This window comes from Pteropus medius, unplaced genomic scaffold (assembly GCF_902729225.1).
Source record: "Pteropus medius unplaced genomic scaffold, Ma_sr-lr_union100, whole genome shotgun sequence".
Classification (NCBI taxonomy): Eukaryota; Metazoa; Chordata; class Mammalia; order Chiroptera; family Pteropodidae; genus Pteropus; species Pteropus medius.
Genome location: NW_024340698.1, coordinates 5,979,053 through 6,042,420, shown reverse-complemented (window position 1 = coordinate 6,042,420; position 63,368 = coordinate 5,979,053). Strand labels below are relative to the sequence as shown.

Here is a 63,368-nt window from a genome sequence, read left to right as displayed (position 1 = left end):
TTTTTTTTTTTTTTTGTCATTTTGTTTTAGGTGAGCTGACCCCTTTCAGTATTTCCTGCAATGCTATACTCGTAGTGGAGAATTCCCTAAATTTTTTTATATCTAGAAAGGTCTTTATTTCTCCTTCATATCTAAAAGAGAGCTTTGCAGGATACATTATTCTTGAGTGGTAGTTCCTTTCATTTAATAGTTTGAATATTTGATTTCACTCCTTTCTGGCTTGCAATGTTTGTGCTGAGAAGTTCAACAATAATCTAATGGGTTTTCCTTTATAAGTTACCATCCTCTTTTTCCCTGGCTGCCCTGAGAACTCTTTTTTTGTCATTGATTTTTGATAATTTTAATACAATGTGTCTTGGTGAAGGCCTTTTGGGTTGAAATAATTGGATGTTCTGTTGACTTCCTGAATTCCAAGCTCCAGCTCATTCCTTACATTTGGGAAATTCTTATCAACTGTTTATCTAAAATGCTCTCTAATTCCGGCTCCTTTTCCTCTCCTTTGAGAATGCACATTATTCTTATGTTTCCTCTCCTGATGGTATCAGCTAGTTCTTGTATTTTTCTTTCATTATTTTTCATTCTTCCTTCTGATTTATGTCTAGATTTCTGTCTTAAATATCACTGATCCTTTCTTCTATTAGGTCGACTCTATTTCCCAAGCTTGCTATTTCATTTTTCATCTCTTTCAGTGTGTTCTTCATCTCCAGAAGTTCTATTTGTTTCTTTTTGAAGGTTTCAATCTCTTTGCTAAAAAATTTATTCTGATGAACTAGTTGTTTTTTCAATTCCTTAAATTATTGATATGGCTATTTTGGATCTCATTGAGTTTTTTCAGAGGTACCATCCTGAATTCTCTGTCATTTAAGTCACATATTTCTATGTCTTTAAGCTTATTTTCTGGAGATTTTTCTCTTTCTTTCTGAGCTGCCTTATCACCTTGGTCGTTCATGGTGTTTAATAGACTATTTCTCCACCTGGGCATTAATGGAAGTGTATTCTGCTTTTTTCCCAGAAAGAAGATATTATATAAAGGTCTCTCTTAGCATGTTACAAATAAGGCATTTTTCTTTTGGTTTCCAGTAGGCGGCATCGAAGCCTCTTGGATGCCTGCTTTATATAAAGTCTTAATAATGCCTTTTTTTCCTTATATTCAATCACACTTGCTACCCTCAGTCTCATTTCCTATCAGTGTTAGTAACAGTTTTGGTAGCGTTTGCTCAGATTCCCCTGGGGCTCCGTGATGTTTCATCTTAGAGGATATGGGGGTAGGGGTCCTCTCGTTGGGGTTTGGGGGCTGTGGCTCAACCCTGGTTTGCAACAGCAGGTGGTAAAAATCAACTGTTGTTTCTCTACCATCCCCGCTTCTCTTTCATCCCCACTTCTTTGCTTTCTGCCCTGAACTTTGGGCACTCCCTTGGGCTGAGTAGAGCTCACATCACTCCCAGGCAGGGCTGTTCAGGGAACTTGCTGCACCTTCTCCCCTCCACCTCCTCCTACAGGGAGCTCCTTCTGGGAGAGGCAGCTTCTTTATTTCTCCCAATCCACTGCCCAATACCCAGGGTTCTGACCTATGCACAGATCCCACAGTCAGACGTGCTGGTGTGCAGTTTGATGTTTTTATTAAGTTTTAGATGTTCAGCTTATTGTTGTTTCAAGGGGAGATATCTGGGGATGTCTCTCACTCCGCCATTTTTCTGACTTCTCTCTTGCTTTACGTTTTTAAGGAATTGAATCAATTTTTGATAAACATGGATCCTTCAGTTCACCTTTTTCTCTATATCACCCTTAGTTCTTATGTCCAGCCACCTCTTTACTTTTACTTTATCTGCTGCATCTCATTTGAATTTGTGACTCTAGGTATAGATGAAGAAAATGTCTTAGAAATCAGCATAGTATAGATATTCCTGTGTACTATCATCTGGTTTTTATAATAATCTACTTTTTTATGTAATAATATACTTACACTGAATTGTTTGGAATTGCTGATATAAGACGGTTTTAGTCCTACAAAGAAAAAGAAATTTATTAGGTTCCATTAATAAGGTGATGGTAATAAGCTGTAAAATATTAGTCTAATGACGATTTCATGAAGATGATGAGTAGGTCATCATACTAATGGGGAAGAGTGGGTGAATTTTTCTCTTTGTTCTCGCTTATTTGACTATAGATAGTGAGAAATATCATAAGGAAGGAAGTTCAAAGAGTTTCAGAAGTGGAGAAAATCTTCCTGTCCTCAAACCCTTGAAAGAAGTAGATAAATTACATTAAAACCTTGAGACGTGCAGGTGAGATGACTTACCAAAGAAATTGACTGAGCACAGAATAATTATTGAAACAAACGTTGGATCACATAGTAAAAATAGTTTTATTGTACTATACGACATCTAGCCTTTTACAGCACCTCTTTGATAGTGTTTTAGCTTGATATTTATATGATATGTCTAAAACATTTTTTCATTCTTTTTTTTCTTGTTTATGGTTCTTTATTGGGGTTTTTCTTCAGTCTATAGTCTATTCTGTTCAGATGTTCCACTTAGCAAAATCCAAACTATGTACATGGAAAAGGTTGTTGTTCACCCATTCTGGTTTCCTTGATCAATATAGCAAGCATAACTTTGGCTTTAAAGTCCTTCTCAACATTTATAATTAGAAAGAAACATTCTGAAGAAAATTTACTGCTATCTGGCTAAGAACTAAAGTTCTATTGGCATCAAGTACAGACTCTAAAACTGCAACTTCTCTCTGAAAGCAAAATTGCCATGAAAAAATCATTGTTCCTTTGGACAATACTCTTCTCTAGTAAGTTGAACACAGATCAATTTGAGGGAATCAATCAATGAAACAAACAAACAAACAAACAAACAAAGGCAATATACCTTTGTCCTTTTTTCTAGACAAATCACAGTCACAGAAACACTTTAAAAAGTTGTCTCTCCTGAAATAACTTAATCATGATTCACCAAATCACAAAATCACTTTTACTGTCACAACATTTTAAAACTGTTGAAAGCTTAGAATATGTTTCCTCCAAACGCTTCATGTTATACATGAGAACACTTAGACATAGGCAGGACAGAGTGACTTGGAGCTTTACCTAGTCTGTTGCTCAATCATCATGATGGAAACACTCAGTAATGCTGCCTAGAGCTGTATATTTAGCTACTCCAAGTGGTTTCAACAGATATTTTTAAATATACCTAATTTGATTCCAAGTGGCTTTTTGTAGAATAGAGATTAGAAATTAATTGTTATAGCTGTGGACCAAAAATTAAAATATTAGAAATAAAATTTTATTTGCAATAAATGTAGGAAGAGAATCAGGCACAAACCATGTATAAAGAAAGAAGGCAGAGCTTTAACTTCTCTTTTCAGATATTATATAATGTGCAGATTTCACTAAAAGAAAGAAGAAAAGGTGGGAATGAAAAAAGGAAGAGAATAAAGGAAGAAATATATGGTATATCTCAGAGTTCTTTATTTTAACACTGAGTTCCGAAGGCACAAGAGAACTCAAGAAAGTCAGAGAGCCCTACAGATCCTAGCTCCAAGGAAACAGAATAAAGTCAAAGGTGGGAATCATAATTTTTAAACTACCAGTGGCCTTCTTTTTGTTCCTACTCTGCAACCCTCCCCTCCCCAATCTGTTATTGAGCAACGTTAGATTGAGATAAGGTTGCTGTATTTCAAATCAAGTAGTAAGCAGAAAATTTTAAATATGAAGTGGTAGGTTGACACTGTTAACCTACAATTAAAAAGCGAAAATGAGAGGCAATAAGCATTTATTTTAGATCAAAGAATTGCAGTTTAAGGAGCACAGGTTCAGGAAGAAACCCAAATAATATCCTGATTATGGAGTGAATACGATGGGGTTTTTATGAGAAAAGAAAAGGAATAATTACATGAATAGAAGAAATTTCTATTTGTGCTAGCAAGCTGTGAGTTACTCTTTAGCTATACATGGTTGATTACTAATTCTATATTCAAACAGAGAGTCCATAATCATCAGTCCCTGTGGTCACCATGTCTGCTTTCCTGCTGGCTTTACAATTGTTTGTAAGGCAAAGTTGCTTTAGTACAGTCCAAAGTTCTGGCCCAGTTCAAACAGTCCAAAAGTTCAAGGAGCAAGACATGTAAGGCAGGTCATCTGGAATGGCTGTCTGGCTCCATTTTAAAATGTCTCTACTTATGTCAACTTTCACAATGTTATTGAAAAAAGCAAGAAACAAAGAAATAAGAAAACAACACATTAGTACAATATATAAAATGCAGAGAAAGTATAATTCTAGGGAAAAAAAGGATTATTCACAGATAGTGTAAGAGAAAGCCATATTCTTCTCAAACAGCACTAAGAAAGTTCAAATTATGAAATCATGGGGAAAAAAGTAAATCTAAAGAAGAAATGATAAGATAAAGAAGGAAAAAAATAGACAACAATGAGCTGGCAAAGTTTATGTAAAAATAGGAAAAAATAAAGCTATTGCTGAAATGAGACCACATTAGAAGCATCAGGAATCAGAATGGATAGTGCAGGAAAAAAGAAGACCAGTATGAGGAAATAGAATATAAAATTTTTAAAAAGACGAAGGAATAAAAGGCACTAAAAGAAGGCAATAGATGTGGAGAGAACAAAGAGCTAATCTATGGGTCATTGTTATTCCTACAACAATTCTCAACTGGATAATATATTTTTAAAAAATGATTTAAAAATCATTTTATAACAGGGGAAATATCAGGCTGATTTTTTAAGTCTCTTCTGCAATTTTTAGTGTCAGAAGGTGTACTAGTTTACCAATAACTCAGTGTATTAAAAAAAACAGAAATTAATTATATCACAATTCTGGAGACTAGAAGTCTGAGATCAAGGTATTAGAAAGGTTAGTTTTTTCTGAGAACTGTGAGGGAAAATCTGCTCCCTGCTTCTCTCCTAGCTTCTTGTGGTTTGCTGGCAATATTTGGCATTTCTTAGTGTATTAGCATCCTTCAGAGAAACAGAACCATTAGGATGAATATTTTACTATTTTTGTGCGTGTTTTATTTTGGTTGTTTTTAACCAATAGGATAGATAGATAATCAATAGATGATATAAGTGATAGATATAGATAGATAGATAGATAGATAGATAGATAGATAGATAGATAGATAGATAGATGATAGATGATAGAGGGATGATGCATGATAGATGATAGATGATAGAGAGATGATAGATGATGGGATGAAGTTAAGATGAGAGAGAGAGAGAGAGAGAGAGAGAGAGAGAGAGAGAGAGAGAGAGAGAGAGAGAGAATTGGCTCATTTGGCTATGGAGGCCGAGAGGCCCTAAGATCTGCAGTCAGCAAGCTGGAAACACAGGAGAGCCAATCGTGTAGCTCTAGTCTGAGTCCAGGAGAGCTGATGGTGTAAATTGCCGTATGTTCAAGACCCCCAAAAAGCCAATGTTTCAGTCCAAATCCGGAGCCAGAAAAAATCAATGTCCTAGCTCAAGCAGCCAGTCTTCCCTCTTATTCATAGGAAGGTTAGCCCTTTTGTTCTATTCGAGACTTTCAACTGATTGGGATGAGTCCACCTGCATTAGAAAGGGCACTCTGCTTTACACAGTCTACCAATTCAAATGTTAATCTCATTCAAAAAACACCCTCACAGACACACCTAGAATAATGATTGCCAAATACCTCGGTACTGGTGGCACAGTCAAGGTCACACATAAAATTAACCATCACATTTATCTTCTGTTGCATCACCCTGCTCTCTACCTTCATCTTCACATGGCATTTTCCCTGTGTACATATATGTATCCAAATTTCTTCTTATTTATTTATTTATTTGTTTGTTTATTTATTTATTTATTTATATTTTTTAATTTCTCCTTTTTTATAAGGACTCCAAGTCATATTGGATTAGGGGCCCACCCTACTAGAATGATGTCGTTTTAACTAATTACATCTGCAATGACTCTATTTCCAAATAAGGTCACATTCTGAAGTATTATGGGTTAGGATTTCAACATATAAATTTTGGAGGGCACATAATTTAACTCATAACAGAAAACATATCAATGATTTTTTTTTTCAGAATTAGGAAGAGAAGTGTTACACAAAAATTGTAAAAGCTTCTAAGCAGGACCTTGAGTTGCACAACTCCAAAGGACACAGTCTCAGAGAGTGCAAGGTGAGTTCTGAAATAAACAACCACATATATCCCATTCTAGGTGAATAATGCCCCCTGGGGTTACATGACAGCAGCATCTGACTATTTTGCAGGCAACAGAAAATCTTCTTAGATATGCACCAAAACCGGAAATATAGACACTCATGAATCTGTCTTGCAAAATTGATAGTTTAATGTCCATTGCAAAATAGAGTTGATCATCACCAAAAACACAGAAAATGATTTAGGACTGGATGAACAATTGTATTAAAAGGACAGCGGGATTGTGGTTAGAAGTGTGTGGAATAAGAACTTTTTCTTTATAAAAGTATACACTATTCAAATACTTTTATACTAAGCTTGCATTATTTTATAATCAAAACCTAATTTTTAAAAGTCATTTTGTTTAGTTCTTATTTGAGGTAATAATACTAAATACAAGTCTTTTCAAATGAGCACTATTACTGTTTTCTTTGAACACCAAATATCATCCTAAAAATTTATATTTGTATATTGCTATAGAATTAAAAAATAATTTTACAGTATCGTTTTGTTAATGCAGCAGCCTAATTACTTTGATTCATGTATGTTACCTGTGTTAAATATCTTGCCTCCGATCTAGCTATAAAACGTGCACCTGGAGTCAATTTAGTACACAGTTCATGATAATTGGTTTAAAATATTTTTGTTGAATTTATGATTCTGAAATAGGCTAGGCTAAAATAAACTCTTGGCTAAAAAGAACACTTAAAGGAATTCTTTGAGGTATTATGATAATGCTAGGTGTGCATGTGGGGAGACATCAGTATATAAAATCTAGTTTTAAATCAGCATCCAAACAATTTCTCTTTTCTGTGAGCCTTTGCTTCGTTAGATTTTACCACATTTTTTACTTCTGTTGAATTGCAATCTCATTTTAAAAATGAAATAATTTGAATAAGCTCAGGTTTGTTAAACATCTGCCCATCTTTGAAATAAAATCAAACTAGCTTTAAATATGAACTCTAAGCACTCTTGAATCTATCCCTTCTTCTTGAATACCAAGGAAACAAAGCCTTAAGCTTACTTTTTAAATTATTTTATAATTTTTCAGGATGAGATACAGGTAGCTAAGGATCCAGATACAAATTCAGTGCAAAGAAATGGAAGATTAGAAAATTAGGACTTGCTAGGCAGGCTAGTGGGATGGATATTTTGTTGATAAAATATTGCAAAAATGGTGCTGATGAGGATTTAAGTTCACTGTTTTCATGGAGACCTTTGTGCCTGGCTGAAATCTATTCTCTTTTTTTAAGATGGCAATAACTTGGCTTGTAGTATCTCTGATGCTTCTTGCTTTGCTTTCCTTTAAAATGTAAGCAGAAATTAAACTATGTTAATTCAGTGTCCTGACTTTTTGCAGCTGTTCCCCACTACATTTGTGAATTTTTAAATCTCATCTATGGTTCATTTTAGCCATGGTACTGGGAGGGAGGAGCAGATGAGTAGAATACCTGCACTGTTGCCTAGGGAAGGAGGGAAAAGTGACCTTTCATCTTTGTTTGCCTGAACTAAAGCATTGAAATATTTAAAGATCAGTTCTTGGCAGACAATACAACAAAAGTTAAAAATAGTAAAAACTAAATGTATTTTTAGATGCTTTCAATATTAATATTGTTTTCATGATGATTTTCGCTGAAATTTTGACAATTAAACTTGAGAGTTATGTATAGAAAACACAGTATACTTTATTTCTGGTCCTACAGTTGTCAGGTCACTTTATTCAGTGACTCCAATATTGATATAGGAAGAGCCAAATAACCAAATTAAACAAAAATCAGTTTTAAAGATCGATGTGCCATTTCCCATGTGCCAGTTTCATCAAATAACCATGTAACAATTTAATAACTGTTTTTAATAAAAAGTGGTGTGTTAATAAATACATATTTTAGATTTTATGAAAATTATGATTATCCATGGTTAAATAGAAACTTATAACTCAGTAAGAAGTCACTCAACTAGTATCAGTATTTAAGTTGATAATGTTTTGTGATACGATCTTTGGGAGTACATTAAAGAAAGCCAATTTTCTCTTCTTCATTATCATGTCAGAAGCAGAAAAAAATCCCTTCGTTCTCTAATCCTACATCTATTCTTTCAATAGGAAGCCCCAAAGACATGGTAATTGCTTAGCAGACCATTAACAAAAATGCAATGAAGTTAGGTCCCACAAAAGCCTAAATTCTTGTACTCAAATACATGTGTGAAAGAGAGAACCTGTAACATGATAAAGTTGATTTCTGGTTTTGTCCATAAAAAAGAAATGTTCATAAACAAATTTCTGTTGGCCAGAGTATGAAGCCAGATTTTTCTGGTATTTGAATTATTCTTTGACAATAACTCCCTATAGAAAATAGTATTTCATATAGTTAAAGTGATTCTATTGTAAATTGTGCTGCTATGAACACAAGGGTGCATAGATCTTTATGAATTATTGTTTTGGTTTTCTTTTTATAAATACCCAGAAGTACAATTGCTGAGTCAAGGGTAAATCCATTTTTAATTTTTTGAGGAAACTCCAGACTGTTTTCCATAGTGGCTGTAACAATTTTCAATCCCACCAACAGTGTATGAGGGTTCCTTTTTCTCACATCCTCACCAACACTTGTTCTTTGATTTACTGATGATAGCCATTCTGACAAGTGTGAGGTGATATCTCTCATTGTGGCTTTAATTTGCATTTCTCTGACGATGAGTGACCTTGAGCATCTTTTCATATGTCTATTGGCCATCTGTATTTCCTCTTTGAAGAAATATCTGTTCAAGATATGGCAGTAACCTAAATGCCCATTGACAGACAATTGGATAAAGAAGTTATGGTTCACATATACAATGGAATATTACTCAGCCATTTAAAAAATGAACTCCTACCACTCACAACGACATGGATGGACCTAGAGGTTAATATGGTGAGTGAAATAAGTCAGACAGAGAAAGATAAATACCATATGATTTCACTTATATGAGGAACCTAAGGAACAAAAAGAAGAAACTAATCAAAAACAGACTCACAAATATAGAGGACAATCTGGTGACTGCCAGAGGGGAGGTGGATTGGGGGCCTGGGAGAAATGGGTGAAGGGTTAAAGAAGTAGAAATTAGTAGTTTTTAGGTGGTCACAGGGATGGGGTGCACAGCATAGGGAATGCAGTCAGCATTAATATGATGGCTAGGTGGAGGGCCAGGGGAGTGAGGGAGCAATTGGGGGGATCATTTTATGAACTATATAAATGTATAATTATGTACTTGAAACTATATATTATATACTTGAAACTAATAATAAAATTTAAAAATGTATAACCAATGTACTGTATACTTGAAACTAATAATAAAATAAAATTTTTAAAAAGTGATTCTAAAGCCAAATAGCCATAAGATAAAATTGAGTACCTTAATACAAAGTCTTAATCATTAGACATGGAAAGATGGCATTAAGAGGAATCTGCACAAACAAACCTTACTAAAATTACCCTTATCTTCCATAATTTCCCATATATTTACCTTCCCACAATTTACTTCCCCTAGAAGCCCAATGCTCCTTTACTTTGTTTAGCCACTTCTCCACAATTTATCACTCTTTCTTAAAATGGTATTTAAGCTTCCAAGTCTAACAACTTCTTTGAGTTCCGCTTCTTTTCTGTGAAACTTCCATGCACACATAATTAAAATTGATTTTGTATGCATTTTCTCCTGTTATTCTTGCTTTTATCAGTTTAATTTATAGGTCCCAGTTACAGAACAGACTTAATAAACAATTCATTCGAATGCATTTATATTCTTCTCTTACTACAATGCTTAAGTGCTAGCAGGTACATTTCAATGAAATTGTTTCTAGATGTTAGACCAGTTCAATTATTAACGAATGGCAAACTACATCAATGTAATTTTCTCTCTTAGTTCTTCAACGTCATCATAGAGTGTGTGTAGTAAAAACTCACTGTTGAAAGATTTGATTCCCAGAAGCCCTTAAGAAGTGGGAAGCATTACTGCAACATAAAAATCTCCTGGCTATATATAAAGGATAAATGTAATACCTTTAAGTGCCAGCATCTTGTTGACTGTGAAGAAAAAAAAATGTGTTAGAAATGACTGAGGCTTCTCTAAACTGGAAATTCAGATCATGTATGTGGTAGCTTGTCCATAGTTCTTTTTTTGTTATTGTTGTTGTCATTGCATTGTACAGTTATCTTATCTTTTTTTTATCTGAAGTAAAATCATTTTGCAGAATATATGAAATATGTTGTGTAATGGGTCTATTTTAAAGCTTGGAGCAGTACAATTGATAATAGCAGTCTGGTTTAAATTCAGTGACAAAATTATGACCTGTCTATCATCCAGTGTTGTTATAGTTAATAATCAAGTTTACACTTTGCACAGTCTCCTAGTCATTATTTCCTGTTCTTTCTTTAATCAAGCCTGGCACAGAGCAGATAGCGTGTGTGTGTGTGTGTGTGTGTGTGTGTGGTCATTTTTTTATGTAAAATGTCTATATTAGTATTGCGACAAAAATGTCCCAAACTCAGCGACCTATAATAACAAGCCATTTATTTGTACATTCACAGTTCTGCATATTGATCATGAACTAGGGTTTGCCATTTTTTGACTGTTTCAAAAGTGAGTTGCCTAGATTTGGCTCCATGTTGCAGGCCAGACTCAGATTAGCTCCATGTGCTGTCATTCTGGGCCTAAGATGAAGGGGCCTGGTGGGTCACCAGAACATCAGAAGCATTTACTTACATCACATACTCTTACATTCCACTGGCTGAATCAAATCACTTGGGCAACCCCAAGGTCTTTCAATTTTTTAAAATCCACCAAGCTCTTTTGTGCCTCAGAACTATCTCCTCCAGTCATAATTCTGTGCTCAATAAATGTCTACTTATCCTTCCTTTTTCTACTTAAATATGGCTTCCCCAAGTGGTCTTCCCTGACACTTAATCTAACATAGTCCTTACAACAGCTATTATCTCACATTCAGAGCAGCCTATTCTTCATAGCTAGCCCATTATAATTTTTATTTTCATGGTTATTTATATGATCACATTCACCCTTCCCATTAGCCCCAAAGTGTCATTGATGTCTAAGCCATGGCCTCTTTTTTTCACCTTTGCATTAGGAGCAGATACCCAGTCTGGTATTTAAAAAATAGCTGTTGGATGAATGAGTGAAAAGCATTAGAACCCTGTAGAGAGAATTTCCTCTTATCAACTGTACTGAGTTTATAAGTTTGGAAATAGACAAACAAAAATATGATTCTCAGTTCTATTGGGTAAAAGGCCTCTGTCCTTTACAAAGTCACTTGACTTTTCTGTGCCTGTGTTTACTAACTCTGTACTCCTTAACTCTGTGCTTTTGAGGATTAAATGATAGTGGATGTAAGTCCCTAGCCCAATGTTGTGAGTATACTGGACAGTCAAATGTCATGATCATTTTTCTCTTTATATTCCCAGACAGCAGAGTCCCAGTCCCATGCTTACATTGAATAGCCAGGATTTTAGAGCCCTTCTCATACTTTCTGGTTAATGTAGTACAAATAGTGCTCTTACATATTATAGGGAAGTCATGTGATGTATGGAACTTGGAACTAATAAACACTTTCCTAACTGATATTCTAAGTCTCTATTTCACATTTATGTTTCCCTTTAACCTGAAATAGATGGGATTTTCATAGGCAACCATGGAATTGTAAAGAGTATGGAGCTAAAATTCTAGAAAAGAGTGAGCAGAATCAAGGAGAATAGATCAAAAGGAAAACATGAATGCAGGACAGGACAAATCCCCAAACTGGGGACTCAAGTCTTGCACCAAGAGAAGAGGGTGAAGGTTCTTGACTGCACACAGGAAAGAATTCAAGTGCACTCTGGAGTTAGAGATAAAAGGAAAGTACATTAGAGAAGGAATAACCCTCCATAGACAGAGCATGGTCTCATCTCAAAGATAGAATGAGAGAGACCAGAGGAAAATTTATTAGAGAAGTAATAATGCTCCATAGACAGAGCATGGTCTCATCTCAACGAGAGAGACAGACACAGAGAGAGAGACAGACATAGAGAGACACCAAGTGTTCAAGGAATTCAGTTTATGTGTGATTCTTAGTTATATGAATTATAGATTAAAGACTTTGTTTACTTGTTTTCCTTTGATGGTATGGATATGTAGTGTGAAAGGCTGGGTATGCAGAGTGAAAAGCATGCTAGTAATCTCAGCCTTTGTTCTCTAGGTTCCCCGTAGGGAATGAATTGTTGAGTTTATTTTGTATAGGGTACAACTTAAAGACTGTTTTCCTTTCATGGAGTGGGTAGTTTGTTAGTAATCCCAGCAGGAATCTTCCTTTGTTCTGTAGGCTTCCAGTGGTCTTCCAGCAACATGTTGTAGGCTCTGGTTTAACATTTAGTCTATTTATACAGTTCTTATGCCTTGTCCCTATATCGGCATGAACAATTCATGTCCTCTTTAGATGAAGAGTTTGCTGATCTTACTCACTGGGACATGGAATATAGTGAACCGAGATATAGTTCTCAAAGTAGGAAGTGAAAAAATTGTTTTATGACACTTGAGTTTGAGCTCAAGATAGACTGCAGTAAGCAACTGGTTAACATATTTAAGAAATTTAGGCAGCACATCTGAGTGGAAATAATTGAAATTTAGATCACAAGTGACATCTAATGCCATATGTGTGATCAACTGAACGCAGTTGGGTCTCAGTGTTTATGGGGATTCAAAACCACTTGAAGAGCTGACTTTAAAATGCAAGAAAGGGAATGAATGTATCAGTTACTTTATCAAAAAGGTGAAAGATGCAATCTGATTTTTTATTTCTGATATGGGGTGTTTTCAAGTGGGGGTGACAATTTTCTAAAATTAAAATTGTGGTGATAGTTACCTATCACGCAAATATATTTAAAACCATTGAATTTTAACTTTAAATGGTTAAATTGTATGTTATGCAAATTACATATCAATAAAGCTGTTAAAAATAATAAAGGCTCAGGTCAGATTTGGCCTAAGGGCTGTAGTTGGCCAATGCTGTTTAAGAGGATTATCTTATTTTCTTTCCTTCTTTGCACTTATCCCTAAATGAAGAGAGAGGAATCTGTATATCAGCACACATGCAGCCTGTTCCCAGCACACCAGTTGGAAAGTACTACTGCAGAACACTGGAGCTACAGAAATTTGTGGTGACAGGTATCTCTATTTTCATGCAATTTTTTTCCCACCTTCTGAAAAACACATTTCTATCTCAGCCCTCTACTCCCTGCTTCCCTGTCTTAGAACCATGACATCATCCATTTGGAGAGACTAGGGTGATGTCCTGATGAGTGTGAGATGACCAAGGAGCCTGCATTCAAAATTATGGCAAAAAGACTCAGAGTCGACATATCCTTGAGATAACATGTTCAAAGTATACCAGTGCTAGGCCAGTCCTATGAAAGCAAACAGATTCTAGAATTTGCTATTCAAAAGGATGAAGGGAAATTATTTGACACCCCCACCCAACCACCACAGCTTACCAGCTAATGACATGATTCACTCACTGCAGTGAGAAGTTTGTGAAACAGCAGTTAGGATTGAATCACTGCCCAATTAGGTTTATGATAATCCACTGTCAAGTCAGTCTCAAAGAACAGTCTTCTACACCAACCAAATGGGAGAATACAATGGGAGAATACACTGGACTTGATCCATGAGTCAAGTCTAGTAGTGGACCTCTCTATGATTCCCACAGGGTGTGGTACTGCTTTGGATTGATGACTTTCACAGGGACCCAGAGCCAAACCACATTCCACATGCCCCTTTCTATTCTATGATTCCATGCATTAAGAAGCATTAATAGAAACAAGTTCCATTAGGGCACAGAATTTTGGCCTTTGTATTCAGGCTATAACCCTAGCACCTGGTACATTGAAGGTAATCACAATTTCTGAAGTGAATCAATGAGTGAATCCCTAAAGTCTAGAGGATATTGACTCTGACTATAAACCCATAAAGTGGGGAACTAACTACTAGATGGTTGGGTTCCCACTGGACCTGTAAAGCAAACTCAATTTTTTTTTACGCCTACAGCACCTGGTCTTCCTAGGTGGTCTCCCATCCAAGTACTAACCAGGCCCGACCCTGCTTCGCTTCAGCAATCAGACGAGATCGGGCACGTTCAGGGTGGCATGACCATAGACTCAAATATTAAAAACAAAAACAAAAACAAAAAACCATGATACACAATGTATTCTAAAAAAAGTTTCTAGGATTAGATACTCTGTTCTAAAGGTGAAAAAAGGTAGATTAATTTAAAAATAAACAGAGACACTTAAAGAAGATTATTATAAAGTATTAAAATGAAAATACCTTTTACTAATAATAAAAAATACTGAACAGTCTCCAGAAGATACACTTCATTTAGCCAAACCACACAGGATTTAAGATGTTATATTTAAAATCATCGTTAAGTTTTACTAAGCTATTATTTTCAAAGCATTTAAATCAGGCCCTTTACTGCCAAGAGAGGAAAAGCCGCATAGGCAATAAAAATGTTTTCTTATTGACATGTTTTCACTAAAGTCATAGAAATTGCTCTCCAAATATAGCATGACTGAATGCTCTCCACTGCAACCACGTTGACAATGTCAGATATTTGAGGTATGTATCCATCAGTAAGTTTCAGAGAATCCAAGGTGAAGAAGATACTATTATCTATCACCCCACTTCTTCCATGTAGGCTTGTAATGCAGGCCTGTAAATACAAATAATGGAAGTATTTATGAAAAGCTTGAGACACTATAACAGAGTCTGTATCTCCTCAGTCAGGCTCTAATCTGTAAATTACTCCTAATTAGTGATTCTCAAACTGGCTGGCACATTTGAAATACCAGGAACACTTTGTAAAACTACCCATGTCCAGACCCCATCTCATACCAATTAAGTTAGAATCTCTGCAGGTGGGGCCCATGTCTAGGATTAGAAACCCTGCTCTAAGTATAACACACAATGTCCATTAATTTCTATAGTTGAGGTTGAGAGAGTGAAAGGGGTTTAGTAAGAAAGAAATGTGGTAGTAAATAGAACATCATTTTCCCCTGTTTCCTCTGCCACATTCTAGGCTTCATCTGCACCTTTGTGCAGACTGAATTTCCCACTCATTTTCAATCTCCACTATCCAAATCATACCCAGCATTTAGTGTAAGCCTCTAATCTCATTACCCACTCTGTTCATTCTTTCCCAACAATCCCCTGAATACAATTTGTTTACTGTTCTTGTTGTTCTCAAACATTTTAATACTTCTCAAATAAACTACATAATTGAGATCTTAATTATATTTGTGTTCTATATTATTCTTTAATTTTTCCTTTCAGAAGCACAGCCTTTTCAATAAGAAAATAGACTCCTCTTTGGCAAAGCCTCCCTTTAGGTTTTCCAACACACCCAATAGAATCCTGAGCAGCAAACATTATCACTAGAGGAAAGATAAGCAGAAACAAATAGCAAGAGCAACATGCAAACAAACTACCTCATGCACATGCTTGTGTCTCAGAGGCTTCACAGAGATGGCCTTTCTCCTCTGCATGTCTGGCTCGATGGAAAATGCAACTTCCACTCGGTCACCTTGATAAGGCTCAAAATCTAAAACAGCCATGGAGAGGAATCGAGTTGGAATTATCTCTTATTTTTGGTAATGTTAATTTCACAAGTTACTTCAACATTGCAATACCCTAAAATAGTTTCTATTACATAGAAGGTACATTTTGAACATTTTAAAACAGGCAACCTGTAAATCATCCTGTCCGTAAGGAAGTTCACATTGATTCTCTCTACTGATTTAACAAAATCAGTTGGAGAAGAACAACAATGGGGCAACACAGGGAAATCTTTTTGAGAGTAGCAAGGGTTTATTAAACCGTTGTCACATTCACAATTCCTTCTTGAGAGGCAGGAAAGTACATAAGAAAGAGCACAAGTATGAATCTGGCTGCCTGGAGTCAAACCTTCATACTGCCGCCTACGCAATTTGCAACCTTGGTCAAGTTACTTAACCTTTCAGTGCCTTGATTTCTTCATCTATAAAATGAGAAGCATAATAGTAGTACTTACTACATAGAGTTGACAATTAAAGTATGACATATAAAATTCATGGAACAGTGCCTGGTAAATAACCAGCACCAAATAAATATTGATTGCTATTAGTGGTAGCAGTAGCAGGAGAACATATTGCTACAAAAAGAAGTAATTCTCCAAGGTGTTTTAGACAGATGATGAATTGTACATATCTTATATTTTACAGTTATAAACAAATATCTATAGATTTTCACAATAAATTAAAAGTAAGCCACAGGATACAAAGATACCATGAAGGGTTTCAGGCAAATGGAATGCTCAAATACTGATGCTAGAAGTGAAAATTGGTACAATCACTTCAAAAAGTTGGCAATATCTACTAACTAAACATGTCTTTACCCTATGATCCACTATTTCCTAGTTCCTTCATAGTCCTTTTCTTGTTCCTCCTCAGTTCCATCATAGCTAAATTTTAGTGACCCAAGACGCGTGCATGTGTTGGATCTCGGTCTCAATCTCTCTCTCTCTCTTGTGCATGCGCTCGCTCTCTCTCTCTCTTCTTTCTTTCTCTCTCTATAATTTCTATACACATTTCTTTAATTTCTTTAATGTGGCTTTATATAATATCAATAGGCTGACAACTCCTAATTTTATATATATATATATACACACACACACACTCACACATATATATATATAACTGCAGCTCTAACCAACTTCAGATTCATATATCCAAGTGTTTATTCAAATTATTATGCCTAAAGCTGTTCTTCTATGTACTCAGTTTTGTATATTAATCTTTCCACATCTCCAAAATGGAAACTCTACAGTTATCATTATTCAAACAATAAAACTTAGGAGTAACCCCCGACTCTTCTTTCCTTCACACCAAATGTCCAATCCATCAGCCAGTACTTTCACTTCTACCTTCAAAATATTTCTAGACTCAAATCAATCCCTACGGCCTCCACTTCACTAACCTTAGTCAAGTCTCCATCATCACTCACATGACTATTGCAACAGATTCCTAACTTGTCTTCTCAGTTCCATCCTTGTCTCATATAGCCTGTTCTGAACATGACTGGTAGAGTGAAAATCCTGAAACATAACTCACCTCATATCACATCATTGCTCAATACCCTCTGAAAGGCCACATCCTTACAATGACCTATAAATTCCTATGTGGCTCACATCCTTATTGCTCCTTCAGGTCTTTTCTGAAAATTTACTTTTTCAGTGAAACCTTTCTAGTGCACTCTGTCTAAAATTTCAACCCGTGGTTCCTTAGATTTATGTTTCCCCTGAAAGTATGACTCAGCAATTTCAGTCCTAGTTTGAAGCATTTAGTCATGACAAACAAAATCATAGATCCACCAAAAGACTTGTATAAAAACATTTTTTAGCAGCTTTATTCATAATAGCCAAAAGCTGATAACAGCCAGCATGACTTTCAATAGGAAAATGGAGAAACTGATATATTCAATATAATGGAATGAACTCTGGCAAAATTTCCTTTTAGGTTTTCCAACATACTCAACACAAACACATGCAACAACATAGATGAATCTAAAAATATTTGTCTGAGCGAAAAAGTCTTACACAAAAGAATATATATGTCTGATTCCATTACATAAAATTCTAGACAGCACCATTATATAAAATTCTAGATAGGCAAATTAAATCTATGATGAAAAAAACCCAGCAGTGTTTTCCTGGGAGGTGGGGATAGGGACTGACTGGGGAAGGACATGAGGGTAATGTTTAGGTACATGCAGTTGTCAAAACTCAAAGAAACTCAGAAAAAAACAAACATATTGAACTTGAGTTGCTGATACACATGTTGAAGTATTCAGGAGACACTACATAAATGTTTGTATTTTACTTTCAAATATATCAATAATATAAGATACATTGATGGACAAAAAGAATGATGAATATATGGATAGATACATGGTAAAACAAGTATAATAAAATCAATGGTAAATTCCAGGTGGTAATTATATGGTTGTTCACCATAAAATCCTTTCAAATTTTCTGTATGTTTAAAAACTTTAATAAAAATACATAAACTTAAGCTAGGGCGATAAACTTTGACTGCAATTTCCATTGCAGTTAACAGAGTTCTCACTAACATGGCAAACTCTAAACTACAATCAGCAATAATCTCTTTTTTCCAAACTCTTTCCAGACACAAGATAACTAATTTTTCCCTCCAAGAACCACATGGAGAGTGCTAGATGATAAAACAAAGTGTCCTTGGACATGAGTGTCTAGGAACAGTTAACTCCAACCAGTCTCAGGTAACGACAGAAGTAACAGATTCTGCTGGCCCAGCCGACCACTTGGTAGACCAATTTAGTCATGCCATGGCCTATGCCACAGCCCAATAATGGCAAGATTCTGCCAGGTTATTAAGTTGGCGGGACCACTGGAAAATGCGAGATACTCTGAGTTAGGTTTACATAAAACCACTATTCCTTGGTCTGCATATATTCACCTCCCGCTCATTCCTCAACTTACTTACGACTGCTTTTGTTTAAATCTATACCATCCTATTAGAACTGACCATGCCAAAGTTGCCTCAGAAGGTTCCTGATAGGATTAAATATGATAGTATAAATTATGTACTTAACACAGTACCAAATTCTACATCATCTGGATCCTACTGGCATTTATAATCTCATTTTATACTATCCCTCATTCAAGTCATACCACACATACTCACCACACTCCAGCCATCTGTCTTCCCTTCAGGTCCTGGGGAATGCCAAGATTTTTCCACCTCAGAAATTTTACAATGACTCTTCCATGATTGGAGTATCATGCCCAGCTGGCTCCTTCCTATCTTTTAGGTCTCAGCTTAAGTGTTACCTCTTCAGAGAGGCTTTTCCTAATCTGCTATCTACAGTAAACCCCCAAACCACTCTACTCCAGTTTTACTATCATAGTACCTTGTTCAAATCCTGGAGAGCAGAAAATGATCTAACTTTTTTTTTTCCGGCTTACTTGCTGATTGTCTGAGGTCTACCTCAATTAGAATGCAAATATTATGAAAATAGTACCTGGAACAGAGCAAGAATCTCAAATATTTGTTGAATGAACAGCAATAAGAAAATATACTATCTCCCCATTTAAGTGGGACAAAAAATTTAACAAATTTTCCTTCTTAGAATCCTATTATATTTTAAATTGGAATATTTTTTGCCATTTTCATTGGGTTTCATAATCAGATTAACAGCAGCTATTCTGACAATTCTAAGTATGACTAATTAGGCGCTCAGGTCTTTTTAATTTACTTTTTCTCTCTTTCACCCTATATAAATTGAGGTTATTACTTCAATTCACTATTGTGCAGCAGTAAATCCCTCTACCTCTGCTTTGGATCCATCTCTCTTTCCACCTACGGACTGGAGAAGTAGTTCTAGCACTAAACTCCTCTCACCAAATAAGCGTGTTCTAAATTTGACCCTAGAAATGATGCCTGTAACCATCTCCAAATCCAATCCATAAAACTGAAAAATAGGCAAAACCTAATTTTAAAAATTTAAAAACGTAAATTGTACCTTTACAAACAACATCTACAGAGAAGTAAGCTGTATGTCTAATGCAGTCAGCACCTTCCATTAAAGAGGTAATACAGCCAAGTGAAACTTTAGTACAGGAGTCTGACAGTCCATCGTCATGGTAGTTATCACAGAAAGTATCCACCTATGAGATAAAGAAACAGTTATTTCAAACATAACAAAAGTTTAAAAATCAGAAACATGTGCTTAAATCATTGTTGTTCGAGAAATGGTTTAAATAACTATAATAAACAGTGGTGAATATATTTCACCTGACAAATGCATCATAGACATGAGATGACAAAATAATGCCTGAGTTTCATATCTTTTTTACTTTATTCTTTAGAGCAGTTTAGGAAAATTGAGCAGAAAGTTCACATATATTCCTCTTTGCTGCCCTCAGTTTCCCCTATTACTAGCATCTCGTATTTATTCAATTGGTACATCTGTTCAATTGATAAACCAATATTGATACAATATATTTAAAATCCATAATTTAAATGAGGGTTCACTCTTTGTCTTGTACAACTGTCATATCTTTAAAATGTGTCTGAAAATATTATTTGTGCACCAATCAGATTTATGCACTGATACTATTAGATTTAAAGATAAAAGATATACTATTCCTGCCCTCCAGGAATTCTCAAAGGATAGTACAAGACAAAAATAACTAATTCAAAGCAAATAGTGACAAATGGTAAAAATAAGTGCAAAAATTGGCTTCCAGAAATTTCCAGTAGGGAGAGAATTTCGGAGTGAGAAAATAGAGGACAACTTCTTGGAGAAAGTGGCATTTGACCTGGGCTGTGAAAGAAAACAAAGATTTTTACCTAGCAAATGGAGGTATGGTTGAGGACAGTGGTAGGGAGGAAAGAAGACACATGTAAGTTAGAGGAACAAGAAAGGAAAACATAAGATTCCAGATCAGAGCACCTGAGGGACAAAGCATGAAATAAACTGGGAAAATAACAGAGGAAGGGGAGGTGACACTAAAAAAGACAAGTCAAAACTTTTATTATTGGAAGTATAATGGCCTGTATGTATTTTTTTCTTACTATGCAAATAATACATGTTCATTACACAAAAAAAATATACAGTGAAGAAAAAAGCAAAAACCAATTATACATAATCTATAAGTCTACCACCTATCTAAAGATAAACATCGACTATATTCTGGTATTTACCCTGTTCTAGATGTTTTTACTATGCATAAATATGTATGCACTATTTTAAGGAAAAAAATTAATATTTTTATTAATGTATCACCAAATGATCACACATATGTCAACAGAGTGCTGAAATATTACTTTAGAAGATAAGATGGAATCCCACTGAATGTAAGTGCCATAATTTATAAACTAAATTCTATATAGTTGAATATTTGGCTTATATTCTAATACACTGCCTAATTGCCTGATTTATTTCTGTAGGATAAACTCTTAGGAGGGAAATTTCTTGTTCAAATGTTGCTAATGTAAACTTGATCTATGGAAGTGTAAACTCATTTTCATGTTTGTTTTCTGAATAGACTAGTTCATGGCCTATTCCCATTTTTCTATTCATGGCTTTCCAGTTTCCAGTGCCAATCTCTAAGTTATTTCTCCCTCATTTATGTTCTTGAGGAATGAAGCACCCGACTCCCAACTATCTCTCAACCACCACTTCTGCCAACATCCAAGTGAATGATCCATAAGACCTCCGTGTTCTCTGTTCCCTGACGCCATACTAACTCACTGTCTTACCTAGGAAATGTACCTTCCTACAATCTGAAACTACTTACACCTCAAAACTATAACATCATTATTTTATTTTTTTAATTCCACAAATATTTTATTTTCATTAATGCAAAATCAGTAAACACAAGTATTTCTCTAAGAAAATAAAGGCTTCTGGATAGGAACTCATATATTAACTTCTGGCATCTGTCCTGGTTTTATCTGCCTTCCCTCCTATAACAGTGGAAGGCAGTCCAAGCCCTAACTCAAGGCCGACCCCTCCACTGGGCACACGGTACCATTCCCTCTTGCCTCCATGTAGACTTTGCTCCTACAGTTATTGCTTCTCTTCCTCTTACATGAACTATTTTTCTTTCTAATGAATCAACAGGTAAACAAACTCTAGACTCTCCTATCTTTAAAAAAAGATCAACAAACCTCCCTTGATTTTATTTCCCTTTCAGTCTCATTTCTTTGCTCTTTCTCCCAGCAAAAGATATTTAAAGAATCATGTATACTCACTGTTGCATCTCCCATTCTCTCCTCATTCCTCTCTGATCAGGCTTTTATCCCCAACATGCCTCTGAAACTGATCTTAAGATCACTAGCAACCTCCAGGTTGCAAAATCCAATGGTCAATTTTCCATGCTCTCATCACTCAGTCTCTTAGCATTTGATCCAGTTGACCACTCCCTACTTCTTGAAATACTTTGTCTGGCTTCTGTGTGACCATCCTCTCTTGGAATGGCTCCATCTCAGCCTCCTTTGTTAGGTCCTTCTCCTGTTTCCTGTCCCTGAACTGATTATGCTAAGTTACAGACATGGATGTCCCATAAGCATCTCAAGCGTAGCATGTACAAAATTTAACATGTCTAAAACTTCCCCCCAAAACTGCACTCCTCCCATCTTCACCATCTCAGAAAATGGCAATCCAGTTTACCACAAAACCCCTGGCAGAACCCTTAACTCTCTTCACTTTCTTTCACATACCCATGCAATCAATCAGCAAGTCATATCGATATCTTCAAAATATGCCTGTGGTATGACCACTTCTCATCATCTCTATTCCTAACACTCTAATCCATGCCACTAGCATTTTACATCTACAATACTGCAAAAACATTCTATGTCACCCCTCTGCTTCCCTTTTCACTTAATACCATCCTTTCTCCACACAGCAGTTTAGTTTTAATGATGCATGAAATTTGTCTTTTCTCTGTTTTAAATATTTTAATGGATTCCTGCTGCACTTCAAGTAAATTTCAAATTGCTTATCCCAATCTACAAGGCCCTTCATGATCTCTTCCTCTGTGCCCTCATCATCTACTAATCTCACTCTCTCTCACCATGCTCCACCATCTTGGACCATCTTTCTCTCCCTCAAACACAGATCATCTTTTAGTCTATCTAAAATCTAAATTGAATTTTAAAAAATCACATCATTAGTTACCAGGATCCTTGACTTGAGACAAACACCAGAGAAGAAGCCATCCATGTGGACTGAGGGGCAGCAGATGTGGGGGTCCTCTGGGTAAGGAGCTGCAGCGGGGTCAAAATAGGCAAAGCTTGGAGCTCGCCTTCCACAATCCTTGACAAGAGGTTTCCACATACCTGAGCAAGGGTAGTTTGGGGCTCATGGTGGGTAAGTGGATGAGGAAGTTAGATTTAAGTGGAATGACCCATGACAGGAAGAGAAGGTAATAGACAGACAATTCTGTCAAGTTGTCTTGCTTACAAAAAGAAGAGGGGAAGCTAAAAGAAAAAGCTGTCTTGAGAGCCAGGACTTGTATTTTGTGAGCCAAGATTTCAGCATGTTTAAATGCTGATAGATATTGGCCCTTAAAAGAGAAATAACCGAAAATACAGAAAGAGAAGAGATACTCAATAATGTCAGAAAAGGTTTGGTTTAAAAAACAACAAAAAAAGACTAACTTTGGAAGAGAATGAAAAGCTACCCAACCCTATCCTCCATGAAGTGTCAGTCCTAAAGTGGCTTGATAGATAATTTCTTTATAATCTTCATGGAGTATATAATTCCAATTGTGCAAATATATAAAGAATGAAGAAAAGCTCCCGATTCTTTTATAAATGCAATAAAACATGACTCCAAAAACTGATAACAATAACAAAAAAGACACAGCTATAGATCAATTCCACTTATGGAAATGCAAACATCTAAATAAAAGGTAAGCAAGCAAATCCAGCAGGACATTACAAAAATTAGAGATAATAACCAAATGAGGATCATTTACATAAAGAATGGCTCAATATTAGGAAAATTATTCATATTTTCTCCATATCAAGAGTGCAAAGGAAAGAAAAACTAGATGGATATCTTGAGAATGCTGAAAAATATTTGAAAAATGTATCATCCCTCATTCTCAAAAACAATCAAGAAATGTAATACAGAGGACACTTCTTTAACATAACTAAGATATTTCAATGCCTCTGTTAGTATCATGCATTCCAATAAAATGAAAATCAGATAAGGGTTACAACCAGTTTTTCTTGTATTTCAAGATGCCCGTTTTTTCCACATTTTAACATTTCTGAAATCAAGAGGACAGCCACAACCTATGTATACTAAAAATTTCCATTATAAAATTATTGATATACCTTAAAATTGACAGGAATCTTAAAAATTGATGACAATCTATTTGAAAGGGCCAACCAGTGTTGAATAAACATAAATGCTATATTTTTAACATTAAGATACTCTTTTAATATCCTGAAATCATACTCTTTCTTATTATACGTGTCAAAAAATTAACTGTCATTGTTGATTTTGAACTTACAGTGGTAACATACAAAAGAATTAAAAAGAATGTGCACATTCTTTTTTAAATTAATACAATACTGATAAAAGGGAATAGAGAAGTGGATAATGCAATTTAGCTGAATTCCACATCTTTCATGATACAAAGTCAATAAATATTGGCAAATACTGTAATTGAATAAAATAATCAGTCTTTCTGACTCCATTTTGCTGCAGCCTGTCCAGTTCCCATAACATGTCGGTTAGCAACTTCTGCTTAGTCCTGTACATAGATAGGCTAATCATTAAAAGAATCTAACCTGTAGCCTAGGAATTTCTGAAACAACCACCCTGCTCGAAACTACCTCCCCTAGGAGATAGGAAAGGTATGTACAAAAATATGATTATCAAAAGATTTACAGAAATCTTGTGACTGGGACCACAGCAACCAGAGTTTGTTGACCAAAAGCAAAGAAGTTTCACCATCCCCCTCAGATACTTGCTGACGTCCAAATGTCTGTGGTCATCAATCAACTCCCAACCTGTTACACCTCCTCTTTCCCCACTTCCCCTGACATAAAAGAATTCTGTACTTTCTCAAGATGTTCCACCATCTTCTTGGCTTGCTAGCTTTCTGAATAAAGTCACTTTCCTTGCCCCAACTCTTTGTCACTTGACTTATTTATTGGCTGTTATGCGGCAAGCAGTTCAAGCTTTCACTCGATTACAGTATTGCTAAGTCAAAAAAGAGTATAAGAATATTATTCATGATATCCAGATGCCTACAAGAAGAGGGATTCTATTTCTAAAAGTAAAAACCACAAAAAATCACCATACCTCAGGAATAAAAGTTGCCCAGGATGGCATGAATGGTGATTTTTAATTTCCATTTTATAATCCTCTGGAGTTTGAATTATTTATGTATGATTTTATGTGTATATAAAACTTTTCAAATTTAGAGAAAGTTTATATTGAGCATTTAATTGATAATGCTATCTAAATAATAGTAATAATAATAAAGTGCATCTCGACCATTTAAGAAAGGGATGAAGAGTTCAGTAAGTTTGCTATCTAACAAATTACATAACAAAAATCAATACTTTACTATATAGGAGACAAAATTGGTTTGAACAAATAATATATAAATATAGTGACAATGATTTAAATTATCCTAAAATTAAAAGTTTACTTTTAAAAGTTAAATCAATAATTTAAGTAAAAATATATATTGACAATGAAACAAAAATATTAAAAATCTAAGAAATAAAATTAGCAAGAAATATACAGAACCTATTGGAAGAAAAGTATAAAATGATTCAGAAGCATGTAAGAGGAGAGGCATGCCTTTCGGAGGAAAAAACAATTATCATTAGGTCAGCCCTCCCTAAAATAAATCTATAAACTCAATCATCCCAATTTCAAAATCCCATTGGGTACTGAGATTGTTGTGACTGGAAATCGGGGAACTAAACACAATGTTTCTAAATTGATGCAGGAAAACCCCAAAACCTTAAGCAAATTTTTGGCAGGGAAACGAAGCTCCCAAACATTGAAATGTGTTATAATGCTTCGGTAATTCAAATCATTTGATCATACCTTCAAGGCAAGATAACACAATCAAATGAATACAACAGGATGTCCCCACAGTTTCAAATGCCTATAAGAATGTAGCACATGAAAGAAGTGGCATTTCAACTCTGTAAGGAAAAAGTGGGTTGACAAGAGAAAAATTCAGAGATTTTCTAAATTAAATTACATCAGCCAAAGAGTGAGAGAACAATACAGGAATAGTTAAGTAGTTAATAGCTGTTGAGCAACCAACAAAAGACTGCTCACATTCCTGCAAGTGTGTTGGAGCTTCTAATAAACCTCCAGGCATCTATTACCCAACTACTAGATGCCACAGCATCCTGCATATGCACAAATATTCAAGACCACCGCCTGCAACCAACAAAAAGTAGTAAATTTTTCTTCTTTAAGGACTGTGCACCTACTATAGAACTGCCCCTGCTTTACCTTTCCCCATTCCCTTTACCTGTAGCCAATGTAAATTCTTTCAAAACAACTTAATTACGTCATTCTTTCCCAAAACATAATGTATAAAAGTCTGTCAACTCCAGGACAGCAGACATGTCTTTTCCACCTGGCTATGCCGTGCTGGTGGTTTATACTTCATGCCCCACAACCTAGTCCTTTTCTGGCCAACATTTGGCTCAATAAAACCTTTCTTTCAGAAAAAGTTTGGCCATAAAATATTTTTGTTTAACAAGTTGTTCCATTAAAGGTATGGGGATAAGAGGGTAGCTATTAACAAAATAAGATCTAGATCCTTCCCTCTATTGCTATACCCCAATCAATTCCAGGCAGACTCAATATTTAGATGTAAATAAATAACTTTCAGAAGAAAACAAGTGAATATTTGTGTAAATTATGACGTAGAATGAGCCTTTGTAAGGATTTTTATTGAACCAAAAAGCCACGGGAACAAAATGGGCACATTTATACTATATAAAAATTAAACTCCACAAAGTTGAAAAATAGTCTTGTAGGAAATATTAGCTAAATGTTCATATGATAAATTTCCTAACAAAGCTCTAGTTTCCAAGACATACAAATAGCTATAATGTTCCTAATAGATAAATAACTCCAAGAAAACAGAAATTGATCTACTCTCAACAACACTTAAAGAAATGCAAAATACAATTATGAGACAGATTTTCATTTTTCAGATTGGCAGAGATTTCAAAGATTGACAATATTTCCATCCTTGTCAATATTCATAAACAGGCAGTTTCACAGTGTCAATTTGTACAATAAAGCTGAAGCATAATTTGATTATACATTAGTTGCCCCATACCTGTGGGATATGTTCCAAGACCCCCAGTGGATGCCTGAAACCGCGAATACTACCAAATCCTAATCAACTTCTTCAACTCTGCTAGAAATGTGGCAGCAGCTTATTTGTCAACAGACACAGCCTCTCCAGTATTTTTTATATTTCTCAGTCCAAACCTATTCCTGAATCTGTGCAACTAACCCTTACTTGCAGTAAACAACCTGGTGTCACTTGTTTTGGAGGATTCCTTGCTTAAGTCTTCATATAAGCTCAACGCTTTCTAGTGCAACACCTTGCCATCAATCGGAACACATTTTCTGTCTACGTCTTCCACCCATACATTTAATGCCTTTTCCATCTTAACTAAGCACTTATCATACACAGTGACCATGACTTCCACGGTTTGAGGTGTACCAGTAAAATTAGTATGCATTTCTTTTTCCTTCTCCACAATTTCACACATAGAAAACTCATTCTTACTATAAATCTTAGCAACCTCAGCATACAATTCTTTTCTTTCCTAATTAAGTTGAAAATTTTCACCTTTTCATTTAAAGGAAGCACATTATGGCTTCTCTCTGGCATATATGAATTGCCAGCATCACTACACTTGTGCTCTGGTGTCGATGTTAAGTAAAATAAAGGTTACTTGAACATAAGCAGTGTGATGCTGTGACCATCGATCTGATAACCGAGAAGGCTACTAAGCGACTAATGGGCAGGGAGAGTCTATAGTGTGGGGACAGTGGACAAAGGGATGAGTCACATTTCGGGCGGGGCAGCAGGACAGTGTGAGATTTCATCACGCTACTGAGAATGGTGAGAGATTGAAAACTTATGAATTGTTTATTTCCAGAATTTTCCATTTAATGTTTTTGGACCATGGTTCAACACACATAACTGAAATTGCAGGAAGCAAAACTGTGGATAAAAGAAGACTACTGTACCTATTAAAATCGTAAATATCTGTACCGAGATAAAGGTTGCATGACTAAATTTACTAAAAATGTCATTGAACCTTAAAAGTGGAGAATCTTATGGTATGTAAATTGTATCTCAATGAAATTGTTTTTAAAAGTGATTAAAATGCCATGTCTGTTCACCTAGCAATTTCAACAAATACAAGAATTGTTTACTCAGTTGAAAAAAGGAAGTTTTCACAATAGTGTAGACTCTAATAATCATTGTAAACCATACTTTTACATGCTGAAGAATAGATATATAATTTATACTTTTGTAAACAGAAACTACTCCAAAGATGAGAACAAATACCCCATACAATCCAGTGAATTGGACTTTAAATTCCACTTGACATTCATTATACCAGGTCACCTCAGAGGCTGAATAAATAGAAGCAAGGTTGAAAGTCCCCCAGGAATAAAGACAGTCCCCAAACTCATATTAATCTTACTTTGATCACTTTCAGTTCATGAGATATTTTATCTTCTTCCACAATTGCAGTAACTTTTTGTCCAACCTTTGGAATCACACCGTCAGTCACAACATCACTACTAAAGTAGATCAAATGATCAATGAAGCCATAATCACTACAGAATTTTGTCACGACTCCCTGCACAGTTTTTAAGGTGGTGTCACCTACAAGATGGGTAAACAAAAGGTTTCATTAATCTCAAAAGCAAACATCCACTATAAATAAGCCTTACCAGAAGAAGATATGGTAGATAATGATCTAAATCTGGAAATAAACTGGGCAAGATTTGTGCTACAGATGACAATGACAGTAGAACATAGTGGTTAAGTGCACAGGCAGAATGCTTAGGTTATAATGTTGGTTCCACCATTTCTCTCTATAACAAGCACAGTGGTTCCATGCCCAAGGCAGTGGCTCTGAAGTGAAGAGCGCTGAGTCTGGAGCAAAACTGCCTAGCTTTGAATCATAGCTCTTCCTCTCACCATCTGTGTAAACCTGGGCACATTTCTTAACCTCACTGAATTTCTTTTGATATGTTAAACCAGGACAATAACAATGTCTACCTAAGAGAGTAGATCTTAAATGTTCTCACCACAAAAAAATAAGATAATTATATGAGGTGATGGAGGTTTAACTAGTCTTATTTCACAATATATACATATATCAAATCATCATTTTGTACACCTTAAACTTACACAATGTTATATGCCAATTATACCTCCATGAAGCTGGGGTAAAAGGTTATTAAAAATATTAACTGGCACATTCATGTCAACTGCTTAGAACTATGAATATCTCCCACAGTCAAGAGCATATATATTAGTTGTTGTTATGGTATCTGCATCTAGACAGTCTTTAAGCATCCATTATTGTTATATAATTTCATCATTATCAACAAAAGCCGCAGTACCTGGAGATTTTTAAACATCTCACCAGACAAAGCTCATAAAGAAATCTGGGGATTTAAATCTAGCCCAAATGTGCATCTGAAACACTCAGGTTTATTTATTTATTTATTTCTGAACAAACACAGCTAGTAAGCCATAATTTAAGATCTGAACCTAGTGAGTCAGCCTGTACAGCCCACAACATGAACCACAACACTTTAGGTGTTTCCCCAAAGATTTGGGTGAATTGACAAGATGGCTGGGGGAAATCTTGATTATAGTAACTAATGTAAACCGAAGCCAAGAAAATCCTGATCATTTGAAAAAAAAGTCAAATTTGTTAGGTGAAATCATAAAATACAAGAAAGTGGAAGAGACCAGAGTGACAACTGTCACTTAGGAACATGGAAATATGTCAAAGATTCTTCTGTGTTGTCCCATTGGTAAAAGTAAGAATAATTAGTAGACGCTGTACTGAGAGATTTTACATAAAAGTTAAGAAGCAGTCTTTGATGGTAAACTTTGCAAAGTCTCCACTACCTCTGCAGGGGTTCAATGCCACTGGCAGAGAAGCTGCAGGGAGACTCTGACACCAGGAAGGCCTGGGTCTCTGCTGGGAGAAGAATGCTGTCCAAAGAGGACTGGCTTCCAAACTGCCATCCCGAGCACACTGTGAATGTACTCCCCTGGGACGAGGCGCCTGGCGGGTGGGAGCACAGAGGTCAGGAAAGGGCTGCTGGCTCACGGTCTGGGTGGGACTAGCGCTGTGCCCCCTCTCCCTGGTTGCGTCTCCCTGACCAGGCTGTAAAATGGACTTGACAATGCTGTGACGTCTCTCGTGGGAGTTTTTTGAGGATTAAATGTCGTGAAGGCCCTTAAGGCGCTGAGCCCAGGGCTTGGCACAGACAAGTTCTGGACACACGTTAGAATTAATGCGATTCACAGCAGGGACGCGTCCCCTCCCCACCAAACCCCATATTTTAACAGATTCCCGCCAACAAAATGACACCTTCGCAGTGTCCCTTGAGTCATCCACTCAGTGCCAGACTCTGCGGCAGGTTTGTAGGATCCAAAGGTGAGCAGGATAGACACGGCCCCTGCCTTCCTAGGGGCGACACGTACATGGCTGTCCCCTTGGCTCCAAAACACATGCGCGTTTGTGAAACAAAACCAAACGCACCCTCTCCTCAGAGCGACGCCCTCTACTGGAAATACGGAGAGGAATCTGCTGCACATTCATATAATATGTGCACAATGTATGTACCAAAGGCATCTGAGGAAATGCAAGAGTGGAGCACAGCACCCCAAGGGCCTTCTCTGTCTACACCTTCGCTACTTTGGATTTGAAAATCCCAGGGGCTCAGAAACTCGGATACGTCCCGACCCCACACAAGATGGCGTTACCCTCTCAGCCCTAGTGGCCCAGAACCAGGAGTGGGGCATGCCTCTAGGTTCAGGCCTCCGGGGAGGAAAGGATAAGTTGAGTACCTTCCAAGAGCTTCAGATGCTGCTCTTTCTTAGCCTCCGATGAGTCCACTCTCCTACAGAAAGCAAGAGCCCTGGAAATAAACCGAAGCATGGTCCTGTCTTTAGGGTGGTCCGGGACCCCCGTGACACTAGGTGCCCCGAGACTTGCTTCTGAGTCTAGTCCTTTCTCAGAAGTCGTGCCTGCTCCTCTGCGCCACCATCCAACTTCTAATCAGAGTGGGTCACACAAGCCTTGGCCATGGCGGCCAACTGAGGAGATCTAATGTTCTGAGTGCTCATTCACCATCCAACCAATAGGGGCGTAGTGCGCTCTGCGGCTGCCACCGAGATGCGGCGGGCTAGCGAGCAGGACTCTGCGGCTCCTCCCACCACAGGCAAAAAGGGAAAAGTGGTGACTTACGGGAAATCACGTCCAGGCCGACCCCTTTTCACATTTCTTGGTTAGAGGGTCTCCTCTGTGGGCTTCTGAGGGGAGGGCGTGATGCTTGTCTTGAAAGCTGGTGCAGCGACTTCCCAGGAGGATGCAGGCAGGCTCCCAGGTGTGGAGTCCCCACGCCTCAGTGCCCGAGTTCTTTTCTTTTGCCTCTAGGTGCTCTCCACCCACCTACCCCACAACAGCCCCACTCCACAGATAGTTCAATAGTAAACTGTAAGCAACTACTTTCTGTTCAATGTTAAATTATATTATTGCTGACATAAGAACGTCCAAATCCTTAGAGAATTTTTATAAGTTTATTTGAACCAAACTGACAACATGCCAGGAAAGAAGATCTCAAATGCTTCTGCAAATGACAGCCTTGCAGTTCTTTTTACATATTTGGAATTAAAGAGGGAATTTATGGAACATTACATGAAAGTGAGAAAAAAGCAAGATGGGGAAATCTCTATTATTAGATTATAGGGTAGTTAATAAGATTGTGTACTCCCTTGACGGTGGTCTCCAGGGGTCTGAAAAAAAAAGAATTACTCTGGCATTTCAAGGGTGTTTTAACCTAGCTGCACAAGGACAATGGACAGGGTTTGCTTAAGGCAAAGAGGAACCTTTTACTAGGGAAGTTATAGGTCTGAGGTGTTACTATTCACCATGATGGCCTGCCCAGTTAGGAATTTGTGATCAGATCACCCTGTGAGGTTACTTTTGGTTACTGAGCTTGTCAGATTTATTATAGAGACCCTTTTTCATTCACATCATAATATCATAGAAAAGCCAAACTTTCATATCTACCTGGGCCTCAAAACATAGGCTGTGCCCCACTCTGCTTTGAAGCTGGGGCAAACTGGGGCTCATGCAAAGTACTCATTATGGTCCTGAAAGACACTTTTAAGTGAGGATGGCTAGGTGAAGAGGGTCAGGTCATGTAGTGCCATGCAGGGAGTCTGGATTGCATCACTACTATTTTATTTGGGGGACCATGCAACCATGGTCACATTAAGAATACTAAATGAGGATTTGGGTTGTCTTTAATGTACCACATCAAATATTTGTTTCTAAAACATTGTATAGCTCCAAGAAGCCCCATGTCCAGGTCACAGTAGAAGCTATGTCTGATTCAAGACCCAAGTGTGTCCAACTTACCCTCAAGATTGAAAAAGTTTTAGAAGCAGGGCATCCACTTCCCAAATCTCACAAAGACATAATTTAGTGGGTACTATTCTTTCAACATGATGTTGGCTAGTCAAGGGCTCCCTATGGTTTTGGGATCTAAGACAAAGACCTGAATTAGCTTCCCTGCCTCTTTTTATTACCAGTATCCATCTGGAATTTCAGGTGCTGCCTAGTGCCAGAGCTTTCTTTCTGCACCTTGAACCCCTACCCGCAATATACTGCATTGCTCCCACGTACCCACCTTCTAACACAGCCTGTCTTCTCCCCAGGGAGCCCTGGCCAGCCAAGCGCTCTAGACCCTATGGTGAAGTGAGACTGAAAGTATTTATCTATCTGTAATGGCCTCTTCTGAAACCCAGGCCCTGAAACCTTACTCCGCACTCTGCCAAATCTCCCTTTTCATGGATGTTTTCCCAACTTCTCAGGTCTCTTGGGCCATTGGTTGCCAGAGTTCCTCACTCTTGTATCCTCCTCTGGACCATCCTCACCACTCACTACCCATTGACTCAGATACATTACTCAGACACCTTATCAGTCTGCTCTCTTGGGGACCATTTATGCCTCGTCAGTCACCAAATTTTTAAAAAGCCCTCCCTCTCCAGCTCAAATACAATCACATCTTCTATTTTTACCAATATCATTAAAGCTGCTGCAGGCTGGACCTGTCACCATCTGGTTTTGACAAGCCTCGGAAATAGCTCCAGACTCCTGAGTGTAGGGCAGTGCACACGACTTCAACTGGCCCTGGACATTGGACAGCTTAATATCCAGGGCATCTAGTGGCTGCCCAGCTATTTATCAGGTTAAGAAATTTCTCTTCTACTCTCTGTTTTTTGGGTGACTTTATCATGAAAGGATGTTAGTTTACATCATGCTTTTTCTATTGAGATGATCATGTGATTTTGGCTTTTATCCTATTAATATGGTGTGCAACATCAATTTATTTTAATTTTTAACCAACCTCATTTTCCTAGAATAAATTTCACATGGTCATTGTTGTGGGCTGAATTGTGTCCCCATAAAATTCATATGCTGAAGTCCTAATTCCCAGTGCCTCAGAATGTGACTATATTTGGAGATAGGGTCTGTAAAAAGGCAATTAATTTAAAATGATGTCATTAGGATGGGCCTTGATCCAATATCACTAGTATCCTTACATGGGAAAATTTTGACACAGATTACAGATAGAGGGAATACTATATGAAGACACAGGGAGAAAATGAACATCTACAAGCTAAGGAGAGAGGCCTCAGAAAAAAATCAACCTTGCTGACATCTTGATCTTGGATGTCTAGCCTCCAAAACTGTGAGAAAATAAATTTCTGTTGTTTAAGCCACCCAGTCTGTGATACTTTGTTATGGCAGTCCGAGACAACTAATACAATTATTGTATACAATCCTTTTGTATGTTAGATCTGTTTGAGGATTTTTGCTTCTGTATTCATAAGGGACACTAGCCTGAGGTTATTTTTTTTTCTTGTAATGTTTCTGTCCAGTTTTTGTATGAGGGTAATACTAATCTCATAGAATGAGCTAAGAAGTGTTCTCTCCTCTTCTGTTTTTTGGAAGAGTTATAGAAGCATTGGTATTCATTCTTTTTAAAAAATATATGCTAGAAGTCTTGCATGATTATTTGCTAACAATAGTAAGTAGTTTTTTAATTTTAATTTTTTATTAAATTTATTGGGGTGACATTTGTTAATAAAATCATATAGGTTTCAAGTGTACTATCCAATAATACCTTCACTATGGAAAATAGTATGGGGGGTTCCTCAAAAAAATTAAGAATAGAATTACCATATAACCCAGCATTCTCTCTTCTGGGTATATACTCAAAATATTTGAAAACATTTATCTGTAAAGATCTATGCACCCCAATGTTCATTGCAGCATTATTCATGGTGGCCAAGACATGGAAACAACCAAAATATCCTTCAATAGATGATTGGATAAAGAAGATGTGGTACATATATACAATGAAATATTACTCAGCCATAAGAAAAGATGAAACACTGCCATTTGCAACAGCATGGATGGATATTGAGATAATAATGGTAAGCGAAATAAGTCAGACAAAAAAAGGTAGATTTGTAGAATTCAACAGTGAATCAGCCAATCTGAACCTTGGGCTTGTGTGTGTGTGTGTGTGTGTGTGTGTGGTATTGTGTGTGCGCGTCTTGGCTTGTGGCCGCTGCACCTGTCATTCTCTTGTTATAGGTCTATTCAGATTTTCTATTTTTTAATGAGAGTTTGTGTTTTATTTTTAATTTTTTTAGGAGCTTTATTGAGATGTAATTCACATACCATAGTAATCACCTACTTAACATAGGCAATTCAGTATCTATTTTTTCTTCAATTAGTTTTGATAGTTTTTGTCTTTCTAGAAAGTGTTTTATGTAGGTCATTTAATTTTTGGCATACAGTTGTTCAGAGCATTCTCTTACACTCTTTTTTAAAGATAGAGATGTCTTCTCTTTCATTTCTGATTTTAGTAATATGAGTCTTTTTTCTTTTTTCTTGGTCAGTCTACCTAAAGGTTTATCAATTTTCTTGATCATTGCAAAGAACCAAATTTTGGTTTCATTGATTTTCTCCATTGTTTTTCTACTCTCTATTTCATTTATTTCTGCTCTAATCTTTATAATTTCTTTTCTTCGGCTTGTTTTGGGTTTAGGTCACTCTTCTTTTTCTAGTTTCTTAAGGTGGAAGTTTAGTTATTGATTCGAGCTCTTTTCTGTCCTTGCTCTGCAATTTCTGAATTGATTCTCACCTAATACTCTTTAGTTGCTCTCACAATAAGACCCAAGACTCCAGTGGGCCCTGGGGTTGGCAGCTTTCATTTTGGGTCCTTTACACTGGATCCGCTCAGAGACACCATCACTCTGAAAGTCTCCGATGAACACACATTGCCTTGAATTGTTTATTAATTCCTCATTTGACATCTCTTCACTCCAGACACTGAGTCTCATTTCTCCATATTTCTCAGCACAAGCTGTTAGTCCCAATGCCTGGGACTCTGGTATACACCTTCATTGATTTTTATTGACTGATTGACTGACAAACTAACTGATGGACCCTTCATGCTATATGGTAACTGCCTAGTCCCTTGACCATATCCCCTTTAGAAATTCAATGAAGGCAAAACCTTGTCTGCCTTGCTCCCTGGATTAGTCAAATTAAAGAGAAAACACTGCAGGCATTTCAAAAAGGAAAAGATCTAATGCTGAAATTAGAAACTGACTAATCTGTTTAAGGTCAAGGGCTATGGGTAACAACAAAGAGTCAGGAGAGTGTAGGAATCTGTGCCAAAGCCAGAGCTTCCCTGATGTCCCAGAGCTGGAGATTGACAGGGGAATGTGAAGTCCAAGAAAGCTACAGGAACTCTACTGGCACCACCACCACCTGCCTGCAGAAAAAATTGCCATCCCTGGGCTTCCATATCACAGCAATTGCCTCTCAAAACAGGTTGTGGAACACTGCCTGCAGAGATTATGAGCTTGCAGAATGGGACCAAATAGAAACAAACTCAGGAAATATTACCTTCACTTAGTGAAGAAGTGTGTGTATTATTTGTGTGTGTGTGTGTGTGTGTGTGTGTATGCATACTGCGTGTGTATATATGTACTTGCGTATAATGATAATGTGTGTGTGTGTTCTTGTGGGCATGCAACATTTTGGGAATGGCCAATACCTATTATGGAGCCCAGTGGTAATTAATCATGGAATTTTTTCTTAATCGCTAGTATTTATTGAGTGCTTACATAATTATGACAACCAGTTACTCTGCCAAATACTTTATATTTATCCATTCATTTAATTAATTGTTGAATGTTGACTAAGATACTCTTCTGAGCACTTGAACAAAGAGACAAAATATTTGGTCCTTGTAGAACTAACATTCTCATGGGTTGAGGAAAGGGTAGTGTTAGAAACAATAAATAAGTAAAACGTATGGTATGCTGGAAAGTAATAAGTGCTATGGAAAAATATAGCAGGGTAGGTGGTTCTGGAGTGCTGGGGATGGGTGGCAGGTTGTATTTTAGAATAAGGTAGTCAGAATAAGCTTCATTAAGAAAATAATAGTTGAGCAAGGACTTGAAGGAGGTTAGAGAGTTAGGGAAGTAGATATTTGGAATAAGAACTATTCAGAATGAAACTTCGACATCATCCCTTTAAGATCAAGATAAAGACAAGGAAGTTCCTGAGACTGAAAGTTTTAACTAGGCTTTGTAACGTAACAAAAACCAATATATGGGTAGGAAAGGAAGATAGAAAACTGTCATTCTTTACAGATGATAAGATTTTCTACTTAGAAAGCACAAAGAATCAGATATTAATCATTGGAAATAATAAGAGAGTTTAGCAAGGATGCTAGATATAAAATCAATGTAAAAATCAATTTTATTTCTACCAAGCAGTCCAGCAGAAAAGTGGACAAGAGATTTGAAAGAAGCAATTCTTAGAGGAGAAAACCACATTGCCAATAGACATTGAAAACATACTCAGTTTCAGCAGTAACTGGATAAATGTAGATTAAACCCACAGCGACATGCCAATTCACATTTCTCAGACTGGCAAAAATTTTAATCAGTTATAACAAGAATAGGAGAGGACGTGGTCATACAACTCTTATCTGCTGATGAAAGTCATATGATTGCTGCAGACACTTTGGAAAACAAATTAGAATTAGCTGGTAAGTAATCAAGATGCACATACATTTTGACTCAGGATTCCACTCCTGAGTGTATACCATAGGGAAATCCTTGCCCATGTACATGAGCAGAGAAATATAAGCATGTTAGCGACAGCACTTTTTGTACTGACAAAGCACTAGAAATAACCCATATGTCCATCAACAGCCCAGCTTCTAGGACAGTGCCTGGTACATAATAAGCACCTAATAACTCTAGGAAGAGGGGATGCTTAGATATATAAATGTTGAATGATTCATAAAAGGGCAGACTATTCGGCCTTTTTTTCGAAGTGAAGTTCAGCACCACAGGGTTCATTCTTAATCTCCTTCTTGCTTATTTGTAATTTCTTTTTCTGACAGTGAAAAAGCTGGCTTCCAATGTCCCATGAATTTACTCTCATTTTATCGAAATGGTGTTTTGCTATGTAGATCTCATCCTATTTCTTACTTTTTTCATCTGTACATTTTTGACACATCTATGTTGCCGTGTGTATATTTAGTCTCTTACTTCCAACTACAGCATACTATTTCATTGTGTGTATCCACCTATCTTACTGACCTGTATGTGTGTGTGTGTGTGTAATCATAAAAGAGCCAGAGGGCAGTTGAACTCATCAACAGTCCCTAGGCGGAATCAACTTCAATGCCTTTGTGACTGCTGTTCCCTCAGCCTAAACAGCTCTTCTTCTAAATTCCCATGGCTATTTCCTTCCCATAGTCTGTCAGATTTCAGCTTGAATGTCACCTCCTTAGAGTTGCTTTCCCTGACCAAATTCTATAAAAGTTTTCCTCTACTGTGTAACATTCTATCACATACTCCTGCTATATTTTCTTGATGTTCCTGGTTACCAGCTGCAAAATCTTATTTATTGATTTACAAATGTATTGTATGTCTCCCCCCAACTTAAATATTAACACCTTGTGGGCAAGGATTTTGTTATTGTTCTCTGCTGTGCTTCCAGTACCTAGAACAAAGGCTGGTAGATAATCAGTGTTCAATAAATACTTGAAAAGGAATCAAATGAGAGAAGGGTAATTTCCTGGGCACTTCCAGGCAACCAATGGAGAGGATTTGGTTTCAAGGTGAGTCAGACCAAATCAGAATATTTCACTTCCCCACTTGCCTCTTAACAGTATTCATCCTTACTCCTGATAGTGTTATACGGCTGGCTCAAATTAAGACTTGAGATCCAGTCATAGATAGGCCTCTTCCTGGTTTTGTGACCTGCCCACAGGGCTCAGGCTATGACAACAACTTGTAGGTGAAATCATCCAATAACTTGGAGTTTCTGTAAAATTGGTTAATTCCCTGGTGTAGATGAATTGCAGTCTGTAGTAAAATGATGTTCCCAAAGCTACAAAGGCTCTGCAAAAGACAGTGGGGGATGGTTTGAACGTGCGGGGCCTTCGGATGGGCCTTCTGTACAAAATCAGCACAGCCATCCAGACGCACCAGCCCTCCACTTCCCTCCAGGGCAGCAAGGCCTTCCAATGGGCTCAGGCCTTCCATCTCTGCTCTTACGAGCCCAGGGTTGCTGGCGGGGTAGTGCCATGGGCGGGGCTATGCCAGAGGTGCGGGTGCCGCAGGCGGGGTATATCTGCTACTGCAGATCTGTGGCTCTCGGGAAAAGGCGTGGATACGGCAGGGGCGGAGCTGCGCGAGCGAGGAGGTGGGAGGAGGAGGGACAGTGGCTGCGGCGGGGGCGGCTGACCAAGTCCAAGCAGCTCGGAGACCGAGGCGGGACAGGGTCGGACGAGAGCGCCGGGGGCCGGCTGGAGCTCCAGGCCTCCCGTCTACCTGCCAGCCCGCTCGCGCTCCTGCGGGTCGGCGGGGCCTGCGCCTGCCAGGCCCATGGCTGCGTCGGCGGCTCTGTCAGCAGCGGCGGCGGCGGCGGCCCTGTCGGGCCTGGCGGTGCGGCTGTCGCGCTCGGCTGCGACCCGCGGCTCCTACCACGCCTTCTGCAAGGGGCTCACGCGCACATTGCTCACCTTCTTCGACCTGGCCTGGCGGCTGCGCATGAACTTCCCCTACTTCTACGTCGTGGCCTCGGTGATGCTCAACGTCCGCCTGCAGGTGCGGATCGAGTGAGCGCCCGTGGCCACAGCGGCGAGTCCGGAGGGTCCCGCGCCCGCGCTCTCGCACGCCCGCGCGACTAGGGGCGCCGGCATGGAGGACGGCGGGGTCGCCCGGGTAGCCGGGACGCTGCAGGGGGCGGAGTCGGGGCGCCCTGGGCCCCTGCACCCTAGACCTCCGCGGGAGGACGCCGGCCACCGAGCCACCGAGCCCACTGAGCCCCGGACCCAGCCGTGACCCGCACACACGCGTCACGGCCGGTGCCGGATTGCACGGGAACTCACAAAACGGGCCTTTTCCCTCGAGCTCGAGGAAATTATCTGAGTGTGGCTGACCTGTTGCCTCACCTTGGCCGAAGGTGGAAACCAGAAGGAAGAAATTGTGCTGCAGGGACTTGCTCTGACTGGGCCTGACCTAAAAGGTAGGCGGCCAAAGGTTGGACCTGCGGGCTGGAGGGAGCGGTTGCCGTGACATCTAGACGTCCAGACCCTTTGGGGGTTTGGGGAAAATATGGAAGGGACCCGAAGAAGCCAGTGCAGAGAGCTCCAGAGCCGAGCAGAGGCAGGCACAGCCTCCGCAGGCTCTCCGAGCCCCTTGTCACGATTCCAAGATGGGGGTGAGGGACGGCGGTGGCTTGTGCATCGTGCATATCAGAGGTTCAGCCCATCACCAACAGAGACCAGGGCGTCCCGCCTGCCCACGACCCAGTCCCCGCCCCTCTTTCCCCAGAGGCCGCGATGGAGTCACCTGAGCCAGAGGAAATGGGAGGGAATGGGCTGGGGTGGCCCCCGGGGAGGCCCTAGAAGAGAAAAGATGCTGCCAGCCTTCTCTACCTCCTGGGTAGGAAGCCATAAAGGATGGTTGTGTTCTTGGCCAAACCGCAGATCTGTCTCCTTCTCAGCTCTCAGGCCCCTGGGCTCTCTGCAGCTCCCTGCACCCTGTCTTCCCGGCTGGAGGGCGGGGGCTTCTGTCTGCCTGCCCCTGCTGCCCCTTTTGCGCTCTCTCCTCTCTGAGGGCATCCTCCCAAGCTCTGCATGGGAGGCAGGGGAGAAGAGGAAAGACACCTTCGTCCCTACCCCCACCCCCACAGTCTTACTCTTACCCCATCTCCGCCATGCTCCCTCCAGCCCTCCCGGTGCAACAGAATGCCATCCTCCAGCACTGATGGCCTCCAGCATCCCCCTGTGGACCCAAAGAATCTGGAAAATGGCGATTTCCTTGAGCAGAGGGCAGCTCTTGGGCTCGGGTGGAGAGAGCAGATGCAGTAGGGGCTTGTAGAGGAGGCGATACTTGGGGAACTGGGAACTCTTTGGGAGGGGAGGCAACTCTCAAGTCTCCATTTCTTTTTTTCTTCCAGGGACTGGTGTTTGTATGTGGTTACTCTCTCCTTCTCTGGCCTCAAGAGTCAGATTCGTGCCCACGGGCACCCCTGGCCCAAGAGCTTCCCAGGAGCAACTGAGTGAACCACCTGACCAAGGAGGAGATGAGTGATCTTCCAGGCAGCGACCCCAAGGTCTGGGGTAACCCAGTGATCCAGGGCTGGCATGTGGAAGGATGGGGACCGTGTCACCTGGGCACTGAGATCTCCTAGCAACACCATGAGGGACTTTTATTCTCTTTACCTACTGACTGGAGAAACTGGCTATTGGGCGGGGCTGGGGGGTTGGGGGTGGGTGCATTTGCCCTAGTCATACAGATAAAGAGTGGTGGAGCTAAATCTGCCCCTAGGCCTGCAGTCCCCCATCCCACCCCGAGTCTTCTCCTAGACAACTGGCACAGTGTGATGGGGGAGGGGAGCACAAGGCTCCCAGAGGACTTAGAGAGAGAGAGGTACTAGGTAGGGAATGTGGGGAACTAGCTTTCCTTGGAATGGTAGGAGAGGTCAAAGGGAAGGCCAGGAGGACAGTCTGAACTGAGATGAGCCCCAGAAGCCCCTGGGGAGCTGAGGTCTACACCCACAGATCTGGGTCTGCCCACCTCTACCCTAAGCTTGACCAAGGGCTCCTCAGCAATTAGACACAAGGTTCTCAGTTTGGGTGGGGGTAGGGGCCTCTGGGTACATGATGTAACCATGAGGGTGAAGGGATAAACCTGGGGTGGGATGGGGCTAGGAACCATGCATGACCTCCTCTCTCTGTCTCTGGGCCTGAACCCATGCCCAGAATCACATGGGAGACACTCCTCTAGGATGAGCTTGGATTTGTCCTGGAGGACTGGCATGTGCTGCTGACGACTGGCATACCAGGGTGGCCAGGAGCAGTCCAGAAGGGGAGTCAAGAGAGACCCTGGCCCTCACCACCCACCCCCAGTCCCACATCAGCTCTGACACTGGTTACTCTCAGCCCAGGCACTCAGAATTCCCAGGGCTGAAAACCACAGCAGTCTGGTGGCCCCAGGGACAGAGTGGCCCGGTCTCATACCATCTGCCCTTCTCAGCTGCCCAGCTAGAACCCGGGTCCTGGGTGAAGATCACCTGCCTCACCCAGGGAACTGAGACTGGACCAAAGCCACCATGTGCCCCCTGCAGTTTCCCAGAGACAGGATTGGATGGCTTCCTTCCTTGTGCCAAGTCTCCCGGGAGCCCGCAGTCCTGGTGGCAACTCCTCCACTCCAACCCTATCCATCCAGGACCACTTCTGGGAGTCTGCCAGCCTGCCGACTCCATCCATGTATCTCTGGAGACACCCTCAGAGAAAGGAGAGCGGCACGGGCTTCATGAGTGGGGAGCAGGATGAGGGTCCTTTTGGGGGCTGATATGCTGATGTACCCCTTTCAAGCCCAGGTCTCACCGTCTGGGAAACTGGAACCCAGCTCCAGCCTCTTCCTGGGTCAGGCGGGGAGGAGGAAGACCTGAGAATGGCATGAGGAAGGCTCCCCGTGGATTCTGTGCCCTGGCCCTCAGGGAGAAATGTACATAGGAGCCTCAGGGTCCTCTGATCGCACAGATAGAGAAGCTCCACCCAATGCCAAGGGGCACAGGAAGTGGCTCTGGGTGGAGCTGCTGTGGCTGTCCCTGCTCAAGGGGAATGGGCCTTAGCCTGTGTTCCTGCCACTGCTTTTCTCATCGTTTAGGCCTTGAGTAGTGAGCTGCTTTTCCTTTCCCACCTCACCCCACTGGACCCTAGCTGCTTGATCGGTTCTCAATGCACTTTATTTATTTGCAGTCTGTTTTCCAGGCAGCGGAACTTGTATAAAATCAGAGACACCAACCCATGTAAGATGACTTTCACTTTTCTGTGTGTGTGAACTCTGTACTGGTCAGCACAATCTGGTCAGAGAAATGTTCTTGTTTCTGCTGTTGTCAAATCTTGCTGTCTAAGTTGAAAAAAAAAGTCCTTGAGTTCAAAAAAATAAAATTAAACTGGAGGCCTCCTGTTTCTGGTGTGCAATGTCCTTGGAGGAGAGCTGGCGTATTGGTGAGATAACCCCTCTGATGGCCAGGAGCTGGGGGATGGGTGCACCCTCAGAGGGCTTTAAATGGGTAGGGACAGTTCAGGAGATGCTTGAGACCTGCCTTGACCTGGACCACTGCCCCCATGAGGAGAAGGCAGCAGCAAGAGGCTTAAGAGTTGGCAACTGCCCAATTCGCAACCTTTGTCTGAATAACTTAATACCTATCTTGTCTTCATATTAGAGCTTGGTATTGGAAAGCGCTTAATTCATTTGAACGGTGAGTGTAGGCTGGGGGAAGTGAGGTGAAACAGACTGCAGATTATTCTGTGTCTTTGGAGGCCCCTTGGCAACAGCAGGTGGCAAGGTCTACATCGCCTCCTGCTGGCCAGGTGGGTGCAGAGCTTTGGAGAAACCACTGAGATGAAAGCTTCCCTTCCCTCCACTTTAAACTCCAACTGTCCCATTGGAGCTTCACTTCGTGGAACCTCCCCAGAGAAGCCATGCCAGGGGCTCTGAAGCTGCTTTAGGGGTGAGGGTGGCAGTTGGGCAAGGGGATGGTTGAGGGGGGAGCTCCATTACCCAGACAGAGCAAGGCAGGCCCACAGGCCTCAGGAGGGAGGTGCCCTGAGGAGGCAAGGTGTGGTGACACTGAGGAGCACAGCCAGGATAAGGGCACTGGGTGCACTCCTCACCTGTCACCAAGAGCTCTCCATGGGTCAGAGCACCCTGACAAGAGGGACCCTTCCAACATCTGCCAACACAGGAGAAGTGGACCCCAGTCCCTGCCAATATCCTGAGTTTCCCTCTCCTTTGTTCAGATGGTCCTATTCAATCTCTGATGGTTCCACACCCACTCCAGGGATCACGTAGCCTGGCACAACCAAGATGGGAGAGGATCAAACCAGAGCCCTAAGGCACTCTGATGAGGGAGGACCACCCTTCCTAGCTAGGGAGGGAGATGGGCAGGTATGCCCTGCTCTGGTTAAGACCTGCGTCCTGAGCCCAGCTCTTCCACCCATGACTGTGGCTCCAAGCCAGCCACGGGCACTCATGCACTTCCAGTAAGGAGCCATCAGGGTGGTTGTGGACATTCAAGATGATGATGTCTAGTCAACATTTGTCCTCAGGTGTAACCTGGAGCATCCTTGTCACTCTGAGGAGAGGAAACCAAGTGAAGGGAACTGATGTATAATGAGAGCTTATGGAGCTCCAGGCACTGTGCTGGATGGTTTGCTGCAATCATCTCATTATAACCCCTACAGTCATCTGTTGAAAGAGATCATTGAGAGGATGTGACCACCAGTTGTCCTTGAGCTGGAGCTGGGCAATCAGAGGCTCCTTACTCCAACCCGTCTTTGGAGTGTATGTTCTGCCCACTATTCCCATAGGCAGAGCCCTTTCAAAGACAAAGTCTTGAAAGAGTAAGGTGTTGAGCCCATCTGGATGTACAGGGTCCGAACCCAGTTAAAGCCTCTGCATGTTTAAGATTTTTACATATATAGGCCTTAGTGGTAAAGTGTACAGCTGAAACTTATTGGATTTCGTTAACCAATGTCACCATAAAAATAAATAAATAAATGAAAAAAAGAAAAAAATGTTTCTTACAGCTGCCCAAGACAAGCCTTGTATGTAAGCTCCCTTGCTTATTAACCTGCCCCCACCAACCTGGAGTGGCCTGCCTCTGTATTCAGTCTCTCCTTGCCCTCCATGTGCACTGCTGTTGTTAGATGCATAAAGGTTGGCTGTATATTTTCCTAATAGATATTTTCAATCCGTATAAACAACCCCTCCTTGGCATGTTTAATGTGTGAGTCTTTAATGTCTTTAAATGACATTAAACATGTCATTCTTCAGCCATTTCGCCAACTTTTCCTGGTCCTTCAGATTGGAGAATATAGCGCTCAGAAGCCAAGACCTTATTTCTATCCTTATTGAAAAGAACCCTTGAGATGACACCAGTATCTTCAGTACCAGTCCAAGAGCACAGGGATCACCCCACATTTCCCTCTCTTTCCACCTTTCCATGTTTATAGCAGCCTCTTGGCACGGAGAACCCGACCTCCCGGTACCCTCAGTATGTATCTTCACTTATTGGCGCAGTCCTCGCGTATATACTCTGACCCGGTGGGGCAGCCTTTCCACTGGGCGCTAATTCACCCCTCTCACGGGCCCTGGCTTCCACCTGGCCACCGTCACACCCTTTTGGGGCAGGTTCGCAGCCCACCCACCGTCCTACCCGCGGTGCCCTGCGCTCTGAGGAAGGAGCTGGGAGAGAAAAGGGCTAGCAGCGGCCTTCGATGGTAAACTTTGCAAAGTCTCCGCTACCTCTGCAGGGGTTCAACGCCACTGGCAGAGAAGCTGCAGGGCGACTCTGACACCAGGAAGGCCTGGGTCTCTGCTGGGAGAAGAATGCTGTCCAAAGAGGACTGGCTTCCAAACTGCCATCCCGAGCACACTGTGAATGTACTCCCCTGGGACGAGGCGCCTCGCGGGTGGGAGCACAGAGGTCAGGAAAGGGCTGCTGGCTCACGGTCTGGGTGGGACTAGCGCTGTGCCCCCTCTCCCTGGTTGCGTCTCCCTGACCAGGCTGTAAAATGGACTTGACAATGCTGTGACGTCTCTCGTGGGAGTTTTTTGAGGATTAAATGTCGTGAAGGCCCTTAAGGCGCTGAGCCCAGGGCTTGGCACAGACAAGTTCTGGACACACGTTAGAATTAATGCGATTCACAGCAGGGACGCGTCCCCTCCCCACCAAACCCCATATTTTAACAGATTCCCGCCAACAAAATGACACCTTCGCAGTGTCCCTTGAGTCATCCACTCAGTGCCAGACTCTGCGGCAGGTTTGTAGGATCCAAAGGTGAGGAGGATAGACACGGCCCCTGCCCTCCTAGGGGCGACACGTACATGGCTGTCCCCTTGGCTCCAAAACACATGCGCGTTTGTGAAACAAAACCAAACGCACCCTCTCCTCAGAGCGACGCCCTCTACTGGAAATATGGAGAGGAATCTGCTGCAGGAGTTCTGGGGAAATGCCTGGGAGGGAAGCTCCCCCAGAGTCCTTGCCTGCCACCACCTTAGGCAGTTTGGAGGGACAGGGCAGTCTGGGGCTCGGGTGGAGGCAGGCCCAGATCTCAAGGACTGGAGCGCTGGGGGAGCGCCCCTTGCACACGAGTTGGAACCGCCCCCAGCCAACCAGACCAGGGGTGAGGAGCCTGCTGGGGAGGGTCCTTGCGTGGGGGATGAGGGGACTGAGGGGTGCCTGGCGGAACTCGGCTGCCTCAGGTGCTCTCCCTTCGTAGAGCCCACCCTCCTCCAGAAGAAGCCACAGCCCTGGTCAGAGAAGTCTGAGCATGGTCCTGCTGAGGTAGGACTTACCTCAGGACTGCTCCCCAGAGCTACCTGAACAATAACTTTGACTTAGTGATGCAGTTTTGTAGTTTAAAAATTCCTGCTAAAGTGGAAAATAAAGGGAATTGGGAAAGTCCCTAACATAGGCATGCGCAGAGGAACAGCTGGTGTGACCTAGAATTCACCTTTGCTTCATTATACGATCATTATAATAAATTAGCATTGGGGTTAAGGCTGTACCCATTATGCATCTGATGCCCTGACAGTTCCGAAAAAGCCCACACATGGTAAGAAAAGGGGCACCTCCTTAATTCCAGAAAAAGAACCACCTTCTTTCCAAAAAGCAACCACCCTAAATCATGAATATTCTACCCCTTAGTTATATTAATGGATGAAATCCCCAAACCCACAACAGGCCCATGCAGCAGCTCTCCCTTGAGCCTGCCCGCTCTCCCATCTGAGCGTGTAGTTCTGCTTTGGCAGAAGTCTTTGGGACTGACGACTTTTGGCAGCTTGCTTCCCCTTTTGAGACTGAGCTTACTTTGTCCTGAAGGCTGATAGCTCCTGGCGGCCTATTCACCCTTCTAAAGGTGTACTTTCTCCTTTAATAAGGCTACCTTGTACACAATTTCTGGGTGTCTGCCTTCAATTCTTTGTCGACCAGATGCCAATAACTGAGGTCCAGGAGTTCCAGGACTCCCCAGAACCGATAACACTGCTATCACCATGGCCTGAACACTCGCCATACAAGACAAGCACGAGGCCTGCCTCTGTTGCAGCCACTGCCTCGCAGAGGGCCTCCAGTCAGGCCCAGGAATCCTGCTTCTGTCCCTCAGCCTCTATGCAACTCAACGGACTCGCTGCCATTCCAAGAGTTCACCTGGGCGGCAAGATCTCTGTCCCTAAGTGCGCAACGCGTAGAGTCCACCAATGGTCTAACCAATGGGGATGCAGCGAATGAGCTCCTGCGGCCACTAAGAGGCGGTGGGCGGGACCATCCTGGCTTCTCCCAGCACCCGCGAAGGCGCAAACCTAATGGCCATAGGGAGGTGGACTGGGGTCTGGGCCTTGTGTGTGCTTCAGGGGCTAGGGGTTCTCCTCTGTGAGGTCCATAAGAGAATGGGAGCCTGGCATGGAGAGCGTGGCTTTTTGAGCAGGGCTGCAGTCTTAGAAAAGGCTGGTGACACTAGGATTCTCTTTCTCCTGCCTCATGGACAATATCCGCTGTGAATGGGAAGTCCAAGACCAGGCAAGGCCGAGTATAAACACCCTAGAGATACATAGCATGACCAAGTGGGAATTATCCCAGGAATGCAAAGTTGGTTTAACATCTGAAAATGAATTACACACCATATTAATAGTACTAGGTAGGGAACCATGAGCATTGCGATAGATGCAAAAAACAGACTAGACAAAACCCACCACCCATTCATGATAAAAATTTGCAATGAATTTGTAATAGAAGGGAACTTCCTCAACCTGACAGTGTCTACATAAGCTCACAGTGTGCATAATTCTTAATGGCGAAAGAATGAAAGTTTTCCCTACTATTGGGATTAATGCAAGATGTCCACTTTCACCTTTTCTATTCAGCATTGTACTGGAGACTCTAGCCAGTGGAATAAGCACCTACCCATCAAAACAAAACAATCCTGATTAGAAAGGTAGAAATAAAACTTTCTTTATTCACAGATGATCCTATATGGAGAAAATATCAAGAAATACACAAACACAAAGCTACTAGACCCATAAACAAATTTAGCAAGGTCAGAGGACACATGATGACTATTAAAATATCGATTGTATTTCTAAATACTGGTAACAAATTCCAAAAATGAGATTAAGAAAATAATTTGATTCACAATAACCTTAAAAAGAATAAAACAAAACACTTAAGGATAAATCAGATAAAATATGTACAAAACTTGCAAACTGAAAATTACAAAACAGTACTGGGAAGATTTAAAGAAGCTCTAAATAGAGACATTTCACAGATTGGATGACTCAATATTCTTAAGATGGCAATCTTTCCCAAATTTACTTGTATATTATTATATCTATCAATATATCAGCTGACTTTTCTATAGAAATTGACAAGCTGATCTTAAAATGAATGTGGAAATGTTATTACCTTAAATAATGAAAATATTTTGAAAAAGAAAAAGTTGAAAGACTTACCGTGCCTTTTTCCAAACTTATTATAAAGCCACAGTAATTAAGACAGTGTGATATTGGTGCAGAGATAGGTGCATAGATTAATGAAACAGATTGAGAGACTATAAACAAATCCTTAGATTTATGATTAAGTGATTTCTTATTGTAGCAAAATACATATAATATAAAACATAACATAACATATAAAACATATATCAGAAAATTTGCCATTTTAACCATTTTTAAGTAGACAATTCAGTGGCCGAAGTACATTTACAATGTTGTGCATCCATCACCACTACCTAGTTCCAGAACATTTTCAACACCCTAAATGCCATACCCATTAAGCGGTCATTCCCCATTCTTTCCCTACTTCAGCCTTTGTAAAACACAAATATCCTTTCTGTCTCTATGTATATACCTATTATGAATATTTCATAAAAATGGAATCATATGATATGGGACCTTTTATGTCTTGCCTCTTTAATATAGCATAATGTTTTGGAAGTTCATCTGCATTGTTAAATGCATCAGTACTTCATTCCTTTTAATGATTGAATTGTATTCCATTGTATGGACATACTACTTTCGTTTATTCATTCATATGCTGGTGGACATTTGTATTGTCCTCACCTTTTGGCCATTTTGAACCATGCTACTATGAACATTCATGTACATGCTTTGTTTAAACATCTGATTTCAACATTTTGGGTCCATATCTAGGAGTGGCATTACTGGATCACATGGTAATTCTATGTTTAATGTATTGAGGAACCACCAAAACTGTTTAACATAGAGGATGCACCATTTTACATTCCCACTAGTAATATATGATGGTTCTAATTTTTACACATCTTCTCCAACACTTATTTTTTTTAAAAAAATTATGGCTATCTTAGTGGTTGTGAAGTAGTATCTTGTATTTTTAATTGCTTTTCCCTAATGACTAATGATGTCGAGTATCCTTTAATTTGCTTATTGGCCATTTGTATATCTTCTTTGTAGAAATATTATGTACTTAGAGATAAATTTGACAAAAGACATGCAATACCTGTACACTGAAAATTACAAAATAAATTAAAGAATACATACATAAATAAGTGGAAAAATATACAATGCTCACAGATTTGAAGACTCAATATTGTTAAATGTCAACGCTACCAAACTGATCTACAGATTCAATGCATTACCAATAAAGTCACAGCAGGACTTTTTAAAGAAATTGACAGGTGATTCTAACAACTACATAGAATTTTGAAAAAGAACAAAGTTGAAGGACTTATACTACGTAGTTTCAAGATTTACTATAGGACAGCAGTACTCCAGGCAGTGTGGTATTGCATAAAGATAGAGATCAATGGAACAGAACAGAGAGTTCAAAATATACCCACAACTATATGGATAATTGACTTTTGACAGAGATGTCAAGATAATCCATTAGAGAAAGGATAATATTTTCAACAAATAGTACTGGAAACATTGGGAAATCATATCTTTGAAAAAAAAACATGACCCTTACCTCACATCATACACAAAAATTAACTCAAAGTTATGACATGCACGTAAGAGACATAACCATAACACACACCGCCTGTGAGTTACTGCAGTTGGAGGATTCACTGCAGACACACTTTTCCCTGATGACAAACGTGGAAGTCAGACCATATAACCCCAGGAATCAAGTGAAATTGCTAAAGCAGAGGCTCTACGGCCTCACAGTGACTCCACCTCCCCCACTCCCTTCCGGTGCCCCAAGACCTTCCTTCTCTTTTTTCGCCTTATTAAAACCCGCTGTACACGTGCGACTGTCCCTCTCACTGTAGCCTTGGCAACACCCACCTCGGGCTTTCTGATGTAGTTCAAGGGAGCAACCAGTAGATGGCGATATTCCATTAGCTCAGGCCATACACATGGCATAGCAAGGAGCAAGCATCTCACCCAGCTTTGACAGTCAACTTTCTGCGCATGAATAAACCACGAGGGTGAGATATATAGGTTTCCAAAAGTTATACGGGCTGCAAGACCTTGAATAAATCAAAACCTCTGAAATGATCACGTGCTTCTGATCTCTATGCACGCTACAGCAGAGATTCGCAGATATGGCCGGGGAGCAGCCCCTTCCCCCTCGCCCGTAAGTCAGTCACCAGGGTCTTTTCAGCACACTAGCAATACTGGGAGATGGTCAGTTCCGTCTTTAAAATGGGCTCGATGCGGTTGGAGTAGGCTTAGAAGGGGAAGCCAGCTGCAGTTGAACCCTGGCTCTCCAGGTGATGAGCAGAGGGACTTTGGCCAGGTCTCTCGCACTCTCTGAGTTTCATTTTCTTCACTTGCAAAACGATTAGAAATTCAGAGTTTCTGTGAGGAATCGGTGAAACAATGCACATCACTCAGTAAGCACAGAGCACAGTGCCTGACATGTGGAAGCGGTCAGTAAAGGAGGACTAGTCTTTATTAGCTGTTAGCTTTATTCATCATAGGAGCTGTTCAGTCTCAGGGACATCCAAAGGCAACGCCGTATCAGTGCCAAGGGCACGAACTTTGTCGTTAGATACAGCAGCTCTACCACTTAATAAGGGCTGTGAGAACACGGCTCGGCTCGGCCTCTCTGAGCCCCAGCTTCGTGACTGGTAAAATCAGCATGTGCGTTACCCACCTCCCAGGCTGTCCCGGGGATCAGACACCACCGCGGTGTGCGTGTGGACGTGCCCGGTGTGTAGGACGGGCTCCATTGGCGGGGGGGTGGGGAGCTGCCGTGGCAACCCGCCCAACAGGAGCACCGGCACGGAGCATCACCCACCACGGAAACAGCTCATTCCTTGTGCCTTGTCTGACCCTTGTTCATCTCTTTTGCATCAGCTCACACTCCGTTGCACAGAACAGGTAGCAGATATCCAGAGGGAGAAAAAGAGAAAAAAGAAAAAAGGAAACATGAAACAGAGGCAATTCTTTCCATCAAAAATGTCCTGGCTTTGGAAAAGACAGCCACTCTATGACTTGGGTGGTCATCTTACAGCTTAGATCCACACCGAGCCTCCCTGGAGCTCACAGCCTTCCCCCGGGGGCGCCCAGCTTTGCGGGAAACATCCGGGATCCTTGTATGCCCGAATCTTTGGCCTCCTGCAGCCACAGAGCAAGCGTCTTGGCGCTGACTCTCCTGGAGAGTGTCTCTGGGAGGACAACTGAAGGACAAGAACCAGGCCACATTTCTGTTCCCACACTGTTCCTTCCTGTGACTTTGCCTTTTCCCTTGCCAAGAAGAAGCGGATCTTGTAATGTTTAGCGAAGTTTCCTATTCCTGCTTCCCGAGAACTCTCCTAACCAAGCCCACTTATTCCCCACTGGTCAATTCAGCCCAGCCAGTGAGGCTGTGGAACGGGGCTTGTTTATAGTGAAAAGAATTTTGAATCCCAGCATTTCAGAGATCAAAGATGATCTTTATGTCTCCTTGTTGTTGCTTTTTGTTTGATTTGGTTTGGTTTCATCATCATCTCTAAAGATATTTATTGGACACTGAAGAGGAACAAGGCCCTAGTTTAGGCACGTTATAGTACTGGATTCCACATGCTTTTTATAGAACAGTATAGATGAAACAGAAAGGCTAATGTCAGGTAAAACATAAGGCATTCAAGAAAGAACTAAAAATTTTGTTTGTAATTTTGAAAGGTCCCCCTGACAATCTTTCAAATCTGGCTTTAAGTAGAGCAGTAGAATAAATGCAGTTAAAATTACACCACAAAGATAGTCAAGGCATAGTTGGAGGGGAGGAAATATGTAGGGCAAGGAGAGGCATTTCATAGACATCTCCTAAACCACTTTTCCAGTCCAAGCTGTCCTCATGTCTTGCCCAGATGATGGTGATAGCCTCTTAACTGCAAGTATTCTTGCTCCTATTCTTGTCCCTCCATTCTATATACAACAGCAAGATAGAGTTTTTCTAAAAACATGAAGCATATTTCTTCTCTTCCTAAAGCCTTATGACTTCATACTTAGACTATGCCACAAATTCCATCCTTGTGTTGTTTCTCTTGTGCTCTCTGCCAACGATCCTGCCACATGTGCCTTGGGAGGAGCCGTCCCTTTTTAATGGAAAGCCTCATCCTAACCATCTCATGGGACATCTTTCTTGTCATTCAGAACTCAGCTTAAAGTACCATCTTCAAGTGACCTTTCCTGACCACCCTCTGCCAAGCTTGCTTATTGATTGTCTGTCTCTCTCTAGAGAATAGTAACCCCAGGAGAGCAGTGTCCTTGTCTGTCCTGCCCCCCTGTTATCTCCAACACTTAGAACACTGCCTGACACATAACAACTGACTGATAAATATTGGTTTAATAATGATCTAGATAATCCCACTATATTTTTTCCCTTTCCTTAAACATACAGCGATTCTCCACCTGGTTTTGTGACATTTTATGATGACTTTAAGCTTATGAGTGGAAAAAGGAATCAGATACGAATTCTTGTTCTTGACAAATGTTGGATAAGTGCTTTGGCTTTTCTAAACTTCAGCTCTACTTAAGTCCTACTTACCTCGAAGGCCGTGAGGATTAGATAATAAATGAAAGTGAAAGCTCTTATGAACTGCAAAGCACTGTACTAGACCACAAGAGTGGAAAGATGATGAAAAGGAAGTCCAGAAAAATTAAGTGATAGCAGTGAACAGAGATTTGTCCACTGTACTAACCTGTAAAGCACAAATATTAAACAATATGTAAATGCATTAATTTATGTAAGTAAAATACCAATACAACACTCTTAGAAGAGGGAATAGATGTTGAACTATATTGATAAACTTTTTTAAATGGGGTTTTTCCCTTTTTTAAAATTTTCTCTCCTGTTTCTCAAATTGCTTGGCCTTGAGAACTTTAAATAAGCTTATAGCACCCTTGTCAATGTTTTTTAGTCCTTCCCTACAGTCTGTACTACATGAACTCCCTTCAAATATACAATAGTATTATTTATAATCTTTTGACTTTTTTACTTGGGATAGAAATTTCAGAAATTCTATTCAAATAATAAATTACCCCAATTATTTTAAATTTCAATAGTGACTATAGAATTATATTATAATGTGTCAGAAATGTCTTGACTCTTTTAGGCATTTGGAGCTTTTCATAGAGACAGCACAGCAGTTCCAGCACTCTAAGCTCTGGAGTTAGGTGCCTGAGATTGGAATTCCAACTCTCACTTACTAATAGTGACTCTGATCAATTACTCAACTTCTCAAAGCTCAGGTCTCCTATTTAAAATATAGGGCTAGTAAAAATCTGTCTCACAAGGTTGTTGGGAGCATTCAGTGAAAATCATATTTGTGTAATGCCTCACACAGTAAATGCTTAGAATTTTGCTTCTTAGATTCTTAGATCAATGAAATGTTTCAGGTTTTCTCAGTTATATTCTATATCTGTCATTCAGTAGTTTAAACATTTGACTTACTAGGAGCATGAAAAACAAAGACATAACTAGTTCTTACTGTATGCTAATGTTAAAGTGTACTTAAACATTTTGAAGGACACTGTCCCATATGTGTTAAAAATTAATTTTACTATAAAATCTGAATTATATGAAGTTGAAAACCTGAAAAAAAGGACTATCCTCAACTGCCACTGTTTGTTTAACTTACCGTTATATTCGATTAGAGTCAGAATAAACTTTATTTCAAAATATCATTTTCATTTTATGAAAATGTCAAAATCCAACAAGATCAGAAATACAAATATATTTTCCTGGGCTTTCACATCTGTTGATGTTTATTTGCAATCTGTTTTTTAATACAATTTACAACCTCACCCCAATTTCCAGTCTTATTACATAAGTGCTAAGTGGCAGAAAAGTCTGGAATAAATGCATCCAAAAAATTTTTTAAAAGGCAAAGCTGTGAAATTTAGTCACATACAACAGGTTCTGTGAGGGTGGAGCAAGTGTCTGGGAAATAAAATAGAATAAGAAACATGGAAAGTTTTAAAGTTCTTTCAATGATCTTTGTCTTTTGCTCCATGGTTTAAAGACATACATGAACTAAAAGTAATTGAAATTTCTCTTTTTGTCAATAGTCTCTGTACAGCTCATCTACTTCCTCATCTGTAAACTGATCTCTTAATGTTATAGCAGCTCAGATAACCTTCCTAAATGGTGCCTGTTGCTTCTTCATCAAAGCAAACAAAAGCATTTCTGATGACATCTTCTTGATCTATGCCACTTAACTTTTCACCAAACACCACAAGGAGAAAGGTAAAATTTATGAACCCTGGGGCCTCATTCCTCATGGCATTGAAGTATGCAACAGCTGAGTACTTCCCTAGAGAAGCAAGCATATCATGCAAATGTTCCTTGTCAAGGAAACCATCTCTGTTCTGATCCTTCATTTTGAAGGCCTCTTCAAACCCTTGAATCTGGCTAGTCAAACTGGGCAAAAATGTTTTTTTGGATGCTGTGCATTGATAGCACTTCTTGGTGGTCTTTGTCTTTGCTTTTTAGTTTGACATGGTGGCTGTTTAATTCTGGGACTCTGTTCTTCATAAGTTGTAATGCAGTTCACTTATCCAAACTCAGTCTCATTAAAGCAGAAATGAATATTGAGTCAGACATCATGGAAGTTGTTTCATTCAACAGAGCCTGAGGCCAGACACCAGAACTGGGGCTTCCCTGGTTCTTAAATATCAGTTTTATATGAAATGAGATTGACAAAATGGTGATACTCGTGGGGTAGTGGGTATGCAAATTTCTTATACTTTTCTTTCAAATTTGGTGAATGTATGAAAATTTTCACGATAAAAATAGGTTAAAATATTCCCTCCTTCAGAAGGATTGTAATCCAATGGTTTTCTACCACTTTAAAAAAAATAAACAAAAGAATCCCTTGTACTTTTCAAATAAAATCTCAGATGGAACCCTAATATGTAAAACAAATCAAAAGCCAGCTGCTTTGACTGATGGCTGAGAAGCGGCTAGTGATTACAATCCTACCTCTTGCTTTTCCATCCACACCAGTGGAGAGAGCCCTTGAGCCACTCTGTAGTCCTCTATGCTTACTTGCTACTCAAGCAAGCAACATCAGGGGCTAGCAACATCAGCATTACCTTAGAGCTTGTGAGTCTGAAGCCCCCATCCCAGACCTACTGAATCAGAATCTGCATTTTAACGAGATGCCTCAGTGATTCAAGTGCACATTAGAGTTTGAGAAGCACAGTTCTATGGTAGCTTGAGTTTCCAGAGGTTGGCATAAGTGAAGTTCTTTATTTTACAAATAAATTAAAGAAGGCTCACAATCTTGTGCACAAAGCCATATCACTACTGGGTGGGAGAGCCAAGATAGAAACCAGGTTGCCTGACTTTCAGCTCAGGCATTTCTATACTACTCTTGCCAATTGCACCCTGTGGCCGATCCCCCTATGGTCTCAGAGGCCAGGCTCATGCTTTGTTTCTGGGACCAAGCCCCAGCCTTGTGCCTGGTGCCCATAGCAGGGCTCTTCTCCCATATCCTTGCATCTAAATCCATGACTTGCTTCCTTATCTCTAACACCAAGTTTCTCCAGAACTGGAGTCAAAACTTATCCCCACTACTCTCCCCTCTCAACACATTCCTCACTCCGGTCCTTGCTAGAAACTGTTTTTGATAAGTCTGGCAGCCTAATAAGTAAAAGTCTAGGGGGGTAGGCATTTGACATTGAGAAATCCTGAGACTGGTTGAAGTTCAAGACTGGGATTCCAGTTTCTCACAAGAATTAGGATGAGCAACGTGGGGACTGCTATCTACTTCTGCTTCTTGGTTAGAGTGCTCTTTGGAAATATGATCATCTATTGCTTCTGCTGAAGGCGAAGCTGTTAGGCAGGGCAGCTGTCACCCACAACAAACATTTCAGGCCTGTTCCTTCTAAAGATAATTTTAAAACATAATGGATACATCCTTATATTCTTAAATAGAAAGCCTTAGTTTCTTAACTTTTGATCCCAAAACAACTCACACTGAGGCTGTGAATGTTCAATGCAGGCCTTGTCTTGGACCACACTGGCCTGGGCAAAACAAGGAGTAGTGGCTCATGGTGGTTGTGGTGTGCCCTGACCCAGGACTACATCAATGGATTCCTCTGTAAAGTCCTGGTACCCTGTTGCCAGCAGCAGGCTGGCACTGTATATTTAATTGGATTTTCCATACACATCTGAAATGCAACAGTTTACCAGCAGATAGAGATGAGGAGGGAAGAAAACAAATCCCAGGATTTCTTTCTTCTTCCTTCATTCTAACAAATTTAAATCTCTGAGTCATGCTAGCTTTGCCTCAGGAGTCTCAGAACTCACTGAGTAGAAAAAGAAGCTGGGAAGAAGCCTTCTGATTAGTATCAAGGTATATTTTTCTCATCATAAATTGGATATGGGTATGTATCAGGGGAGGAGCACCCTACATTTTGAAATGACTTGAAGATTTTTTGGACATTATTTGCTAGAGATGAATAATTTATGTTAAAGAACTGAGCATTTCCACAATTCAAGTCCATGAATGTGTCTAATTGTGGAAAGCTGGCAAACTTTTAACGCTCTTGGGTTCTTTCTGTACCTTTTCTAGCCAAAATGAGGCCGTCTCATATACTGTATCCATGAATGAAAGATATGTTACTCTGCTGGGAAAGAAGACAATGGTCCTTGTGCTTGTGAGATTAACTGGGGTGGGTTATTACTAGCCACCTATGCTTGCTGATTAGTAGAAGAAACCTTCATCTTTCCAGTGAGGTTTTAAGAATTTGAGATAAATCACAGGATATCTCAGGGGTTCCTATTGGATTTTAGTATTCAAAGAAGAGTGTGACTGGGGATGTGCAGTATTTAGAGTTGTTTATGTCCCTTGATATCTGTGTCAGGTTCTTAGAATAACATGAAAGTGACGGCTAAAATCTCTACGGCCCCTGGGTAAAACCGTAGTTTTACCTCAGAACAATGATCTCTTAAATAGAATAATTTCTCCAGGCTTTTGTAAATTATGTGGGCCCACTACTATTTTGGTGGAGAATAATAAGTGCTACTATGAAAAAAAAATTCCTCACCACCTGGCCAATTCCCAACAAAACTGACTCCATTATTGCAAAGCCCCTTAAATGTCCTGGATAAAGTGTGTCCTTCTTGAACTGGGGCCTTGGCAGAGAAAGGGGCATGCCAAGGAGAAGAAGCACAACAAGAATCTGGGAACAGGTTATCTGGGTTCTTTGCTCTAGGTCTAAACTAGGCTGCAATTTCCATCTGAGGCTCAGGGTTCTCTTCCAAGCTCACTGGCTGATGACAGAACTTCTTTCTTGGTAGTTTTAGGACTTTGTTGCTGGCTGTCAGCAGGAGGTCACTTTCAGCTCCTAGAGACAGACCACAGTTCCTTGCCAAGTGACCCCCATATTTTTTAAAAAGAGAATTACAAAAGTCTTGGATAGTGGTGGGAAGTCTGGAATAGCAGAGTGAAGGCTTGCTTCATAAACCTGCTCCTCCATAACAGCAACAAAAACATCCGCTTGTTCAGACTCTGGAAGTCAATGAAAGGCTTGCAACAATGTGAGACGTTTTTATTTAAAAAAAAAAACCGCTGAATCTCAATAAGAACAGTAGGTTTTATGTCTTTTTAACTTGGACTATTCCCATCACCTTCTCCCCAGTTTCACAGGAGCCTTAAAATCCAACAGCCTCAAAATCCAGCAGCCTCACAATCACAGTGGCTATGAAAACCATCAACCTGAATAATGAACAACAACTACCAAAAAAAGTAAAAATGGAAACAGCCCAAATGTCTTTCCATTAATAGTATTGACCCCAAGAATGAATGTACCTGTTGAGAAGGGCTCCTGGTGGCTAATTGGGCTCAAACAGAGGCTAGTAACCATTGCTAAACAAGGGCCTCTCATATAGGCCACACTTTAGGGAGAAGGCTAAACTGAACTGCCTGCCTCCCACACTGAACTGCCTGCCTGTACTATGTTCCTGTTTTCTGAGCCAACCCTTATAAAGTAGTTCCTGAAATTGTATTACAACCAAAAGGACTGAGACTTTCCTCATCCAATTGGAGCTACACAGCTATATCGCATTAGCATCTTCACTGACCTCCATTCCAACCAATCTGGAGAACTACTTTTTAGACCAATCAAACTGTGAGTATTTGAAGTTTTTGTTTTTGTTGAGGACAGACCAGTCAGGGACCAGGGCTGGAGACTTCTCTCTGTATAAGTCAGCTCCACTCTGGCTTAGTTTCCCTTTCCACCCAAGACTGAGTTTTCTAGGAGGGGCCTCACTGGAGGGCTGCCTAGCAGCCATGTTGTTTTACAGCCCTATTATATCAAAATTGAGCTGTTTGAACTGAATAAAATTTCCTTTTTCACTGTACCCCAAATTGGGGGTTCTTTTTGGCATTAAATTGACACCAAGACCATCAGCTGACAATAGTGATTATCTCTGAGTGGGGAGTGAGATTTGATAGACTTTTGCTTTTATTCTTTATAGAAATTCTATACAATTAAATTGTTACAAGAGTGTTACTTTAAAAATTAAAAAAAAAAACACAAGGATATCTTTCCAGGATCCTCACCATGAGCACCTGGTGGGGTTCCCAGAGAGAAAGCCCATAAAAGTGTGGGATCCCCTCATGACTGTAGTCCCTAGGAGTTTTTCACTCTCACAGTAGTATATATTCAACCTTCAGCAATTTATCAAAATTCCCATTTAAGAGTCCCTACCAGTTTATGTTACCAGTGGATTCTACTCCAGCCTTTCCACTAAGAATAAAGAAGAAACTGTCAAAGAAGTAAAAGAGGAGAACAAGTTGTCACAGATTATAAGAATCTAAAGAAGAGCTCAATTTAAAAGTAGTATTTCACTGAAATTTGGAGAAACATGGTGGAGTGGGACACGTCCTCAGATCTCTCCCCTTGAAACAACAATAAGCTGAATGTCTAAAACTCAGCAAAAAACATCCAAACTGCACACCAGCACATCTGAGCATGAGATCTGCCCATAAGAGCTACCACAGATCAGAACCCTGGGTGTCGGGCAGTGGACTGGAAGAAACAAAGAAGCTGCCTTTTGCAGTCAGTGGAGCTCCCTGTGGGAGGAAGGGAAAGGGAGAAGGTGCGGTGACTTCCCTAAACAGCCCTACCTGAGAGACCTGTGAGTTCCACGTATCCAGTGGCAGGGCCCAGTCATCAGGGCAGAAGGCAGAGAAACAGGGATGGCAGAAAAGCGGAGACAGCAGAGAAATGACAGTTGATTTTTACCAGCCGCAGTTGCAAAACTGAGGCTGAGTTGCAGCCCCCATTTCCCCAACCCAGAGGGCCCCTCCCCCCATATCCTCTGAGACGGAACACCGCAGAGCCCCAGGGAAATCTGAGCAAATGCTACCGAAACTGTCGTTAACACTGACAAGGACACAGACTGAATGCAGTGAGTGCAATTAAACATCTATAAGAAAAAAAAGACATTATTAAGGCTTTATATAAAACAAGGATCCAAGAGGCTTCAAAGCCACCTGCTGGAAACCAAAAGAAAAGTGCCTTCTTTGCAGTGGGCTAAAGAGAGATCTTTATATAATAAATCTTCTTTCTGGAAAAAAAATTGGAATACATTTCCATTAATGCCCAAGAGGAGAAAAAGTCCATTAAACACCATAAACAACCAAGGTGACAAAGCACCTCAGAAAGAGAAAAATCTCTAGAAAATAAGCTTACAGACATAGAAATATGCAACTTAATGACAGAGAATTCAGGATGGTACTTCTGAAAAAACTTACTGAGTTCTGAACCAATCATATCAACAATTTTAGGAATTGAAAAAGCAACTAGATGAGCAGAATGAGTTCTTTAGCAAGGAGATTGAAACCCTCAAAAAGAACAGAATAGTTCTCCTGGAAATAAAAAAAGAAAAAAACACTACAAAAGTTGAAAAATGAAATAGCAAGCTTGGGAAATAGAGTCGACCAAATGGAGGAAAGGATCAGTGATGTTGAAGACAGAAATCTAGAAATAAATCAAAAGGAAGAAGAGAGAAACCGAAGAATGAAAAATAATGAAAGAGAAATACAAGAACTAGCTGATAACATCAGGAGAGGAACATAAGAATAATAGGCATTATCGAAGGTGAGGAAAAGGAACAGGGATTAGAAAGCATTTTCAGACAAATAGTTGACGAGAATTTCCTAAATCTAAGGAATGAGCTGGATCTTGCGATTCAAGAAGTCAACAGAAGACCCTATTATCTCAACCCCAAAAAGCCTTCTCCAAGACACATTGTTTTAAAATTATCAAAAATCAATGACAAAGACAGATTTCTCAGAGCTGCAAGGAAGAAGACAGTAAATAACAAACGAAAATGATTAGATTATCGTCGGACTTCTCAGCAAAAACCTTACAAGCCAGAAAGGAGTGGAATCAAATATTCAAACTAGTAAGTGAAAGGAACTATCAGCCTAGAATAATATATCCAGCTAAGCTCTCCTGTAGATAAAGACCTTTCCAGACACAAAAATTGAGAGAATTCTCCACTATGAGGCCTGTGCTACAGGAAATACTGAAAGGGGTCAGCACACTTAAAACAAAATGACAAAAAAAAAATACATAATTAGGAGTAAGGTGACTATCAGGCAAATAGAAGCAGAGTGCAACTCTTATGAAGAACAGGATATTATAAGCTTGAACAATAAGAAGAGAATTGCTATAGCAAAATAGTAATAAGTGTTCAGCATACATAGGGACAGATTGAGACAACAATGACTGAAAAGAGGAAGATTCAAAGATCAAAATTCACAAAGGGGAATGGAGATAAGGCATGCACAGAAGAAAATGGATGACTATATATATATATATATATATATATATATATATATATATATATATATATATATATATCTCCTTTACGTATTCATAATGGTAACCACACACCAAAGATTCAGAACTGAAGTATATAATATAAAACAAGAAGAATTAGAGGGAAAACCCACAAAAGCCAACCAAAATAAAGAAAATAGAAAGACGAGGACAAAGAAGCAATGGAAACACTGAGCTACTAGAAAGCAAAAGATAAAATGATTATAACAAGACGTCATATTTCACTAATCACCCTAAATGTAAATGGACTGAACTTACCAATAAAAAGGCACAGAGTTGAAGAATGGATCAAAAAACAAAACCCAAACATATGCTACCTCCAGGAGACACATCTCGGCTCCAAAGGCAAATATGGACTCAAAGTGAAAGGGTCAAAAATGATATTACAAGCAAATGGCATTCAGAGAACAGAGGAGCGGTACTAATATCAGACGAAATAGACTTCAAAATAAAAAAAGTAAAGAAAGATATTGAGGGACAGTTCATAATGATAAAGGAAATCATACATCAAGAGACATGACATTTAGTAATATATATATATGTATATATATATATATATATATATATATATATATATATATATATATACTCCCAATCAGGGAGCCCCAAAATAAATAAAGCAATTACTAACAAAACTAAAGGAAGAAACAGACTAAAACACAATGTTAGTAGGGGACCTAAATACCCCACTGTCGGATATGGACAGATCACCCAAACAGAAAATCAATAAGGAAAAAAAATCCTTAAATGACACATTAGATCAACTGGACATAATTGACATTTACAGAGCCTTCCATCCCCAAAGAGCTGCTTATATATTCTTCTCTAGTGCACATGGAACATTCAAAAGGATTGTCCACATACTGGGGCACAGAGACAGCTTCAACAAATATAAGAGGGTTGAAATCATACCAACCACATTTTCTGATCATAATGCTTTGAAACTAGAGATAAACAGCAAAAGGAAAGCAGGGAGAACCAAAAACACATGGAGAATAACCAACATGCTACTGAAGAATAACAGGGTCAGGGCAGAAATAAAAAGAGAGAACAAGAAATACACAGAAACGAAGGATAATGATAATATAACATATCAAAACTTTTGAGATATGGCAAAAGTAGATATAAGAGGAGAGTTCATATCATTACAGGCCTATCTCCAAAAACAAGAATGAGCTCAAATAAACAAGCTAAAACTTCATCTTAAAAAAAAAAACCTAGAAAAGGAAGAACAAATAAAGCCTAAAGTCAGCAGAAGGAAAGAAATAATCAAAATTGGAGCACAAATAAATGAAATTGAAAACAAAAAAATGATAGAAAAAATAAATGCAACAAAGAGCCGGTTCTTTGAGAAGGTTGATATGATAGACAAACACCTGGCTAGACTCATTAAAGAAAAAAGAGAAAGGACACAAATAAACAAAATCAGGGATGAAAGAGGGGGAAATTACAACTGATATTGCAGAAATTAAAAGAATCATACAAGAATACTATGAAAAAATATATAACACCAAATTTAATAACATAGAAGAAATAGACCAGTACCTAGAAAAATACAACCTTTCTAGACTGAATCAAGAAGAACTGGAAAATCTAAATAGACCAATAAGCAGTATGGAAATTGAAACAATCATCAAAAACCTACCAAAAAGTAGAAGTCCAAGACCAGATGGCTTCAACAGCGAATTCTACCTAACGTCCAAAGAAGATTTAATACCTATTCTCCTCAAACTCTTCCAAAAATTGAACAGGAGGTAATACTTCCCAACTCATTTTATGAGGCCAATATTACTCTGATACCAAAACCTGGTAAGGATAACACAAAAAAAGAAACCTACAGACCAATATCTTTCATGAACACAGATGCAAAAACCCTAAATAAGATAGTAGAGATCCGAATAGCAACATATTAAAAAGATTACATGCCACGATCAAGTGGGCTTAATCCCAGAGGCACAGGGATGGTTCGACTTATGCAAATCAATTAATGTGATACATCATATAAACAAATTAAAAATTAAGAATCATGTGGTCATATCAATAGATGCAGAAAAAGCCTTCAACAAGATACAGCACCTATTTATGATCAAAACACTTAACAAAATCAGTATAGAAGGAAAAATACCTTAACATAATAAAGGCCATCTATGACAACCCCTCAGCCAACATTATACTTAATGATGAAAAACTAAAAACCTTCCCTTTAAGATCAGGAACAAGGCAAGGCTGTCCACTATCATCACTGTTATTCAATATAACGTTGGAAGTCCTAGCAAGTGCAATCAGACAAAAGAAAGATATAAAAGGAATCCAAATAGGAAACAAAGAAGTCAAACTGTCACCATTT

At 39.8% G+C, this 63,368-nt stretch overlaps 2 protein-coding genes and 2 pseudogenes across 2 annotated transcripts; 1 reads left to right on the top strand and 3 right to left on the bottom strand.

Annotated features, from left to right (window-relative positions):
- Positions 1-14,238: 14,238 nt before the first annotated feature.
- On the bottom strand, positions 14,239-14,357 carry LOC120613332 (uncharacterized; annotated as a pseudogene).
- Positions 14,358-14,563: 206 nt separating this feature from the next.
- On the bottom strand, positions 14,564-39,060 carry CT55 (cancer/testis antigen 55). Its single transcript, XM_039875698.1, has 6 exons — positions 39,005-39,060; positions 30,908-30,960; positions 28,512-28,696; positions 19,795-19,939; positions 15,687-15,799; positions 14,564-14,911 (listed from the first exon to the last, which is right to left on the bottom strand). Exons 1-6 carry the CDS (start codon positions 39,058-39,060, stop codon positions 14,717-14,719), a joined length of 747 nt encoding a protein of 248 aa, XP_039731632.1. The 3' UTR covers positions 14,564-14,716.
- Positions 38,884-42,655, top strand: LOC120612540 (small integral membrane protein 10-like protein 2A). The gene is made up of 2 exons (XM_039875091.1): positions 38,884-39,701; positions 40,638-42,655. The coding sequence occupies exon 1, from the start codon at positions 39,059-39,061 to the stop codon at positions 39,293-39,295; it is 237 nt and encodes a 78-aa protein (XP_039731025.1). The 5' UTR covers positions 38,884-39,058; the 3' UTR covers positions 39,296-39,701; positions 40,638-42,655.
- Positions 42,656-54,148: 11,493 nt separating this feature from the next.
- LOC120612224 (myosin regulatory light chain 12B-like) lies at positions 54,149-54,661 on the bottom strand (annotated as a pseudogene).
- Positions 54,662-63,368: the final 8,707 nt, after the last annotated feature.

What these genes read in the sequence shown, in the direction of transcription:
- LOC120612540 (XM_039875091.1), top strand. Translation starts at nt 39,059, where the DNA reads ATGGCTGCGTCGGCGGCTCTGTCAGCAGCGGCGGCGGCGGCGGCCCTG.
- CT55 (XM_039875698.1), bottom strand. Translation starts at nt 39,060, where the DNA reads ATGGGCCTGGCAGGCGCAGGCCCCGCCGACCCGCAGGAGCGCGAGCGG. An exon ending in ATGAACTGAAAGTGATCAAA is followed by an intron (nt 19,940 to 28,511) that starts GTAAGATTAATA and finishes TTTATCTCATAG; the next exon opens with GTGGATACTTTCTGTGATAA. An exon ending in TGTAGATGTTGTTTGTAAAG is followed by an intron (nt 15,800 to 19,794) that starts GTACAATTTACG and finishes TGGCTGTTTTAG; the next exon opens with ATTTTGAGCCTTATCAAGGT.